This window comes from Benincasa hispida, chromosome 12 (assembly GCF_027475165.1).
Source record: "Benincasa hispida cultivar pf3 chromosome 12, pf3_genome.v1.1, whole genome shotgun sequence".
Lineage (NCBI taxonomy): Eukaryota > Viridiplantae > Streptophyta > Magnoliopsida > Cucurbitales > Cucurbitaceae > Benincasa > Benincasa hispida.
The window spans coordinates 63,203,304-63,275,392 of NC_143489.1; the positions used below are offsets into that span (position 1 = coordinate 63,203,304).

The following is a 72,089-nucleotide window of genomic DNA, read 5'->3' on the forward strand; positions in this document are numbered from 1 at the left end:
ATCGTAATGAGATGTGGGGCTCATCCTGAAATTTGTAATCAAATCATGTAACTTAATTGAGAAACAACAGGTGTTCAATCTGATTGTAATTGAAAATTGCGTTGGCCCAACTACATTTACCGTTACCGTTGTCGTTACAAATATTGTTACTTTAACAGTATGGAAATTATGATTTGTCACATTTATTGTTACTTTTATTGTTACCGTTACCGTTATCTTTAGGGTCAAACAGTAACGATAATTGTGATAGTAAAATTTGACATATTCATAATTCTAGGTGAATCCGACCAAAAGTAATCCAATTGTGTTTGTGATTCAGGCCTATTACGATTCATCTATTAATGAAATCTCATTTCAATTACACCAATTTTCATTACGATTTGGTAAATATGACTTAAGCACAATTCATCCTTGAATTTACAAAATGTACCTTTGTAGTCATTGAGTATTTAATAATAGATGTGTTTAATCCTTAAATTTTCAAAACATACGTTTTTACTCCCTGGTTTTGAAGCATATGTTTAAAAGGTCCCTTTAAGTAATTTTACTTTTAAGTACTTATATAACATTTTAAATTGGAAAGTTACTTTTACAAGATTATCTTGTATCTACAATTATTTTTTAATTTTATTCAAAATGTTGTATAATTATTTAAAATAATACAAGTTACTTCAAGGACATGTTAAACATATTCTTCAAAATTCGAAGACTAAGAAAGTACATTTGTTGGAACCGGTTACCCTTTGACGGTCAAGATTTGTGAGCAACAAACAGTCACAAACGACAGTTGTTAGGAAAAAACGAAACATGCAATACAAGAACTTGTTACAAGCTGAGTTGCGAATCTCGCTCTCTTTAAGATGTTTCACGGCTCTACCTATGTGTGCAAGCAATTCTACAGAAGTGCCAAGTCGTCCCAGGATAAAAACAACCCAGAATTTACAAAATTGTCTCGCTCGAAGCTGCACTAGATCCGACTAAAAAATGACACCCTTCAGGATTGAAATGCTCGAAAAATGGAAAGGAAGAAGAGGTCGAGAGAGAATCTATGAAGATTGAAAATGAGAGTGAAGATTGATGAAAGGGCTCGCGTCTTTTATAGGCCTCGTAGGTCAACTGTTGTGTGAAACTGATGGGAAGAGAGGTGCGCAAAGCCATAGACTGTGTGCATAAGACGAGATGGAAGACAAGACTTTTGACGCGAGTGAAAGACTGAGACTTTTTCTTTTATTTATTTTGAAATAATATAATAAAAAAAATAATCACACACACACACCCAAAAATATGAGTACCCTTTGGTGAAGGAACTCTTAAACAATAGTATCTATGAGCGGATGCGGATCTTTCCGATTTTAATGTGACGAAATTACCACACATACATTCCAACAAATAAATATGCATTGTAACACTAATTATAGGCATGCTTTAATAAATAAAGTACAAAAGATCGAGTAAATGTACCAGTTGAAGACTATCTTAAATCGAACTTCTTTACATTCCTTATCGCCCAACAAACAGTCGACTAACAGCACCACGGTCGTCTACACGATCGGCAGTGCACGAATCAACAGCAACCGGGGACGACACCACCACTTCGGTATTATCGGAGTGAGAATCCAAGGGTAGACTTTAATGGAATTGGTAGAGAGAAGAGGAAAAGACGATCGTGTTGAACAAACAAGCAAGTGGGAGATAGAAGAAGACTATCGTATAGTTGGGTGCTTATCGTTTAGAAAAAGGTACACGATCGTGCAAGTTTAGCTAAGTGATCGTCTAGCAAATGGTAAGCGATCGTTTAGATCTGCTCGACGCACTAAGCGATTGTTTAGAAAAAGTAGGTGATCGTTTAGTGTGCGAGTATGCGATCGTTTAGGACGATGGGCGCTATCGTATAGGCTCTCAATGCTAAATGATCGTAACGATTCACACCGTGAGCGATTTTTCTTCGTCCCTTACGAAATGAAAACAATTTTCATTTCATTCTTTAGTTATGATAACCGAATTCGATCTTTCCACTTTCATACGATTCCAAAGAAATTCTCGGCCAATTATCTCATAACCGCCTAATTAATTAAATAATGAATATAATCATATTATATTCTTAACCTATAGTTTGATATCATATATCTACTATAGTATTTTCTCCTTTACTTGATATAAATCATATTTATATCCAATTTCTTCCAAAATAATGTATCTTATACATTTAGTCAATTATATCATATATAATTAACCAGTTCAATTATATCATATATCATATATAATCGAACTCCCTCTTGTCAATTTGAACATTTCAAACTAACCCGAAAACTTATTCTCAACTTTATCCAAGCTACCAAGAGGACCTTATGGACCTATGGCTCGAAGCTCCAACGGTACATGAATAGCTGAATAAACTCTTTAGCCACGAGATCCACCATCTGTTAATTGTCAGGCATTCCACTAAAGACCAACAACTGAATTCTTCTTACCACAGATATATTTTTTTGTCCATCAGATATAACCAATCATGAGTACGATGACCCTTCACAGATACTCGTAACTACAGCTGGACCAATTTACCGTTTTGCCCCTATAGTTACATCTCACTCCTTAAGTACCACTGATCCCTCTAATGAATAATACAACATAGTCCAACTATGTGTGAACACCTCTCGGACCAAGAGAAGGTGTATGGCACCACATCGTTCAAGCCCTGAAATCAGTCCTTAAGGAAGCTATCTATCTACTTACCCCTACTTTGGAGAAGGAGTGAATTCCATCTTGTGTAGCTGATTTCCCAGCTCCCAAATCAAACGAATCCCCAAAGTCGGCGACCTGGCCATTTGCACCCATGCAAATCAAAAGACCACCCTCAATGGCAGGAGTTCCTAACTCACTTAGGATTGAAGTCATGTTACCTATAGTCATCCTCACTTAGGATTGAAGTCATGTTACCTATAGTCATCCTAGTGAAGTGAAGTCTTTGTCATGAACAGTGTTATATAACGAGACGTTAACGATTTTCCTTCTATATCCATATACTACAGACCATTTTGGTTAGGTTTATTGGTTTGTGGTAAAGCAAATAAAATATTCAATTGATTAAAATCGAGAAGTGAAGTAAAATATCATATATTATACATCATAAACATTCGTATAAACTGTTTTACAAACTATAGGAAACGAGACTTTAGGGTATCAACCCCAACACTTGGGACCCAAACCCATAGCCCAAGGTAGGAATATAAGAAGGAGACTCCTCTTTAAAAAATAAGCAATGTGGGATTCTCAACCAAAGGTTTTTTCTTTTTTATTTTTTCTTTAAAAACTTGAATTTTCACCAATAATCCCCCACTTGAAAATTTAAAAGTAGAAGAAAAGCATTTTTCATCGAGCAATATCAATCTATACAACATTGTGTATAAGCAAAGGTGTTTTACGACTTGAACCTTTACATAGTGTAGATGATTCATAATATACTATAATAAGTCTTGGTTTTGAACTCTATCTATAATATCTCTCACACAGTATCATTAGGTCATAGTTCGAAAGCTCGTGCTTTAAGGTCTAGTATGTGTATCCCGGTTTAGTGAACGTTCTAGAGAGTATGCGAAGAACTCCATAGGAAGCGACCCCCACTTCCACATCCACATAGGTGATTCTATCAGGACTACTCCTGTAGCTAGGTACCCCACTTGACATCAAGTATAGATCTCATGCTAAGTTCAACCTTTCTTACGCTTCAGGATATCATGCTCAGACTCTAGGTTTAGCATGATTCACTTTATCATTAGTGATCGGTTATTGCCCGTTGAACCTGTTTCTTGGGATCTTCAGTCAATAGGTTGGGTTTTCCTCATAGTGATCCATCTCTCTATCGGCATGAGTCTCATCCTTTCTGAGGTTTTGAAAACCTTCTCTCTGGCCAGTTTCTTTGTCAAAGGATCTGTCAAGTTTTCATCAGTTCATATATGATCCACTTTAACTGCACTAGTAGTGAGGAACTCTCTAATGGTGTTGTGCTTTCCACATATTTGTCATATCTTTTTGTTGTAGTAACGATTTTGAACTTTTGAGATTGCTGCAGTACTGTCGCAATGGATCAATATGGCCGGTACTGGCTTTTCCCATAGGGGAATATCTGATAGCAGGCTTCTAAGCCAGCCTACTTCTTCACTAGCAGTTTCTAGTGCTATCATTTCTGACTCCATCGTAGATTAGGCTAAAATAGTATGTTTCTTAGACTTCCAAAAGATAGCTCCGCCTGCTATATTAAAGATATAACCACTTGTAGCCTTTGAATCATCTGAGAGGAAGTTTCAATCAGCATCGTTGAATCCTTTCAGGACTGCGGGAAACTTCTGATAATGTAATCCTAGGTTTTGGGTTTTCTTCAAGTACCTCATAACCCTTTCTATAGCATTCCAATGCTCTATACTAGGTCTGCTTGTAAATTACAAAGTAATACAACATAAGCTATATCAGACCTAGTGGAGTCAGCAACGTATTGAATATTGCCTGTGATGCTCGAATACTCATATTGATTAACATTGTCACCAGTGTTCTTGAACAACTTAACACTAAGGCATAAGGAGTACATGCTGGTTTACATTCAAAGTAATTATATTTCTTTAGAATCTTTTTTACATAATGAGATTGATCCAAAGAAATTCCTTTTTCAAACCTAGTCACTTTTATGCCTAAGATTACACTCATTTCTTTTAAGTATTTCCTGTTGAAGTTTGCATTTAATGTAGATTTCACATCATTTATGGCGTGCAAGTTCGACCCAAAGATTAAAAAAATCATCTACATACAGACACAGGATAGTGCAAAGATTATTTTCAAACTTATAGTAGATGCATTTGTCACTTTCATTAACCTTGAAATCTTTAAAGAGAGGATTAGACTATCAAACTTTTTATGTTATTGCTTAAAAGCTTGTTTAGGACATATATAAATTTCTCTAGCTTACAAACCTTATTTTCTTGACCATGGACTATAAAACCCTCAGGTTCTTCCATGTAAATCTCTTCTTCAAGTTCACCGTTTAGGAAAACGGTCTTTACATCCATTTGATGTACTACGAGGTTATAAAGGATAGTGAAAGAAAACAAAATAAGGATTGAGGTAATTCTAGTGACAGAGGAGAAGGTGTCAAAGAAGTCGATGTTTTCTCTTTGTCTAAAACCCTTTGTCACTAATCTGGCTTTAAACTTATCAACTGTTTTATCAGGTCTAGGCTTCTTCCTTAGAATCCATTTGTACTCTATTGCCTTACAACCTAGGGATAGGTCTACTATGCCAAGTCCTATTTGACTCAGGAGAGTCAATCTCATCATTTATAGCTTTTTGCCATAAGTTGGCATCTACAGAGGACAGGACAACTTTTAGGACTTTAGGATTTTCTTCTACATTATATAACTGAAAGTCATCCCCAAAATTTTTTACGGTTCTAATTCTTTTGCTTCTTCTAGATTCTGGGTCGACTTCCTCAATAAAGGTAGAATTTCTAACTAGGGTTAGACTATTGGATCATAAGCCCCCACTATTTCTTGATTTAAAGAGAAATCTATCCTAAAAAAAGTCAGCATCATTTGACTCGATGATCGCTTAGTTTACTAGGTCATAAAACTTATAGGCTTTACTATTTATGGCATAACCTATAAAGACACACTCATAGGCTCTACTAGCAAGCTTTCTTCTTTTAGGGTCTAGAATTCTTCCAAAAGCTAGATATCCCCAAGTTCTAAAGTATGAAAAGTTTGGTTTCTTATTCTCGAGGACTTCGTAAGGTGAAGTTGTGGTTTTAGATTTTGGTATTCTATTTAGGATATAACACACGATAAGGATGATATCATGCCACCAATAAGATGCAGCTCCTGAACTAAGTAAAATAGCAACTACTATCTCAGCTAAAGTTCTATTTTTCTTTTCGCCTTTTTCGTTCATTTCAGAAGAGTAAGATGCAATCTTTTCGTGTATTGTTCTATGTGAGTTAAAGAACTCATTAAAGTTGTCTGAGTAGTACTCAATTTCTCTATCACTAAGAAGTCTTTTAATCTTTCTGTCAAACGGATTTTTTACTTCAGTTATAAACAATTTGAAAGCATCAAACACATCACTTTTGTTTTTCAGCAAATATAGAAAAGTAAAATCAAAGCAATCATCAATAAAAGTAATAAAATATCTTTTACTGTTCCTAATCAATATGTCATCAAATTCACATAAGTCATAATGAATTAAATCTAGAGGCTCAAATTCTCTAAGTATAGATTTATGCGGAGTCTTAGTTATTTTAGCCTAACTACACTATTCACATTTATCAAATTCATTCATAGATAACTTAGGTATCATTTCAAACCTAATCATGTTAATAATTAATTTCTTATTAACATGACAAAGTCTAGCATGTCAAACATGCAAAGAACACAACATATAAACAGAAGATTTCATTTTATTTATGTATAAGTTTAATTTGAAAATTCCCTCAGTTGGATAACTCTTCCATACAAATACATTATTCTTAGTAGAGGTATATAAATCTACCCCTATTGTTTGAGTAAACACGACCTTATTGAGGAGATAGCTCGAGACCAAGTTCTTTTTTTATCTCCGGAGTGTGTAGAACATCTTTCAAGGTGAGAGTATTATCAGATGTAAACTTCAGCTCCACCTCACCGGTTCCAGCAATTTTCGTTGAGTAGTGATCCCCCAACAGAATGTCCTTATCCTTAATTTCAATATAAGTTTTGAAGAGACTAAGGTCGTGACAGACATGGCGCATAGCGCTAGTGTCTATCACCCTTCAAAACCACCAATCACATTTACGTTTGACCAGCAGGCAACGTCTGTTCCTACAATTCCTAGCCATGTGTCCAGGTTTATACAGTTAAAGCAAAGGAACTGTACTGTTTCTCCCGAGAGGGGTTTCTGCTCTTAGTTCTCTTAGACTTTTGGTCAGGCTTTATCACAGAAAAGGCGAATTTTCTAGGAACAATATTCATCTCCTCTATTTGATCCTGCTTCCAGGCTTCATCCTCAATCCTCAGTCGAGTTATAAGACTCTCCAAGGAAAACTTCTTGGGTTTATGCCTCGATATGATCTTTCCCAAAGGAGGCAACTTATATTGATAATAGCAACTTGCAACTTCTCGTCTAGGAACATACATTCACTTATTATTTCATGGACTATCTTCTACAGCTAATGGGGCTAGGCCTCCACAGATTTTTCATCCGTCATTTAGAACTTAAGCTAACGACTGACGACATGCTTTTTCGACCTGACCTCCTTAGTATTGTACATCTTCTGTAGGGCATCACAAACTTCCTTTGTTGTCTTCATTGTGTTGTAGTAATCATATAGATCATCCATCAAACCATTTAATATGAATTTTTACATAAAAAAACTTTCTCTTCCTAATCAGCAGCTTCTTTTATTTATTCTTCAGTCAGGATCTTCTTTCGGGACGGTTGGTTCTCCATGGTACAAATGTCAGCAACTTTCTTGACTGTAAGAAAAAATAGCATATTTTGTTTCTACTGTTTAAAGTTTGCTCCTTTGAATCGGAATGGACGGTTGAGGTTGGAGGTCATAATATCGTTTTGATTTGAAAGAGCCATGACAAAATCGACAGAAGAATCGTCTTGAATTTGTTGGAATCGGCTACCGTCCGACGATCAAGATTTGTGAGTAGCGAACAGTCACGAATGAATGTCATCAAGAAAAAAAAATGGAACTTGCAAAACAGGAATTTGTTATAGACTGAGTCATAGATCTCGCTATCTTTAAGATGTTGTGCTCGAGTGTGCAAGCAATTCCACAAAAGTGCCACGTCGTATCCAAGATAAAACAACCCAGAATTTACAAAACTGTCTCGATCGGAGTTGCACTAGATCCGATCGAAAAACAACACTCTTCAGGATGGAAATGCTAAAAAACGAGAATGGAATGTGTGCGTGGACGGAAGACTGGATCGTCGACACGAGTGGAAGACTGAAACCTTTTCTTATACTTACTTTAAAATAATTAAAAAAAACAAAAATAAATAATACAATAAAAAATAATCACACACGCCACACGGTGACAATGTGCTTAGGTTGTCTACCATACTCACATTAGTGGGTTTTTTCACTCCCTCTAATATGAGTATTCCTTATGACCTAAACTCGTAACTTAAGATTGGGAGTATAAGAAGAAAACTATTTTTTCAAAAACAAGCAATGTGGGATTCTTAATTAAAGGTTTTTTTTTCTTTTTTCTTTAAAAAATTGAATTTTCACCAACAACATTTTAAAAACTTAAAAATCAAATGCATCTATTCCTAAAAACTCGATGTCTAAAAAAATATATTTTGAATGAGGTACCAAATGCAAATATTTTTCAAATTCAAAGAAGGAAAAGATTTTTTTTTACAATCAAAACATGTTTGTCTATATTTCCTTCTCTCTCTTTTTACGTCAATTTAATTTCTATATTTAAAAACGTGGTTTGAAAACATAAAGTGCTTAAATAATATACGAACTCAAGTGAAGAATATTTAAACGTATACAAATCAAAATAAAATTTAAACTTACTTGTAGTGATAATAATAGTCAATGAGATTTCATTTTTCGATTGTGATGGTAACTTAGGATCATGGATTAAGTTTGTGAATCCATTGAGAACTTTTAATCCAACTGGAAAACTTAAGTCTTCTTACATTTGATAATTAATTTATTTTTTTATTTTTTTATAAAATAAGTCTTATTCATTGATTTATGAGAAATTTTCATTCATAAAATAATGTCAAATCATTTATAGAAATAGAAAAAAATTGATAGACACGGATAGATCAACGTCTATCAATGTAAATAATTTTTCTTATTTTTCTATTTTTAAAAATTCATAAAAAAAATGTATATACTTTTTAGAAACTTAACTTTGTTGGTGAAATTTTGCTTAAAGAATTCAAAGTTTACCTAAAAAAAAAAAACTATTATGATAAATACAGTTTTTAAAAACCGAAAAATTATCCAAGGAATTCTTCGATTAATTTCCCTAATTCGAGGGATAATATATATATATATATCTGTGTGTATTTATATTATCAAGAAGGATTATATTATTATCATCATGTGGGGCTATATTCATTAATGTAATTAATTAATTAAGATTTAGACATTGGTGTGACACAATTTAATACTCAGACACTTGGAATTCTATCTCTTTGCAATTGGTTCTTGGATACAGGTGTTAATAAGAAATTGATTTCAGCGATCTTTGAATTTCGTGTGAAAAAATCGAAGTGTCTAATATATCATAAATTTTCAAATTTGTATTGAATTGGCTCCTAAAGTTTAAAATTTTGTAAATAATTAGTGTCGTGGAATAATTATTTGGTTTTGGTTTTTTAAAATTAAGTCAGTTTCATCTACATTTCTTACAATAATTTGTATCTTTCAAGTATAATAGTTGAATTCTTAGGCAAATTTCAAAAACAAAAACAGGCTTTTGAAAGTTACTTTTTTCCGTTCTCAAAATTTGATTTGGTTTTTTAGATGAAAAGTAAATAACAAAATAAGAAATTTGGAAGTGGAAAAAGTATCTAGTTTTAAAAAATATAAATAAAAAAAAAAACAAAATAGTTACCAAGCGGGACCTAAACTTTCAATTTAATATTTAATAGGATTTTGACATATATTTTTAAAAGTTAACCGAGGATTAGATTTAAAATTGAATTTTCTTGGTAATAAGGACCTTAATATTTCAATTTCATATAAAATGGGTTTGGAAATTTAGAAAATGTTGAATAAGTAGATTGACCTATTAAATATAAAATCAAAACTTCGTAATCTTTTAGATACAAAATTGAAAATTTAGAAACACGTTAAATATCTTTTAAATTTTAAGAACGAAATTGCATATATTGAAAATGTAATTTAATCGATAAAATATAAAATAAAAGGAAAATGATAAATGATAAATAATAAAAATGAGAAAGAATAGCAAGATGGGAAGAAATTTGCCACCATTGAGCTTGACAAGGAAGACGCGGAAACAAACAGACACACATTTCACGTGGTGGGGAAAAATAAATATTATGATAATAATTTTTTTGGAAAAAAATAAAATTTGTATCCAAGTTAGCTCGATTTCGTTTCATTTTTGTCATATTGAAAAAATGTTTATCAGCTTAAGAATCTTTTGTTTCATATTATCACGAGTTGGATTATCATACATGATTTATTTTATTGGTTGTATGATTTTTCTATTTATTTGAAAAAATTAAATATATATTTCGATCTTTAATGTATAAAGTGTGATTTAATGTAGTAGTTGACTTAAATTTTGTTAATAATTTAATCTATTATTGTAGCCATCAACATCGTGTAATGAATTAGTAAAAATTTAGAAGATACAAATATGTAATATTACTATAAGATTTTACAAAGTTCTTAGAAATTTGGATGAGTAAATAATTACATACTTTTGTCAATTATATAAAATTTTTCATTTTTAATTAATTTTTGTTAATTCACTAAATATAGTGTCAACTGTCATATAATTAAGACCTTGGTAACCATTTTGTGTTTATTTTTAAAAATTAAACCTATATCATCTACCTTTCTTATCATGATTTGCATATTTCTTGAACTCTTAGCCAAATTAAAAAAAAAACAAAAAAACAAAAATAATTTTTAATTTTTTTTTTTAATTCTCAAAATTTGACTTGTTTTTTTAAATCATTGATAATTAGTAGATAACAAATGAAGAAATTTGGAATTGAAAGTAGAGTTCATAGACTTAATTTCAAAAACAAAGAGAAAAAAAATGAAATGATTATCAAACGAAGTCTAAATTAATCATTGTATATGCTCAACGATCGTGGTCGGTGATGGACTAAATAGAAAGATGTTAGAAATGAATAGAGAGTAAACTGAAAGTTCTTTTTCTTTTAATGCAAAATGTATTACATTAAGCAAGACCATTCTCTCCTATTATTTATCGAGATTGTAGTGGTCAAGTAACATTTTAATACTTAATATTTATTATGATTTTTAACTTTAAACTAGAAATAAAAATGAGTACTTTTATATATTGGTTGACATCCAGATCTCGTCTGTTTTCGATATCTTTGTGGGCTCCTTCATAGGCTTGTTCTTTGATCTATTTCTTCTAGTCCGATCTTGAGTTTTTTCGAGTTACCTGTGTATAAGATACATTCACGCCAGTGTGGTTCTGAACATACACTCTGATGCCTAAGTTAGCATAGGGAGTGTACCTAATCATACAAAAAAATAAGGTCAAGACTTTCCTTTGGAGATTATTTACTCTTCCCTTTAGGGTTGTCGAATGAGTTATTTATACGTTTTTCCTTTAATACTTATTTTTACATGTAATGTCAGTGATGTTAGGTTTATTTCTAATCACAAGTTGCTAAATGGAGCAGAACTTGATTATTTCTCGAGTGATATATTTATTGGCTTGACTAGTCAATCCAAATTTTGAAACATTGACTTTTTTCTTTTGGGATGTCCATTCCCTATGCCTTCTCCTTGTACTCTATGGTATATATATATATATATAGACATAACACACTAAAAACCACAGCATTGAAAATACTAAAAGTAAAGTAGAGAATGGTTACATTTTCTATACTTTATTTTATTTACTTTCTCGTGTTTCTCTAATTTGCTCAATATGTACTTAAAAAAAAAAAAAAACAATTGACCAAAACTATGATGATGTTTTTTTTTTAGAGCTTTTGACTTATACAAAAGCTCCAATTAAGTTGTCTTATCCTAAATTAAAGGATTAGAAAATACATATTGTATATTCGTGGTTTGTAAAAATGTATGCACTATAAATGATTTGGATCTCTTTAAAAAGAATAAGATATTAATACATATGCGTACATTATCTATGTATTTATTTTCTAATAGTTACCTTCCGTAATTCCATCTAATATCTTATAAATGTCTAAAAGTCATAAATAAAAGAAGAAGGCCCACAACAATTGGAAGTATTCTTAATGGTCAAATTATAACAATCAAATGAATTACTTTGACCATGTGACACAAAATTCATAAGTTTGAATTTATTTGTTTTTATATGCATGATAATGTCAACTCAACATTTTTCGAACTAGTTGTTTCCAGGTATGAGTCAAATTTTGGAAATAAATAAATAACTAAAATTATTTTTAAATTGATCCTCTTTAAAATATAATAAGTTTAAAGGTTATAAAAATAAAGTATTATATTTTAAACCGATTAGTAATCATTTTATTTTTTTATTAAAAAAAATTATGTTTATTTTCTCATACTTTTACTTCTAATTTTAATAGTTCCTATACAAACATTTGAGTATTGACCATTTAATTTTTTTAAAAAAAAAACTACTTTTTTTTTTCTAGTTTTTATAATGTGGTTTTGATTTTGAAAACACTTCTAAAATCTAGACAACAAAACATATCAACCAATAAATTAAAGCAATATTTATGAGCTTCACTTTTATAAACCGAAAACAAAAAGTTAAAGTCCCATTTGATAACTAATGTTTTATTTTTTGTGTTTTTAAAAATTAAGATTATTTTTTTCTAATTTTTTTTTTTACTGATTTTCAACTTTTTTAAGTAAAAAAATTGAATTCTTAATCAAATTCTAAAAACAATAACAAGCTTTTAAAAATATTTTTTTAAAAAAGTTGTTTATAGACTTATTTTTCAAAAATTAAAAATAGTCAAGTCTATAAATACCGGTTCAACCTCTAAATTTTTTTTTTGTTATATTATCTATTTTATATCAATATTTTAAAAAATCAAGCTAAATATAGGAAAAAATAAAAAATAAAATAAAAGTTGTTATTTATTTTTAAATCTGACTAAGAAATCAAGTGTTTTAATTAAGGAAGATGAAAATGGTAGTAAAAAAAAATTATTATTATTTTTTTAAAAAAAAGTTATCGAATATTTAAAATACCAGCTGTCAATATTTAATTAATTAAATTTACATTAAGTAGGTGACGACTTAACTGAAAACGGATCGTTTTGGACCAAAAAACTTTCGGTAAAACATTGGGGGCGGTCGTGGAATTTGTCGGTCACGTGTTACGCCTTACGTGACGAAAATGAAATCCTTAGCTGGTAAAATGGATGGCTCCGATTCAATGATTGGTGCCCATTAGATCTGACGAGGACAATGTGATCACGACACGTGCCTCTCCTAAAGAAAATTATATCTCAAATGATCGGTGTATGCACTAAAAAAGATAAAATGAATTATATATATAAAAAAAGTATCAATGTGCATGATAAGACTTGAGTAAATTTTCAGAAATTTTTCTAAGGAAAATTCTTATCAATAAAAAAATCTAAAAAAATATTTAGACTCTAAAGTAAAAGTTTCAAAAGTACTTTTATTTTTAGAATTTTTGCTATCAAGTGTAAATATTTTTAAATATTTTTTATTTTTAAAAAGACTTTATTTTCTAAATTCGATAGTTATTAAATAATATTTATTATGAATTGGATATAAATATTTTAAATCCCAATTTCAAAATGTTATCCCCAACTTTTAAAATTCAAAATGGAAATAAAACTCAAAATTCAAAGAAACTTATAAATCAAATAGAAACTAAATTCAAAATTCAAAAGCAAACAACTGTGATGCATCTTGAAGCGATTCGAAGGGTAAATGAGGGGTCGGTTGGTTTATTCGTGACTCACAGGATCTCTAGTTGGGGCAAGTTTCAAGGTCGTTCACCAAAATTGCCTGATCAAAGATCTTGAAGGTTTTACGATTCTTTAGGACTTAAATGCCTCGAAGATGGATTTGAAGAATTATTACACCCTTTAGAGATCGAAGTGGATTATTTGGAGATTATCAAAATTGTGACAGAAAGAACTAAGATAAAAAGAGTAGTAGACAACTTATCTCTGACTCTTCTTTCTATTTTGTTTGTTGTAATCATTAGCTCACTATGAGCTTCTTCATTTTCAAATAAAAACCTGTATAAAAAGGGGAATAATCGGAGAGTATGAGGGATTGTATTCATTATGCAAAAGAAAATTCAAAGACAACGTAATAAAAGATTCCATCCCTTTTGCACAGTGGACGTAGGTCCTTGGCCGACCCACATAAACTTCTTGTGTTATTTTTTTTTCAACTATCTTCTTGTTCCTCTTTACATTTGTTTACACGATTTTGCTCACATGCAGGTAAATGATTGAAGATTTAAAGCTCGAGAATATCGTCTTCCCTTTTGAAACCCTCAAGAACAAAGTTGAACACAGAGAGAAATAATTTTCTCTCTCATGTAGCCTTCAGACTCCTCTCAGATAGTACATTCAGAGTGATTGACAATCTGAATTGAATGCTCTGATCCAACTGATACGTGGCAGAGAAGGATCATTATCAGGCTGAAGGAAAATCTTTCCTAATCCCACTAACTCATCAGATTTGGATCGAGCTGAAGGTTTTCAGTGGTTTGGGCTGAGTCTTGAAGTGAAGTAGCCTGTTTATGTTGAAAGTTTGGGCCTGCAAAACAAACAAGTTATAGTTATTTGGGCCACAAAAATCCTTAACAAGAATTATGTGGACTTATTTGAGACGTTAAATGTTATTGGGGATATTATTCTCCTCGTTCCTTGGGTACATGTCCCGAGTCTTCCTTTTGTAATAGGGCTTGCAAGGATTGCCCATGCCCTTGTGTCTTCGGAGGTCTGGCTTCCTTGCAACTTCTTTTGTAGTTCATTTTTCTCTAGTGAGGAGCTTGAGGAATTATTTTTGGAGTGATTAGTTCCCGAACATGGTGTCTTTTGGTTTATCAAATGACCTTTGTATCTAGCTTGTTATTGGTTTAATTTATTTTATTTTTGATAATAGCACAAACTTATGAAACTTGCCACATTTACTAATCCGCAATGATAATTGCCGTAATCGTAATAGATTTGCATTCATGTATCAATTATAGTGATCTTCAATCGCAGGGAATGAGGTTATTTTGATTGTATTTACTATACACTAATGTAATTGTAATAAAGAAAAATCCATCGATGTCATTTACTTCCATTGGAAAACGTAATAAAAATGGCAAATGATGAAAATAGAGGGTGTGGATCCCATGTAATTATCAAATGTAATTGGATCGATAACCCTCCTCTCCACAATAAAATTATATTTGTTGATTACAAATTTTACATTGGGACTCACATTTCAATATGATTACAAAACACTAGTAAACAACAACAAATGGAATCAAATCGGGACCTACTTTTTAAATTACTTTTGATGGATTATATTTACTATAAAATAAATATGGCCTCAATGAAAAGTAGACTAGAGTGTTACAAAAATAAGTTGATGATCATCCTACTACTGATTCGTTCGTTTTTTTTTCCGTCATTTTTCTTAGGATTGTGTTTATATGCTTTTTAAATAATATTCTTTGACCATTTTTTTATTACCAGTCGCATAAAATCTAACTTCAAAATTTTACAATTCTATAGATTAGATGAAGGGAAAAAAATTACACTTTTATCACTGGATTTATTAGCCTTGTTTTTATTTGGTCGCTAGCGTTCAAAGTACAATAGTTTTATTCTTAAATATTGAGTATTGTTTTTGTTTGTTCTTTAACTTTCAATATTTACTCTTCTACCATTGACTTTTTATTATTTGTTCACTTCGATCTTTAGTATCAATGTCCACTAATTAGTTTAAAAGAATTAAATCCATTCACACTAATTGTACACCACTATTCAAATTAACTACAAATTTCGTATTTTAAATTAGCTAACTGAAAGTTATTATCAAATATCAAAATTGAGCATTAGTGAAAAAAACTCGAGGATATAAAAGTGTTACATATTGAAATTCAAGGACCGAATGAAAACTAAACTTGTTATGGGTGATTTTTGACGAAAAGGATAAATATGATTGATTAGGAAAAAAAACTGGATCAGAACCAAGACAACATCACAATGGACCAAGGGAGGGGAGTTAGATCTTTGGGCCCAACTCCTCATTGACGGAGGTTGAGGTGTCTTGTTGGCTCAATGTGAGTTGGTTTACTCTCAAACTCCTTAGTTTTCACATTCTTTCATTCTCTAACTTATACATTAGGAGTGTGTGTGACAACTAGTGCATCGATGTGTATGTTTCTCTTTCAAGGTATATTATTTCTTCTTTAAACAAATTCACGACTGGTATCCCGTGAAAGTTTGATGCATTTTTCTTTTTTGGATTTAGCATCAACAAAATTCACAATCAAAAAATTAAAAAAGATATATATTTTCTGAAACTTAGAAATCAAATAAGAGTGTACTTCAAATACATTTTCAAGTGATTAATTTAAAAAACAAGTCATTTTGAAAAAAATTAAGTGTTTAATAATCACTCAACATGGATTTTGAAAAATGAATTTATAAAATAAGTTGGTTTAAGATAAATATGTGAAACCAACCTTTAGAAAATGAAGTTTGAGTACATGGTTAGTCTCTCCCCAATTTGAGGAACTCCGACCACAACCTCCACGACCAACGCTAGCCAACTTCTGCCACCACCTCCGCCCACCACTTTCGGCTACCACTACCGCCAATCTCCGACCACGTCCTCCCGCCGACCGTCCCTGACCACCTTTGGCCACACTTTTGACAATCATTGCTGACCCAATCTCTGGACAACATTTTCGGTGACTGACGCGGTCACCACTTCCCTTGACCACTGCGAGCCAAATCTGACTACCACTAAAAAAAATTCTTTTATAGTATTTTGACATTAATAAATACAATTTTATTATATAACTAATCAAATATAAAAACATTTTTGAAAAAAAAAATCAAACAAGATGTGCCTTTTATAAAGAGTTTTTATCGAAAGTGTTTAAATGAAAATGAATTTTCTTTCCAAGTCATTTCAAATCGATCCTGAAATTAGATCATAGTCAAATCGAGCATTACTTAATTAGCATCTAAGTGTGTTATAAACTACGAGGTTTATGGCTCGAGTCCCGTATTTCTATTGTAGTTAGAAAAAAACCATAAAATTTGGGGAGCAGAGGTTTTGTTGTCCGTCTGTTTGTTTGTTTTTTCTTTTTTTCCTCCAAAATAAAACACGAAACATATGATTTTGAGTGGATTGGACATGGAGGTGAATGGATTTTGCATGGGCTATTTTCGTCAACAACCTCGGAGGTTTAGCCCAATACGTTAAGCAGTTGGCCGAGTTTCGTTGCGTCATGGAATTGGACATCATATATATAATTTATTGTGAGGAAAAATTTTCATTTAAAATGAGAGGAGTGTATATATACCGGAGATATTATTTTAAATGATAAATTTACTTGAAAAAATTTATAAATAATAGTAAAATATCATAGACAGTTAAATTTTGTTATTTATGTAAATGTTTTGATTCATTTTCTATATTTGAAAACAACCCTACGTAGGACCTAAACTTTGGTAAAAACCAAAATATATAAATCAAATATAGAAATATATTTTCTAATATATACAAAGCAAATATGGAAATATATTTCCTAACATTTGTACCATGTATATTTGGAAGTGATTTTCACATGGCTATAAATATTTTTGTTATTGTCAAAAACACTTTTCTTCCAAAATTTGATGTTGGACAAATGTTGAAATTTACTTGAAATTTTTTTAAAATAATTTAGAATTAGTTTTTTAACGATGTGCTAGAGACGAGCCTTTAGTAGGATGATGGACGGAATCACTCCCACAAAATTTGTCCCATAGAAAATTTTTAAATCATTTAGAATTAGGTTTTTTTAATGATGTGTTAGAGACGAACATTTAGTGGGGTGATTGACGGTATCACTCCCTAATTTGTTCATTTGTTATAACAGTAAAATTTGCCTAAACTTATATGCATTTATCAATTTTTTCATAATATAAAAAAATTATATTTTTAGGCTCATTTGGGTAACAATTTGGTTTTTTTTTTTTTTTTTTTTTTAATTTTGAAAATTAAGTCTATAGACACTATTTTTACCTTCATATTTCTTCATTTGTCATCTACTTTTCACAACGGTTTAAAAAACTAAATTAAAATTTGAAAACTAAAAAAAAAGTAGCTTTTAAAAAAACTTTATTTTTGTTTTTGGAATTTGCCTAATAATTCAACCATTTACTCCATAAAGATGCAAATTATTGTAAGAAATTATGAGAAAATAGACTTAATTTTAGAATAAAAACCAAAACAAAATAGTTATCAAACAAAATCCTAATAATTTGGTTATTCTAAAATCCATTCAAAACCAAACATAATAATACAAATTTATGTGAAAGTTTCAACACCCTTACTTGAATCGCACAAGCCTTGTATGCTCATTATTTAATTTAAAGGTTAAAAAATATTTTTGGTCCCCAAACTTTTTAACAATTTAATCCCTATACTGTGGTTTGTAACGATTTAGTCTATGTACTTTTAATTTTGTAACAATTTAGTCACTGAACTTTAGTATATAACAATATAATCCTTATACTTTCAAAATTGTTACAATTTAGTCCTTGATGTAAAAAAATTCATCAAAATTAAATATCAATTTTTATTATTTTATGATGTATAATTTATATTTATAAAAATATTGAGTTTCTAATTAGTTTATCAATTTATTTATACAAGAAATTTAATTAAACATTAATAGTAATGTCTACCATAGAGACTAAATTGTTAGAAATTTTAAAGTATAAGAACTAAATTGTTACATATAAAAGTTTAGGGACTAAATTGATACAAAATTAAAGTACGGAGATTAAATTGTTACAAATCGAAATTTGAGAACTAAATTATTATTTCTATGAAAATTTAGGGACTAAATGTGATTTTTAACCTAATTTAAATTCTATACCATTGGTATCATTTGTTCGTTCCATAATTTTATATTATTTTGTTATGTAAATCACAAAAAGGAAAAATCAAAACTATGCCTTTAAAAAATAAATAAAAAACTCCAAACTTTGTTATTAGAATTTAGATGAAAATTGGAATCTGTGGTGGTTAGCTAGAACGATTTAATAGTATTTAAACTGTAATTTTTATTTCAAGATGATCTAATTTTCTTCCAACATTTTAACAGAATTCTATGCTAAAGAGAGTTCTAAAAATAATATGTATTTTTAAAACATATGAAATAGTTTAGAGATATTATTGTAATTTATTATATTTTATCCCTGCAGTTTTTAACACTTAAGACAAATAATCCGAATTTAAATCATCGATCAATTTTAAAATAAAAATGGCAAAAGTTATTAATTAATTAATTAAGTAATTAAGGAAAAGACAAAAACCAAGCTGGCCCCTGAAGCATTATCCATATGGACCCTACAGTTGTCAGTTGACACGTGTGATGTTCTAAAGTGATGACCACAAAGATAAAGAAGGCCGTTCGTTACAAATTTCATAAACAAACTTAGTGGCATATTATTTTATTTAGGTCTCCCTTAATCATTATTGATTTTTTATTTTAAAAATTAAATTTATAAACATTATTTTCATTTTTCAAATTTTTTATTTGTTATAAATTTTTTATCAATAATTTAAAAAATCAAGTCAAATTTTAAAAACTAAAAATAATAGCTTTTAAAAATTTATTTTTGTTTTTAGAATTTGGCTAAGAATTTAACTATTATGCTTAAAAAATATGCAAATCATTATAAAAAAAGGTGAGCAAATAGACTTAATTTTTAAAAAACAAAAAATAAAAAATGAAACAATTACTAAACGGGACCTTAATTTTTTTAGTACAACAGGGATCGTGGTTTCTCATTAACATAAAGATATTAATTGAGCTATATTTTTTTACTACTTTATTTTATTTATGAAATCAATAAATGATTACATTATTTTAATAAGGGTTTTGAGCTTCCGGTCTTGGGCAGCCCCAAATAGATTGAATCTTTAGCACCTTAAACAAAATCTCGAGCTCTAGGACTTTTCTTGACCATTTTGATATCCTATGCATAGATATATAAGAGTTGATTTGATCGAATATGTCTATTTCACCGAACCTCTTTTTGAGATAGTGTCCATATTATAATGCCTTTTTGTGCGGATCAAAATTGAAGCTTTCTCTTTACCAATGAATCGATAATTGATGGGGTTGGAGATTGAGGATTTCTAAGAGTTATAGTTTTCATTCCAAAAAGAGAAAGTACACAACAATTGATTCTTTTTTTTAGAGATTTGACACTCAAGTGTTTGAAGGATAAAGAAAGAGAAGCAGGATAAGGATGATATTCAATCCCCAATAATAAGACGATATATAAAGGATAAGTTTAGTTAGAAAAAGAAAAATTAATAATTCAACCTTAAAAAAACAATAAAATTAAAACAATCATAATTCAACTTACATACAAAATGTATCACTAAAAGTTGAAATCCAACCTCCTACTCAAGAAAAATAATTATGAAAATATTAATAATACATATTAATTTTGAGTTCATCCAAATTCTGTATCTAAACTTTAAAGATGTCAGATGCATAAATTTTTTAAAGATTTTTAATAAATTTCTAAACTATGACTGTTTAATATTTTATTTTTTTAAAAATATATTAAATTATAAATTTGATTTTAGGTAACTTGGAAAAAATTAGAATTTAATTTCAATTTTAAAAATTAAAATTTATTTATCACATAATACTTCATAAATAGTTTCTATCGATAAAACTCTCATATATAATCCATATGGTAGGAATTATTTTGGAAGGTTTTACCAAACCTTATACACTTAAATTTTAAATTTCTATGGACTAGACCAAATTTACAAGTTAACCTAAAAGACTAGTAATTTTTAATTAAAAATACAATTATCTATTGCATAAAAAATCAAAGGTTAAAATATCATTTTGGCCATTATCTTTAGGAATCGTTAAAAATTTTAGTCATTATTATTTAAAATGTCTAAAATGTTAGTTCACGTGCTTTAAATGAATCTTAAATTTAATCTATACGACTAATTTATGGTTTATTTTTTTTATTTTTTTAAAAATTATTATTAGTATTTTCAATCTAAAATTCAAAAATACATTCTCATAGTTATTTTTAAATAAAAATCATCATTATTCTTTAATTAATTTTGATAAAGTTTAATTTCAAGATATTCGACTTAAAATTTAAGGGAAGTATATGAATTAAAATGAGATATTATAAAATATAAAGACTATATTTGAACAAATTTTAAATCTATAAAGACCAAAATATTATTTTTAAATATATTTAAGCACTTATTAAATATTTTTAAAATTTTGAAACTAAATAGAACAAATTAGAAGATGGAGTAAAATGTAATTTTATTTCCGTATTGTTCTATTTTTGTTAAAATTCTCTCTTCAAACTTCCGGGGACGCCAAGCAAACTTTCTCTCCTCCCTTAGACCATCTTCTTCATTCCGTATAAATCGCTATTTTTCTGTATTGTGTCACCGGAAATGGCGAAGACAATCTTCGCCGGAGCTCCGATGACGTTGACTAGAAGGCAATAGTCTTATCTATCCCGTTTCTCAATCTCCAGTATGTTGTTCTCGTTGATTTCTACCATTCCTCATTGATTTCTGAATGTTTTCTCAGATTATTGGAGCTAGTTCAGAAGCCCTAAATTTAGGATTGTTTAGATTCTATTATATTGATATCCAGGTGTAATCAAAATGAGGAGGTATATGTTCACTGTTCCTTCCGGTCAATATTGTGGAATGTTCTCTCAAATTCGATTTCTAATTCTCTTTATTTTCAGATATATTGAAATACGTGGATGGTTGGGGTTGTTCTTCTTTGCTTGCTTGTTAGTCTGCTCTATTGGAAGAGGTGGGGTTCCAGTTTGTCCTTTTTTCTTTAACATTTCACATTTGCAATTTGAGATAATAGAGAAAATGGTTGTGAAATTTATCTAGTTTTGCCCATTTGAGGAATAGTTTCATAACGTTAGAATGCATTGTAATTTTCTTTTAATGGAGCACACTTTTAAAACGGTCTATTCACTGGATTTTTTTTTATTTTTTTATTTATTTATTTTTTATTTTTTAAACGTAGAGCCGAAGTTGATGGAGTACAGGACAAATAGTTCATTTGTTTACAACCACACTTTTGCCATTGTCATGGTTGAATATGCTTCTGCAGTAAGTTCGCTTCACCTACCCTAACACAGAGAGAGCAAGAGCTCTCTTTGTTTAGCTTGGCTTAGAAGGGCAGTTTCTATTGTCTATCTATTGATACAAACAAGAGTGTGTTAAAGTATTGATATAGTTAAGTTTACCATAACTCATCAACTTTAACTGTTGGGTTGATTGGCGGTTTAACATGGTACGAGTGCAGGAGGTCATGTGTTTTTTAAATTTCCGTAATGCCATTTCCTCCCTAAGTTATATTGATTTCTACTTGTTGAATCTTCAACAAATTTTTGAGCCAGTGTTAAAGTACAGATATAATTACATTTACTATAACTCACTTGCTTAAGTTTTTGGATTGAAAAAGTATGTATTTCCAGTAAAATTGCCCCATTACCTTCTTATGATAAGCTAAGCTTAAGGCCCTAAGGGGTGACACACTCATTGGTTCTAGTGGTTTCTGATTGAAAGTTAAGTTAGCTTTATTGAATTTATCAATTGTGTAAGAGTATGAATGTGACGTTGCTCAAGTTGCATGAAGCCATTATTTCCTAAACTGAATGACAACTGCTTGTTACGAATGTCGAGTAGTGCTATTTTCATGTGAGATCTAACCAAGTCTAAAAACTCCTTCATTGTTCAGGTTTACATTTCTGATATGACAGCATTATTTACGTGGACATGTTCAAGATGCCATGGCCTCACTGAGGTACTTGGAAAAAATGAAATGGTCTATCGTCAATAAATTTCTGCACCTGAAACGAGAATTACTATATCATGGTTTCATTTCTAAAATATGTTATCCAGCCTCTTCACCTGTTCAAGTTTTTGGCATCAATGCTTATTTTCCTCTGATACAGGGGTTTGAAGTTGTGCAGCTGGTTGTAGATGTTGAAAGTTGCTTACAGGTGAATAGTTATAGGATGTTTTCCCGAGCAAACGACCTTGCATTTTACTAATTATATGTTGTATCCATGGTTGATATCATGATTTGCTGCAGTCATATGTTGGAGTAGCAAAGAATCCACGAGCTATTATAATTGCATTCAGAGGAACCCGGGGAACAAGGTACAACTCTATAAGAGTTTTCTCTTCAAGCAGTACTCTCCTGGAGCTTTAGTTGTTGAAAAAAATTATCAAGAATTTTTCGGTGTTTTTTGTTGTGTGGCTACTGAGAGCAACACGATGAGGGAAAAAAAATGTTAGGCCCCCAATTGCACATACATATGTTAGAAAGAATAAGAGAGGACAGGGAAGTTAGTTGTATTGAAAGGAGTTGAGAGTGGGGTCCACAAGGGTTGGGGGGAGGAGTGAGGTTTATATTGTGAGAGGAGCGTAGGAGAAAGGTAGGGAAATCTGAGAGTAAACTTCTCGAGAGCGAGAGGTAGGAGAGGGGTCGATCATTTGAGATCGAGAACTGTGATTGTAGATGATATTGTATTGTTTCTTTGAGTAATAATAAACAATACCTTTCATATTGGCATCAGAGCTTCTTCACCCTGAGAAAATTTGGAAAAATGGCACAGAAGAGGATGGACGAGAAGATCGATGCGGTCGATGTGGAGGTCTCGGAAATGAGAGTTGAAATTAAAAAATTATCGGTGATGGAGGAATCAATGAAGTTGTTGGCGAAAAGTGTAGAGCGGTTGAATGTCCAAGCTGATTTGCAGCAACGATCTTTAGAGGAGACGCAGAAATTATTAGTGAATTTACTAGAGGAGATTTCACAATTCCGGATCAGGACAAAGATGAATTTGAAGGAAGGAAGTACCAGTGTTAATCAGAAAGCAAAGGAGGTCGAAGGTATAGAAGTAATGGAACCAAATGAAGCGATGAAGATTGGAAGTGGAGATGTCCAAATTGAACGAAACAAGTTCAAGAAGGTGGAGATGCCGGTGTTTAATGGAACAAATCCGGACGCGTGGTTATTCCGGGTAGAGAGGTATTTCCAGATTCATAAACTTATCGAGGCGGAGAAGATGATCGTTGCTGTAATGAGCTTCGAAGCTGTGGCGCTGGATTGGTATCATACAAAGGAAGAGCATGTGCCATTTTTCAATTGGAAGAATTTGAAGATGCGTCTCCTCCAACGATTCCGATCTCCTCGTCAAGGTACGGTCTGTGGCCAATTTTAAGCAATTAAACAGGAGAATTATGTTGAAGAATATATAATTTTTTTAGATAAATTAGTGGCACTAATGAAATTTTGGAAAACACTTTTATGAATGGGCTGAAACCATTGGTAAGGGTCGAGGTCGAGTGTTGGGAGCCTATTGGGCTTGTAGGCATGATGAAAGCGGCCCAATGTGTGGAGAGTAGGGAACTTACTCGTGTCGAAATGACTATAAGAAGTATTGATGTTCGGAAAAACCTAAATAAAAAAGAAATTCCTAAGATTGAAAACCTCACGTCTACAAAGGAAGCGACTAAGCCTCCGGAAATTGTTCCGATGAGAACGATTACCCTCCGGGGAGTAACAATGACGGGGGGAAAATGCGAAGGTCCGACAAAGCATTTATCGGATGCAGAATTTCGTTTGCGGAGGGAAAAAGGGTTATGTTTTCGCTGTAATGAACGATACACGGTGGGGCATCGATGTAAGGTCAAGGAGCAACGTGAGTTGAGGGTTCTGCTAGTGCAGGATAATGTGGAAGACCTGGAAATATTCGAGGATGCAAAAGAAGAGTTTGAGCTGGTGGAATTGCTAGCAGTGACGATTGAGAATACTGTGGAATTATCGATGAATTCAGTGGTTGGGTTATCTAACTCGGGAACTATGAAGGTGTGTGAGGAAGTATTGAATCGATGCGTAATTGTACTAATACATTGTGGTGTTACTCACTATTTCATCACTCAAGGTCTGGTGGAGGAATTGAAGCTACAAGTTGATGACATGGCTCATTATGGAGTAATTTTGGGATCAGGAATGACAGTTAAGGGGAAAGGAGTGTGTAAAGGAGTATGGTTGAAGATAGGGGAGTTAGCAATTGTTGATGAGTTTCTGCCTCTGGAATTAGGAGGGTGGATATGGTCTTAGGAATGCAGTGGTTACACACGTTGGGGGTGACTAAAGTTGATTGGAGAACGTTAACCATGAAATTTATGCTAGGGGGAAAGTTGATGGTTTTGAAGGGTGATCCAAGCCTGAAGAAAATGCAAGTCAGTCTGAAGAGGATGATGAAGACCTGGGATGGGAGAGACCAGGGATTTTTGGTAGAATGTCGTGCTTTGGAAAGGGTTGAAACTCTGGAAGCATTCTATGGCATTGAAGATGTTTTTAATCCGAAGGAAGCATTAACTGAAGTCATTTTGAAGTATGATGATGTCTTTGATTGGCCAGGAGATTTACCTCCAAGGAGAGGAGTGAAGCATCACATTCATTTGGAAACAGGAGCTTCTCCTATGAATGTGAGACCATATCGTTATGCACATCATCAGAAGAGTGAAATAGAAGAGCTGGTTGCAAAAATGATAGCTTCAGGAATTATTTAGCCTAGTTCCAGCCCCTATTCTAGTCTGGTCTTATTGGTAAAAAAGAAGGATGGAGGATGAAGGTTTTGTGTTGACTATCGAGCTTTAAACAGTGTGACTATTTCAGACAAGTTTTTGATACCAGTTGTTGAAGAGCTATTTAATGAGTTGAATGGGGCAAAGTGGTTTTCTAAGATCGACCTAAAATCAGGGTATCACCAGGGATGAACCCAAGTGATGTGGAGAAGACTGCATTTCGCACGCACGAAAGTCATTATGAATTTTTAGTATGCCCTTCGGTTTGACTAATGCTCTATCAACCTTCCAAGCACTGATGAACCAGATATTTAAACAGTATCTGAGAAAATTTGTGCTAGTATTCTGGACAAGTTTAGCGATGACGTCCATATTTGTTGGGGCAGAAGTTTGTGGTTGTTACAGATCAACGTTTTCTTAAGTATTTGTTGTTGTAGCGCGTGGTACAACCTCAACATCAAAAATGGTTATCCAAGTTGCTCGGGTATGGTTTTGAAGTACTCTATGGTCCGGGGGTGGAGAATAAGGCAGCTGACGCTTTGCCTAGGAGGCCGGAGGAGGTGGAATTAGCTAATTCGATAGTTCCTACGCTGTTGGATATCGAGGTGATCAAAGAGGAGGTGAAAAATGATCCTAAGTTGCAAGTTGTGGTACAACAACGGCTTGCCAATGAAGACAGTGTCTCTCATTTTTCAGTGCAGTAAAGTGTGTTGAGGTTCAAAGGAAGAATTGTGCTTTGTAAGACTTCCATATTGATTCCTACCATGTTGCACACATACCATGATACGGTGTTTGGGGGGCACTCGGGTTAGTTGCGCACTTATAAATGCTTAGTAGGGGAATTGTATTGGGAGGGAATGAAGAATGATGTGAAGAAGTTTGTTGAAGAGTGCTCTGTTCGTCGCGAAATAAGGCTCTGGCCGTATCTCTAGTAGGGTTGTTGTTGCCTTTGTCTATCCCCAATGCTATTTGGGAGGACGTTTCAATGGATTTCATCGAAGGGTTGCCCAAATCATAGGGTTATGATGCTATCTTGGTTGTGGTGAACTGCTTTTCTAAATATAGTCATTTCATTGGACTTAAGCACCCTTTTTCTGCTAAGGTGGTAGCGGATGTGTTTGTTAAAGAGGTAGTCCATCTACATGGCTATCCTAGATCCATTGTCTCTGATCGGGACAAAGTCTTTTTGAGTAATTTTTGGCAAGAATTGTTTTGATTGGTTGGGACGCAATTAAATCGAAGCACAACTTATCATCCCTCGTTGGATGGATAATTGGAGGTCGTGAATAAGAGTGTAGAGGTCTTGCGATGTTTCCGTGGGATCAACCTAAACAGTGGCATGCTTGGTTGCACTGGGCAGAATATTGGTATAATACCACATTTCACATTTCCATTGGAATTACGCCATTTCAAGTTGTGTATGGTCAACAACCTCCAACTTTGATCTACTATGGAGAGCAGGCTACCTCTAATTCTAGTTTGGATCAGAAACTGCAAGAAAGGGATGTAATGTTGCGTGTTTTGAAGGATCATTTGGTAGCTGCTCAAAGTCGGATGAAAAAGTTTGTTGATAGGAGGAGGGAGGTTGAATTTGCTCTTGGGGATCACGTCTATTTGAAGCTTCGTCCGTATCGTCAGACTTTGGTGGCTGGCTGACGGAATGAGAAATCGCCTCCCAAATATTTTGTGCCATACTAGATTGTGGATCGTGTAGGGACATTGGCTTATCAATTGTTGCGTACTGGGGCAAACATTCATCCCGTGTTTTATGTTTCCCAGTTGAAGAAGGCTATGGGGCCATGACAAGAAGTTCAATATGATCTTCCACCGTTTTTTGATAATATGGAATGGCTTACCAAACCAGAAGAGGTTTTTGGTTATCGCAAAACTCCTTCTATAGGGCATTGGGAAGTATTGATTGGTTGGGAGGGCTTGCGACAACATGCAGCTACTTGGGAAGTATTTGATGATTTTCAGTAGTAATTCCCTGATTTTCACCTTGAGAACAAGGTGATTTTGGAGGTGGGAAGTAATTTTAGGCCCCAATTGTACATATATATATGTTAGAAAGAATAAGAGAGGGCAGGGAAGTGTGTTTGTGGGGACCATGGGTGAGAGTTAGCTGTATTGAAAGGAGTTGAGAGTGGGGTGCACAGGGGTTGCGGGAGGAGTGAGGTTTATATTGTGGGAAGAGCGTAGGAGAAAGGTAGGGAAGTCTGAGAGTAAACTTCTCGAGAGTGAGAGGTAGGAGAGGGATCGATCATCTGAGATCGAGGACTGTGATTGTAGGTGATATTGTACTGTTTCTTTGAGTAATAATAAACGATACCTTTCAAAAAACTTGACTTTTTGACGTTTTCATTGTCTATATTTCCAAATTTTTGGGCAATATTTCATATACAGTAATATTTTGAAACTTACATGTTAAATGTAGCTAATTCACTTGCGTCAAGTGCAATAATTTAGATTCACTGGCTATAGCCCAAAAAGTCTGCACGGAAATGTTGTCCAATTATCATAGTTTCTTAATTCATTCGCGTTGTTCTTGTTAATGGGCCTTTTTACTGCTTTGAACTCTCAATTTTCCTTGTTCTAAACTGATTTCTTTGGTAATGATCAGTCATTAGGCGTTGGTTTTGTTTATTATTATTATTACTATTATTCTGAAAAATGCCACCATTGTCTGCAAAGATAAACATATTCCCTTTCACACCATCAAGATTTGATGTGATTTTTTTTTGTTAATCTTTTGTCTCCTTGATTTTAAACCAATAGATTAACGAACTTTGCAGCATACAGAATTGGATAGAAGACTTATTCTGGAAGCAGCTAGATTTAGATTATCCTGGAATGCCGGGTGCAAAGGTGTGTAGTGCTTGAAGCTCCGTTGGTCTGTAATTATTCCGCAGGATTTTAAGTACATTGTTTTTTTTTTTTTTTTTTTGGTCTACTATCATGCTAGGTACATAGTGGATTTTATCGTGCTTATCATTGTACAACAATACGCCCTGCAATTCTAAATGCAGTTAAAGAAGCAAAGGAAGTTTATGGGGACCTTGACATTATTGTGACGGGGCATTCAATGGGAGGAGCAATTGCTGCTTTTTGTGCTCTCGATCTTATAGTAAGTGAGTTGTGGCTTGCAAAAAATCTTTTCATTTTTCAACAACTACTTTTTCGCATCTTGCTTGAAGATATCTATACTGGTCAATATTTTTTTAACTGTGGAATGATTATTTGTTGATGATCATTTGCATATTTTAGATTCAACTTGTATTAGTATGAAAAAGACTAATGGAATTCTTGATTCTATGTTCATTGGCTTTGTCAACTTTTTATGCGAAGTACTTTTTTTTTTCTCTGGTTATCTTTGTGAAATGGAGGTTGTCTTGAATCAGCTACGTGTTGCAAATCCTGAAAATCACCTGTTATGATCTTCTTGGACTACCACCTTCGAGTTTTAGTGCCATCTGTGTTTAGTTTTGGAGGGATTTGATTAATTACCTTATAGTGGAGTATTTACCTTTTCCACAGGTCAATCATAATTCCTCAAATGTTCAAGTTGTGACATTTGGCCAACCTCGCATTGGCAATGCAGCTTTTGCATCATACTACAGCAAACATTTGCCACAGACCATTCGAGTCACACATGGACATGATATCGTGCCCCATTTGCCTCCTTACTTTTCCATGCTCCGTCGGAAAACATACCATCACTTCCCAAGAGAGGTACCAATTGCCATATAACTCAAATAGGTGAATTATGCATATTTTTGCTAAAAAAAAAAATTACTTAGATCTAGAGTCCAATAGCCTTTTCTTTTTCTAGATGAGCTGATGTATTTTCTCTTTTGCAGGTATGGCTTCAGGATACTTCATCTACATCGACGTGTCTTGCCCTCGACTCTGAGACAGTCTGTGATGATTCTGGTGAAGACCCAAACTGTAGCAGGTAAATCTTTCAGCCTTTGTCTCGATTAGTAAAACTTTAATACCATTGTACAAAACAACAAAATAAGAAATTCATATCCAACTAATAAACAAGTAATTTATGCTTTAGAAAACCGAATGACTGAAAAGAAGAGTCAAACTGACCAAACCAACCTAGTTCAAGAGGTTTTGTCAATGTTTCCAATTTTGTGAAGCATCCCTAGTCTCTTTAAAATAACTTGTTTCGTTGAGTCCTATACGTCTTCCCTTGATGTTGTTGAAATCTCTAGCAAAAAATTTCACGTTGATGAGTGATTAACTTCAGCAACATGCTGATCACAATATATCATAGTTATGTTGGTAGAAGCATGAGATAGCACAACATATAACAAGCAACCATCTTAAAAACTCGTGCGATTTTGGACCTTTAAATGCAGATCTGTAGTTGGAAACAGCATCCAGGACCATTTATCCTATTATGGGGTGGAATTCCCTACAGATGATCCTGGAACATGTTGGATTGTGATGGATCCATTGCTGGTCGAGTATGGATCGGTTGATTCGGAAGGTAATGTCATGTTGTTCAAGAATCCTGCTATTCCCATTTCTCGGGCACAGACTGCGGAGGCAAAATGAAATAAATTGGTTCTGATTAAGGAGACTACCCTGCAAGATAGCTGAGGGAGGAGGTCAGCTTTCAACTTCCTGTTCCTCTTTGAGTATTTTTTTTTTCTCTCAATATTTGTTAAAACCTCAATATTGAAATGTTTATTGCCTTCATTCTTGATGAATCACCACTGTATGTATGGTTTGTATATATATATATATATATTATGAGGTGAGTAATGTTCTCCATATACTGTTGCATCTCTGTTTCTTCAGCTCTTAGACCCATATTGTCCTTTTGAATGTGAATAAAATCATGCTTATCCATGGAAAACGAGTATAACCTTTTTATCATTATTAGGTTTTCAATGTCATAGCATGTTAATGCACAAACTGGGTAAGCAAAAGCTCACTTGACCCACATGTGCTTCAACTGTAAATTTGAATCAGGGAAGATGTGACTTGCTAAACAAATAACCTCCGTCTCCGATGCTGAAGTTAGTTCTAAGGTTTTAGGATGCAATAAGAGTTTAGAGAAGGAGAATTGTGCTTCGGATGCTTCAAGTCTCCCGATTCTCACCACGTATATATGTGCAAGTATGCACCTGCTTGGGCCAATAAAATCCACCTCAGCGCCTTGATTGAGGTGGCGGGAAATTTGAATAGGAAAGGACAAAGAGTCAATACGTAAAGTGAAGTGTCCGGTCCATTATTCAATGCACCTAGAAGGAGACGACTTAGTCGGATGACAGAAGGAGCTCAGAAAGGTAGCAAGGTGGCAGGCCTCTTCAACCCCAGGATGTGATGAGTTGACATCGAGGTACCAAACGATTCCGTCGATAAGAGCTTTTGGGAGTCATCAGCCTATTATCCCCAGCATACCTTTGATCGGTTGAGCGAGAGTCCTTCCACACGGAACTCTTGGATCACTATGTCCGACTTTCGTCTCTGTTCGACCAGTGGGTGTCACAGTCAGACAGGCCAATACTATTACGCTCACGAGCAGAATCTTAGCTGCACAATTATGGGTCGTGGCGTGTCTTGTCCAAGGCCTATTTGGGAATTGAGCTTAGCCTCAAATTTGTCCATCTTGAGGTTAAGTAGTCCTGACATTGGTCTGATTTCACCTAAGCTCAAATTCACCTATAATATGAAGTAAACCACTGCCAAGTTGGGATTTATGATTCATATGGAGGGTTTTCCATGGGCTGGACATTTAAGAATTCAAATTGGTTGAGCACAAACTCTAAGTTGAATTGTCTTCTACTTCTACTAAAATGAGCATAGTTCAACTGACATAACATTTGTACTATCGATTTCGTAAGTTAGAGGTTCAATTTTCCCTCTCTACATTTAAGAAGCACGGATATAGATACAATACGACACCGAACGACGACACATCATTTTTTAAAAATTTAGAATATGGATACGACAGGGATACATTGATTAAAACATATATTTTTTAAACTATATATCATTTTTAAACAAGAAGGAAATTCAAAGCTAATGAGTTTATTTGTTTCTATACTTAAAAAGTTAGTTTGATGCATTATTATCTTTGTCATATATGTGTTAACACTCACTAAAATTTCTTTGTTCATTTTATGAGTATTTCACCCCTAGCTAGATTTAGACCAAGACTCTAATACCAATTGATAAGGACAACTTACCTCCACAATGGTATGATATTGTCCACTTTGAGTATAAATCCTCATATCAATGGATATTATTATTCTTACTTATATGCCCATGATCATTCTTTTTTCTAATCAATGTGGGATTTTGTTGGCACTCATAACATTGATGCATGTGTATTAAATGTTGGTCCTATTTTGACTTTGTACAACTAGTATCAGACACATACACACTAGCGAAACTAAAGTGTTCGTGCTTCTTAGCTCCACATATTATCAAAAAAAAAAAAAGAAAAAGAAAAATGTCTACTACTTTTCATCTCTCCTTTGCCTCATGAGATTATTTTGGACGTTTAGTTCACACTTTCTTCGACCTTGCAAGACTTAGATTTACTGTCTTAGTTTTCCCTCTTGAGGTTTGCCTCGGATTAACCGGTAGCGTTAAGATTGACCAATCCAAGCCTTTTGGACTCGAACCAATTCTTGAATTTAGAAATTTGTTTAATTCACACTTTACTCAGTGTCGTAAGGCTACACTTTGCCTCAAATTACCCGACTTTGCCAAGACGAGAGTGACCAATCTAAGCCTTTGGGGTCAGAACAAGTACTTGGGTTGTACTCTTCATTTACAAACATGAATTAATTTGCGCTTCATTTAGCTCATAGGTAACGCCTTGTAAATGATAAATGTTATGTGAGCAAGCTTTTAAATCTATTTTTCAAAACCCTTAGATTAAAATGACGAATTTGATATCTTAGGGATTAATGGCACAAATTCCTTAAAATTTAGAGACTAAAATAGTACTTTTCCCTCTTAAATTTAATACTTTTACTTTAAAAAATTTTAAATTTAGTATTTCAAAATTATTTTTTATCAAAATTGGTTAAATAATAATTTTCATGCATGAAACAACATTATTTAAATATATTTTCAAAATTTATAAATAGGAATGCTAATAAAATAATCTTTTAAATGAAAAAAATAAACAATAAACTAACAACACATACTATTTTTAAGATGAAAGCACATGACTAAAATTTGACATTTTAAAGTTTATGAATTAAAATGGAATAAAACTTAAAGTACAAAGATTAAAATGGCATTTTAACCAAAAATAGATTGAAAACGTGAAAATTAATGTCTCTCTTTAGTTTTTGGTTAAAAAATAAGAGCTTTACCCAACAATAGTTAACATGACCTTCCTCCCTAGAGGTCAGAGGTTCAATCTCTCATCCTCGTAGTTGTTGTAGTTCCTAAGCGAATCCCTTAGTTTCGTTTTATGATTTACAAATAGTCATGCAAATATCATATTCTAATCTAAGGCCATATTTGGCATTGCTTTAGTTGTGTCAAAAAGTCATTTGGAAAAATCTTAACCTTTTTTGCTTTTGGTAAAACCGATTTAAATTAAATTTGTTAAAATCACATTTAAAAAATACTTTAATTTCACGATGACTTTAAAAGCAACACCTCTCTAACTTTTAGATTCTCCTAAAATCAAGTAAATTTTTTAATTAATATTTAGTTTTCAATTTTCTATTTTAAAAAGAAGATTTATTTTATATATTTATCTATTTCCCACCTAATCAAATCTATTTTATATTTTTCATGAGTTAATTGCATAATTTTTTTTAAAGCATAACAAACAAAATTTATCTATAATAAACAAATTGTTCTCATTTTTTTTAAATAAAGCTATTTTCTTTAGTATTTAAAAATTAATCTATAATAAACAAAATTTATCACACTAAACAATTGTTTAAATTTTCAATAACAATTTTTTTAAAGTTGATTATGAGTCTATTTTAGTTATTATATCTAAAATAAGATGTTTTTGTATTTATTTACGAAACATTCTAGCCTACGTTTTGAAGTTTAGACTGAAATTGACTTAACACTATTTTACTTCTTTTCACAGTTGATTTTTCCAAAAGCACAACTGCAAGTTACTATTTTAAAAGCTACAACAATCTCAAATGTAACCTAAATTACTCTCCGTCGAGCTAAAACTCAAATCAAAGAACAATCTAAATAATAAAAACATTAAACATTCAATTTACCACCAAGATTGCAACATGAAAATCTTCATTAAAATTAAATAATAAAGTACTAGAAAAAACTAGTTTTAAGAGGTCTAAATTTACTTTCTTTTTTTAGGAGGTACCACTTTCAATCATTATTACAATCAAAGGAAACAAATATAAAACAAACCATGACTTTTTACTCCAAATCCAGTGACTGAGAAATAGTAAAAAGAAAAGAAAAAAAAAAAACTAATTTTAGCATTCAATTTTCTAAATTTAACAAATAAGCAGAGTCCTATAAAGAGGCCTTCTCTTCTCCTCAAACAATCATCCCATCACCAAATAAGAAATTAAGAAAAAAAAACACTATAAAATTAAGTTGTAAGAAAATAGAATAAAAGCTTACAAAATAAAATGGGAAAGAAGATGATGGCAGTGTTTCTAATGTGCATTCTGGTGGTGGCTGCACTGGAAATCTCCACCGTTGCCGCCGGCGAGGAGGCCAATGCTAAGTGCGAGGGAAATTGCGGCGGAGTTGGTAATTCTCCAAATATCCCAAGGAAAAAATCACTTTTTAGCCGCATTTACGGTAAGTTCTAAGCTTTTCATGATGTCACTTCAGTTTTAATTTTAATTTAAAAAATAGTGTGATTTTTACTATTTGTTGTGTTCGATGAATTATAAAATGTAAATCTTTCTTGATTTTAATTTTTTTCCCAGATAAACTACGCATCAAGATGCCCCAATGATGATTGAGGATTAAAGATAGAAGAGCTATCAAGAATAGTGATGGGATTGGTGTAGAAGATGATGTACATTTTATTTTTTTAATATTTCTTTCCTTTGTGAGAGGAATTTCTGACCTTCCTTTATCCTCTTTCATTTTTATTTTGTAATGTCTTTGATTCAATTAAAAAAAAAATACGTTTGCTTTTTGAAATGTTTGTGTTTATTTTTTATTTATTTAGAATATTAATTTTAGATGACAAAATATTTTTAAATATAGCAAAATGTAGCTGACAGTGATAGATGTGATATATATTTTGCTATATTTGAAAATAAATTAACTAAATTTCAAAACCCATTTTATTTATGTGTACTGAAATATTAAACTCTTGGATATTACATTAATAATGGTAGACTAATCCTAAAATATGATATCTCACTTTTACATAAATGTCCCATGTAGAAATGTCACTGAAAATGTTGGCATTTTTTGAAAAAGGTTATAAAATCAAATATGTACTTTTTAAATAAGTTAAAAATTTTATAATATTTGTTGTTGTTATAATTATTAATTATTAATTATGTTTCATTAATCTTATGATATGATGTATCGATTTACTCCTTAAGTGGATTCAAATTAATACTCATTTCTAATACAAAACAAGTTATTGAAGTGTTATACATCAGTTTAAATCTTTCTTACTAAACTTTCAAGATTTATATATTTCAAGTAGGCCGCAAGTTTCATCCATCATGATTATTTGATTCTTAGATCAGATATACATATGGAAGAGATTTGTCAATATATTTTATGTCACGTTGACTTGATTTTTAAATTAGTAAAATACAATTTAAGATAACGTGTAAGATTTAACCAAGCTATAATGATCCTAATAAAATCCAAATTATGAGGGCATAAATTGAATTAAACTCACACATCCTATGGCCTTTCATGCCAAAACATGATATATATATTTTTTAAAAGTGTCAACATTGAACTAGTGGTATGATGAATTTGAATCTCTAACTAGTTGATCAAAGATGTAATTATACTCAAATTGACAATTAAGAGGCTCAAATACCAAGCATAATCATAACATATACTCTAAGATAACACATTTACGATATTAAATATCTCATTAAATCTAACAAAAACAACGCCAAATTACACAATTACAAGACAATATAATTGAAAAACTTTTGTTTTTTGTTTTTGTTTTTATTTGGTTTCTCACTTGAATCCCCTTTGAAGCCTCAAAGCAGAAAGCACAGAAAGAGCGAGAAACGACGTCGCTCCAAGCAAGGAAAGGAGAAGAGAGGCAGCTCCTTGGCCACAGAATCTTCCAAACACATTGCAAATTTTGTTCCAATTAAGATGTGAATTCCCTTGCCGGCCAATGGCGCCAACGGCAGCGGCAGCTCCGAAGCCGGAGAACAGCAGCGCCACCGTCAGAATATCCATCACGATTATCGCCGATCTTATGAAGCCTCTGCTTTTGCCCTTGTTTAATGCTGAAAGTACCAGCGAGAAGGCTGCATATGAACATGCTATTCCGTTTGCTACTACAAAATACCTAATTAAACCAGGTGAAAACAATTAATTTTATCTCAGGACGATTTAGTCTTTATAGTACACATAAATCCGATTTTCAACGGTTTATCAAATCTACACGTGTAAGAAATTTCATTAAATATTTTTTTTATATGTGAAGGTTTTTTTTTTTTTTTTTTTTTACAGCGTCAATTACTATAGAACTAAACTCACTTTAGTTGGTTCTTACATATAGCTTGATAAACTCTTCCAAGAGTCAAATTTGTTTATAAGTTAAAAATTTTAGTACTAACATAAGTTTCGGTTTTCATTAAAAAAAAAGACTAAAAAATTGTTGAAAATCACGAATTTTCATATAAGTAACAATTTAGTCAAATTCGACAATTTAATCTATATACTTCTAATTTTATAACAATATAGTCTTGAACTTTATTATGTAACAATCTAGTCCCTGAACTTTAAAATTTATAACGATTCAGTCTCTGTTGTAGACCTAAAGTTTAAAGAGATTTCATGTATAAATGAATATTAAACTAATTAAAGAATTGATATTTTTATAAAATATAAAGTTTATATCATAAAGTATTAAAAATTAACATCTAATTTTGATAAATTCTAGGAAATAAATTATTAGTGTAAAGAATATAAACACTAAATTGTTATATATTAAAGATTAAGAATTAAATTATTATAAAATTATAAAATTTAGGGACTAAATTCTTATAAAATTGAAAATATATGAACTAGCGTTAGAAATTAAAGCTAAGAAAACTTACACAAAAGCGGATAAATAATGCCACCGTGCAGTAACCGGAACGTGGAGCGGCGGCAACGCGTCGGCGAGTTGAAGCGGCACCGTTTTCGTCTGTTTATCGACGCCGATAACCACAGCAGCAGCCAAAGTTAGAATCATCGCCACAAACCTCACAATGAGATCGCAAAACCTAGCCGTTGTCGTCTCCGACCGCGATCCGTCCGGTACGCCGAATCCGGCCTTTCTCGGGCCGTCCATGGACAGTTCCTTCGAGAGAGAGGAGAAATAGGAGTTGAAAATTGGAGAATGCGAGGGGAAACCAAAACCATATTCATAGGGGAAGGATTTAAGGAAGGTGTTGAAATTAGGGGTTGGAATTGGGATGCGTTGGAAGCCATTGAAGATGCCACATAGTGCAGAAAAAAGGAAATGGAAACGTGAGAGAGGATCAGAGGAAGTACTTAATCTGCGTTGTCTGGTTCTGAGTTTGGATTGCTGCCAAATTTGCAGAGCGTTTGAAATTTGAAGGTTTTATACGCCATTGTTGACTGGTCAGTTAATAAACCCAAACCCTACTTTATGGCGAACGCTTTCTTTTTCTCGACATTCGAGAAATTGGTTTTGACCCTTTTTGGGGTTAAATTACTACTTTGCCCTTCAGCTTTTAAATTGAGCCAAAGAGGGTGTCTAAGCCAAACATGCAATTTAGAAGTGAGGAAATTTTGGGATGCAAATTTCTCGATAAATATGCAAAATATATAAAGAAGAGAAATTATAGTTCATTGATAAATGTGCAAACTTCAAACCTTAAGCCATGAGGTTGATAGTATGAATACTATGCCAGTTGAGATACGCTCTTGTTGACAATCTTCCAGTGTTACTCACAATTAAATCACAACTTTAATTAATCGATTTAAAGGTTTGTATCGACTTTAAAGTTTGTATCTCTTTAGTTTCAAAATCTTCAAAATTGAAAAGTTAGTTCCTTAGACTCTATATGGTAGTCTTTTTTTTATTTTTTTTTATTTTTTTTTTTAAGTTTTAGAAAATTTAGTTTATAAATACTACTCGTAACTATGATTTTCTTTATCATGTAGTTGCTTTTTGTCCGTGGTTTCAAAAACCAAACTCAAGTTTTAAATTTTGAAGAAAAAAATCAAAACTTTTTTTTTTGTTTGGAGAGTTTAGAACTCACATGTTTGTTTAGAAAGGATGAAAATCCTTCTATAGTTTTGGTGTGAAAATTAGCACAAGTTTCAAAAATAAAAAAATTAAGTCCTCGTTTGGTAACCATTTCGTTTTTTATTTTTGATTTTTGAAAATGAAGTCTATTTCCTCCTATTTTTTACAATGATTTGCATCTTTCTTGAGTACAATATTTGAATTCTTAGTCAAATTTCAAAAAAAAAAAAAAAAAAAAAAATTTAAAGCTATTTTATTTAGTTTTCAAATTTTAGCTTGATTTTTTAAAATATTGGTAAAAAGTAGATAATAAAAGAAGAAATTTGAAAGTGAAATAGTTTCTATAAGCTTAATTTTCAAAAACAAAAAATAAAAAACCAAAAGGTTACCAAATGAGACTTAAAAGTTTATCAAATGGAGTCTTAACTTTTGAAATTTATAAAATTCATGGACCTACTTAACACATAAGTGGAAGTTTAAGATTTTAATAGATATAAAATTCATATAAATTAATATTTATAATTTTTGAATTTATCATGGACTTATCGGACATAAAGTTAAAAGTTTAGAAACCTGTTAGACATAACTAAAAGTTCATGGATCAAATAAACACAGATATCAAAGTTTATAGATGAAACTTGTAATTTAACCATACCTTTTTTGATTTAATATACAAATGTGCAGTATAAGAATTTTTAAACCTCAAACCTCGAAAGAATAAATATTTCAATTATCATTGGACTTATGATAACGCCTAAAATATATTATCTTATTCAACTGATATCATTATGCTATTTAATGTGTTAAATTGATTATTTTATAGTTATTGAGTAATTTGGAGGTAAAATAAAACGAAAGAAAGCTAAAACATATCAATTCAAAGCTCTAATGAAGCAACCAGGTCGAAGGGGTGTAAAAAGACCAAAATGTCCTTGAAGGATGGGCAGTGCTGAAAGTTAGAATTGGCACATTGGAATGGCATCGCGACACCGTTGCGCGACTATAGAAATGGCCGTTCGTAGTTAGGACATAACTTTTGAACAGAGTGGCCGTTTTGGGTGAATGGCCATCCGTTTTCTTTTTTTTTTTTTTTTTTTTTGTCCTCTATCCATCTACCACATTATTTTTAAGTTTTTCTTTGAATACTTCTCTGTACTTGAGTTGAAAGATGGCAGGCTTTAGCTTCCTCATCTCAATAGGAAGGTAAGGATCACTAATGCCTAGTTTTAGAGTTTTCCAATTGTAAACTTGTGAGACTTGTTCCAAATTTTGAATATTTCGATATTGTTTTTGGATACTCAACTTGCATTATATTTATGATTATTGTTTCTTTGAGATTGTCAGACAAACTAGTCAAAGTTGCATGATCTATTACTATAGGTTAAGTCTTAATTCATAATCGTTGAGATTCTTAATCACATGATAGCAAAGTTAAGTTAAATTTGTGAAATTGTTTGACGTCCATTCAATTAGTATTTTTTAAATTTAACTTAGCTGAATATCGTATTATTTGACTTGTGAGGAATTACCTGCCTATTACGCATCTTGGCTTAATCCATAGAACTTAGTGTGGTTGATTAATTTGTTTAGGATGCATTACATCTAAATGTATTGATTGATTATGTGTTTTAAACTTTCATCTAGTATTACTAAGTGTGTTGGCTAAGCATAGGCAATAATAGAAGTATATTTGCATGTGTTCGATGATCAAATACACACTCGAGGATATATCTAAATGACTAAAATCTAGGATAGACTGCTTTTACTTTTCTTGCACTTTACCTTTCGTATTTTATTTTTCCATACTTGCTTTTCAATCACACCAACCTCTCCCCCACCCAATTTGTCACTTTAACTAAAGAATTGACTTTTCGAAACTAATATTTGTATTTTCTATAGATCGGCCCAGTCTTGTTACTGATATTATTCAGTAATATTGGTTGCATAGACAGATAATTATAAATATTATTTGGAACCCACGACAAGATCTTGCTCTCAACTATGTTCATGTAAATACCTTAACCCAAAGATGTGTTTAATCAGTTCTGCATTTTGAATTTTTTTCTAATATCTGGACTTATTAGAAGAATATTGACGTTTAAAAAAAATTAGCAAAAACAAGTGCTTATGAAACAATTTAAGAAAAAACATGCTTCTTTTTTTGGGAAATTGTAATGTGAGCAAAAAGGTATTTGCAAATATAGCAATAGTTTTCTAAAAGTGTCAATATATTAAAAAAATATAAATCGAATTCCCAGTTTTTTCATTTTTACAATTTTACCCCATTTATGTATCAGTAGGTGTATCTTATATACTTTATATTTTGGTATATCAGTCAACTGATTTACATTATATTTGGTATATCAATCAATCAATAAACTTTATTTAAAGAACAACCTTTATACAAGTGATATAGCATGACTTTAATTGTGTTATGGTCAACGTTGTTTGTTTGACTCTAATAAATATGATTATTTTTTTAATCTTTTCTCTTGTTGAAAAGTTTAGAATACCCCAAAGCGGAAGCAATTGACTGTTGTTGTGTCCTGATTTCATTTTACAGAACACAACATTTAGAGTGACGTAAACCAAGATAAACTAAAATTAGTTAAGCATGTATTTATATTGTGATTTATAGAGAGGAGAAAGGACCGAGAGACTAACCCTTGAAGAATCAATATCTTCACGTTTCCACTCCAACAACACGAATAGTCTACTAGTTCTCTCGATCTCTCAAACTCGAACAGAACTCTATAGCACGAGCAACACTTATCCAAAATGAACACCACCACAAATCTTCTTTGTTATTCTCAAGGATGAGAATTAATAGAGCAGTGTGCACTTCTATTTCTTAATTTTGGTGAAGGGAGAATAATTCTTTGAGATAGGTTTAGAGAAATTCACAGAGATCAAAATGGCTGAAAACTGATGAAAATGTTAGTTATATCTATGTGTTACCACGTATGAGAGGTTAAATGGGTTGAGGGAGTTACTCCCTCCTCTTTTCTTAATTTAAAAGAAAACTCAAAACTCAAAATTTTGAATTATATATATATAGTATTAAATTGTATGTTATATCAAAATATAAGTTATGGTGTATTATTCTCTCATATAACCTATAGTATTAATATTAATCATATTCATATTAATTTTAACCTATAGTTTTTTATATGAATCATATTCATATAAATAATATTTGAATCAATTAAAATATTTATTTTTCTCATTAAAACTTTATATTATAATGTATCATATACATTATATACATTATATCTTATAGAATTAATTCCCTTTAATTAATTTGAACAATTCAAATTAATCTAAAATTAATTTGATTTTCATTAATTCTTATTGAGCTAGAAAAGGGACCTTATGGACCTATAGATTATAGCTCCAATGATACTTGATTAATTAATTAAACTCTTTAATTAAATTAATCAACCCTTATTAACTGTCAGTCACTCTACTAAAGACTGACAACTACACTATTTGTACTATAGATATATTTCTATGTCCATTGGATATAACCAATCAACAATGTGTTGGTTCTTCACAAAATGCTCATAAGTATAATTGGGTCAAAATTATCGTTTTACCGCTCATCTAACTCCTTACGTACCACTGATTCCTTTAATGAACAAATAGTTATTGTCCAATTATAACCGAACCCCTCTTGAGCCAGGAGAGGGTGTGACGCCACATTGTTCAAGCCCCGAAATCAACCTTTAAGGGAGAAATCTATCTACTTACCTTAAAAATAGGGAAGAAGTAAATTTCTTCTTGTGTAGTTGTGCTTCCAGCTCCTCAATCAGACAAATCCTCAAAATAGTATATTGATCGACAAATTTGACCACTCTCACCCATACAAATCAAAGACTCGCCTTCATAGGTAGGATTTCACAACTTACTTAGGATTCAAGTCAAGTCATCTATGGTCATCTTGTTGAAATGTAAGTCTCTTCTAGCAACGGTGTTATAAAGAAGACTATTCCTTTTTTGGTCTGTTTTCTATGAACTCTTTATATAGGATACCCCCATTCACTTGTCTCCACATGAATGATTAGGATCAGATCGTTTGTAGCACTCTACAACAATTGTAACAATTACAAAGCGAGTCTGGTCACCAAGATAAGGTACCCAACCATATCTATCTACTACAGACCGCTCAGGTTATCACTTAAACATGATCCACCTATATGTCTCCACATACATGTTTAAATTACATTTGATAACCTTGGATTTTAGTTTATTGGTTTTTTTTGGTTAATGCAACTAAATGTAAAATGAAATACAACTTATTTTATTATATAAATAATAAGTTTGTACAAGTACAATTACAAAATAGAAGACCACGAGATTTAGGACATTAACCCCAAAAATCTCCCACTTGTCCTAAAGCTAGTGGAGTATACGAATACAAAGTAAAATTACAAGGTACAGTACACACACACACACACAAAAAAAAAAAAAAAAAAAGAAACTAGGGCATACATTATGCGCCTAGTAAAATCTCCCACTTACCTTAAACTAGATGAGACATGTCTCGTAGACCCAAAATATCCAGGTAATCCTCAAACACTTTTCCGTAAGAGCCTTTGTAAATGGATAAGCAATATTGTGCTTCGAAGTGATCTTCATGACGATCATGTCTCCTTGATGCACAATCTATCGTATAAAATGATACTTGCACTCTATGTGTTTTCCACGCTTGTGGCTCTAGGCTCCCTAAAACTCGCCAAAATACCACTATTATCACAATAAGGGTGATAGGCTTTGACATATCTGGAACAACTTTTAGATCAGTAAAAAATTTCCTAAGCCATACAACCTTCTTGGTAGCTTTACAAGTTGCTACATATTTTGTCTCAATGGTAGAGTCAGCTATGCAACCTTACTTAGTACTCCTCTAGACTACAACTCTTCCATTAAGAGTGAACATTGATCCTGAAGTGGAGTTCCAAGAATCCCTATGAGTTTGAAAATCAGAGTCAGTGTATCCTTTAAGGATTAAATCCTTAGATCCATACACAAACATGTAGTTCCTCGTTCTCCTAAGATACTTCTGGATGGTTTTAATTGCTGTCAAGTCCTCTAATTCTGGATTAAACTGATATCTACTGACTATCCCTACTACATAGCAAATGTCTGAGTACATAACATTGCATACATTAGGTTGCCAACATGCGATGTATAGGGGATCTGTCTCATTTTCTCAACTTCTTGTGTAACACCCCGATTTTTTTTATTATTAATGTAATTTTAGTAATTTTTATTATATGAGGGAATTTTTGAAATTTTGGACTTTAAGTGTAATTGCGGAAATTTAATTATTGATGTTGAAAATTATTCAATTTGAGAATTAATGGCAGAAATTAATTTCATTTTAGAAAGGAAAGGAAGTTAATAAAATAAAATAAAATAAGGAAAAGAATAAAATATAATTTTATTCTATTTCCTTTTAAGTTATTATTATTATTATTATTTTTTTATAAAACAAAATCCATTTTCTTCTTCTTCCTCACGCATGCCCCCCTCAACTTTCTGCATCGTCCAACCCTAGAGTTTGGCGCTGTCAACCGCTCGTCCCACTCACATCCAGTCGTTGTTGAAGCCGCACCGACCTTCACGTGTGAACGAGCCGAGCGATGCTACGACTTCCAACTGAAGCCACGCCTTCTTGCATTTCCGTTCGTGAGTGCTAGCCCAAGCCACCGTCCTCCGTTCACTGCTGCATCGCCCAGTCGAGGGCGTCGTCTCGTCTGTCAGCCGGGCGTTAGATCCGTCAATCGCGGGTTCTGCTTCCACTGACCAGATCTGCTTCATCTCACCAGATCCAGCTGCGCATCCGCCGCCCCAGCCGCACCACTACCGGTCGCCGTTGTCCCTGCCGCATCGGGTCCGTTTTGTCTTTGTCGGAATCTTGGATTAAGGGTAAGTGTAAGTTATTTTGATTGGATTTCTTGAGGATTTTGAACAGTCACTAGAGTTTGGACTTGATTTGTTGGTACTCGTCATATTTTGGATGTTATGGCAAAATTTTAGGTTATTGAAGTTGTCGTCTAGCCAATTAAAGGTGTAGTCGACGAATCTTGGTGAAGGGTAAGGCTCTAAACTCATATGGGTTGTTAAGCATGTTGTATGTTTATGAATTACTCGATTTATGTTTGACTGAACCATGGACTGCGGCCTAAAATAATTTGCCATGATGTTTGGGTGTTAGGTTTGGATCTTGAGGTTTCCTGGTGTCTTTGTTTTGAGTGATTTAAGTTTGAACCTGTGGGTTTTCGGTAAGTTGTTGAGAAGCTTTTGGTTTAGGATTGGTGATTTTGAAACTGTGCTTAGAGATTGAAATTTCGTATTTGCTTGTTTGTTACTTTGGTTTGATTCAAGGTTTCGTTGGGCAAGGAAGAGGTTGAGCTTGCTAGTTTCTAGAGTTGTGATTAGAGGGAAGTAATCTTATTACTGGAACTGCCCACGAGCCAGACACTAGATATATGCTAGCATGGTAGATGAATATTATGACAGAATGATAGCATGATAGACAGATAGTATAGTATGACCGATGTATGTTCTTGTATGAGGATCTAAAAGATTTATTTGTGCACGTAGATACTTGCATGCTAGCATGATATGATACTTGATTCCATAAGGTTGTATTTGATATGAGGATATTGAGGCATATATGTATGTTGTAGAGTCATGATGTTGAGGCGTATATGTATGTTATAGAACCATGTTGTGATACTTGTGATGTTGAGAATGTGATAATGTCTTTACTGATTAGTTAGATGCCCACTAGAGATTGTGTTTCCTTCAGGATTCACCAGAGATTGTGTTTCCTTTGGGATTCACCAGAGGTTGTGTTTCCTTTGGGATTCACCAGAGGTTGTGTTTCCTTTGGGATTCACCAGAGATTGTGTTTCCTTTGGGATTCACAAGGGGTTGTGTTTCCTTTGGGATTCACCAGGGGTTGTGTTTCCTTCGGGATTCACCAGGGGTTGTGTTTCCTTCGAGATTTACCAGGGGTTGTGTTTCCTCCGGGATTCACCATAGGTTGATTCAGGTTGAAAATGCAAAATTCGAACAACAAGATAAATATGATTTACTTGTTATCGAAGCGTGTTTAGTGGAAAACGATAAAACCTAGATAATTGATTCAGGTGTCGCTAATCATGTTTTTACTCTCTCATAGGAAACAAGTTCCTGGAGACAGTTGATAGAGGGTGAAATAATCTTTAAGGTAGGGACCGGGGAGGTTGTTTCAGCTAAAGCAGTGGGAGATATGAAGTTATTTATAGGAGATAAGTACGTTTATTTAAAAAATGTGTATTACATTCCTTCTATGAAAAGGAATCTAATATCTATCTCTTGTTTGCTAGAACATAGTTATAAAGTTTATTTCGAAAATGATGAAGTGTTCATCAATACTAGAAGTAAACAAATTTGTTCTGCAAAATTAGAAAATAACTTGTATATGTTAAAATTGACTAAGGTTAAAGCCGTATTGAACATAGAGATGTTTAAAACTGTCGAGACTCATAAGAAAAGGAAAATTTCTCCAAATTCCTATATTTAGCACTTGAGACTGAGTCACATAAATCTCAAGAGGATTGGGAGAATGGTTAAGAATGGTCATCTAAATAAGTTAGAAGATAGTTCATTACCACCTTGTGAATCTTGTCTCGAGGGTAAAATGACAAAAAGATCTTTTTCTGGAAAAGGTTTAAGAGCCAAAGAATCCTTAGAACTGATACACTCAGACCTTTGTGGCCCTCTAAATGTTAGAGCTAGAGGAGGGTATGAATATTTCATCAGCTTTATAGATGATTATTCTAGGTATGGGCATATTTACCTAATGCACCAAAAGTTTGAAACATTTGAAAAGTTCAAAGAGTATAAGGTTGAGATTGAAAACTAATTAGGTAAAAAGATTAAAACACTTCGATTAGATCGAGGTGGTGAGTATATGGACTTAGAGTTCCAGAAATATTTGATAGCACATGGAATCTAGTCTCAACTCACAGTCCCTGGCACACCTCAGCAAAACGGTGTGCAGAAAGGAGAAACAGAATTTTGTTGGACATGGTTTGTTCCATGATGAGTTATGCTCAGTTACCAAATTCTTTTTGGGGATATGCACTTGAAACTGCAGTATATATTTTGTATATAGTTCCTTCGAAAAGTGTTTCTAAAATGCCTTACGAGCTCTGGAGAGGACGTAAAGTAAATTTTCGTCACTTCAAAATTTGGGGTTTCCCAACACATGTATTGGTGCAAAATCCTAAAATGTTGGAATGTCGTTTAAAAGTATGCCTATTTGTAGGCTACCCAAAAGAAACGAAAGGTGGTTTCTTTTACGATCCTTAGGAAGACAAGGTATTTGTATCGACAAATGCAACCTTCCTAGAGGAAGACCATATGAAAAATCATCAACCTCGCAGTAAGCTAGTAATAGAGGAAATGTCTAGAAAAATGACAAATGTATCAACAAGAGTTGTTGATAGAGCAGGTCCATCAACAAGAGTTGTCGATAGAGCAGGTCCATCAACAAGAGTTGTTGATTAAACAGGCACTTCACATCCTTCTCAAGAGTTGAGAATGCCTCGTCGTAGTGGGAGGGTTGTGCAACAGCCTGACTGGTACATGGGTTTGACTGAAGCTCAAGTCATCATACCAGATGATGGCGTAAAAGATCCATTGTTTTTCAGCCAAGCAATGAATGATGTGGATAAAGACCAATGGATTAAAGCTATGAACTTTGAAATGGAATCTATGTATTTCAATTCTGTCTGGGATCTTGTAGCTTAACCTGAAGAGGTAAAATCCATCGGTTGAAAATGGATCTACAAGAGAAAACAAGACTAAGCTGGTAAGGTACAAATCTACAAAGCAAGACTTGTGGCAAAAGGGTTTACCTAAAGAAAGGGAGTAGACTATGATGAAACTTTCTCTCTAGTTGCCATGATAAAGTCAATTAGGATACTCTTATCTATAGCCATATTTTATGATTATGAAATATGGAAAATGGATGTCAAGAAAACTTTTCTGAATGGCTATCTTGAAGAGAGTATTTATATGTCTCAACTAGAAGAGTTTATTCAACAGGATCAAGAGTAAAAGGTTTGCAAACTTAATCGATGCATTTATGAGTTGAAACAAGCATCTAGATCCTAGAATATGAGATTTGACACTGCAATTAAATCTTATGGCTTTGAACAAAATGTTGACAAACCCTGTGTATACAAGAAAATGGTTAAGAAAATTTTCGCTTTTCTGGTGTTGTATGTTGATGATATTCTACTTATAGGGAATGAAGTAGAATTTCTAGCTGACGTTAAGAGATGGCTGGTTTTGCAATTTCAAATGAAAGATTTGGGAGAAGCACAATATGTTCTTGGGATCCAAATAGTTCGGAATCGCAAGAACAAAACATTAGCATTATCTCAAGCATCTTATATAGACAAGATGTTGTCTAGGTATCAAATGCAAAATTCCAAGAAAGGATTGTTACCTTTCAGACATGGAATTCACCTGTCTAAGGAACAAAGTCCTAAGACACCTTAAGAGGCTGAGGATATGAATCAAATTCCATGTGCATCAGCAGTAGGGAGTTTAATGTATGCAATATTGTGAACTCATCTCGATATATGCTATACTGTAGGAATAGTCAGCAGATTTCAGTCCAATTCTGGATATGATCATTGGATTGCTGTTAAGAACATTCTCAAGTATCTTCGAAGAATGAGAGATTATATGCTTGTGTATGGTGCTAAAGATCTGATCTTTACTGGATACACCGATTCAGACTTCCAAATCAATATTGATTCTAGGAAATCAACTTCGGGGTCAGTATTCACTCTAAATGGAGGAGTAGTTGTATGGAGAAACATCAAACAGAGTTGTATTGCTAACTCCACGATGGAAGCTGAGTATGTAGCTACAAGTGAATAAGCAAAAGAAGTAGTATGCCTTAGAAAGTTCTTGACTGACCTGGAAGTAGTTCTTAATATGCAGCTGCCTGTCACTCTTTATTGTGACAACAGTGAAGCAGTTGCAAATTCAAAGGAATCAGAAGCCATAAAAGAGGAAAGCATATCGAGTGGAAGTACCATCTCATCAGGGAGATTGTACATAGAAGAGACGTAATTGTCACACAGATAGCTTCACAAGACAACTTAGTTGATCCATTTGCAAAGGCCCTCTCGGCTAAAATATTTGAGGGTCACCTAGTAGGACTAGGTCTACGAGATTTTCATCACTAGGGCAAGTGGGAGAATTTATGGGTATTAAAATGCCTAGTTTATTATATTTGAACGTTTTGTTCTCTCCATGTAAGCTCAACATTGTATATATTTTTATATATTGATCCATTGGAGCTTTAGTCTAAGTGGGAGTATTGTTGGATTTTATGTCCTAAAATTCGCAGTTTGTAAAAAGATAAACATTTTCTATAGTCAATAAAGTTATTATTGATTTTATAAATTATATACATAAAAGTCTAAATCCAATAAACTAAGACCCAAGACTATTATATGAGTACTTAAACTTTATGTGGAGACATAAAAGTGGACCAGGTTCGAGTAAATAGTTAAAATGATCTATAATATATGAATAAGGTTGGTGCCTTATTCTAGTAACACTATAGGATGCGTCCTACTCTGTAGTTATTACAAAGAGTTGTAAAGTGCTACAAACGAAGTGATCCTAATTCATACATGTTATGACATGAGGAGTGTGGGCATCCTATGCAATGAGTTTGCATAAGATCGAACCAAGAAATAAGTCACTCTTACTTTATAACGCTGTTTACTGTATAAGACTGACTATTTTACTTAAATGACCTAAACAACTCGATCTTAACTCTGAGCTAACTATTTTACTTAAATCATCCTTAGATTTGCATAAGTGAAGGTTGGCTCAACAGCACCGGCTCAATAAGCCACCCATTTCAAAGGTAAGACCTAATAGATAGCTGGAGACATATGATGCAAGATGGAATTCATGCCTACCCGATTTAGGGATAGGAGAAAGTTTGTTCTCTCAAGTAATGAATTCAGGTCTTGAATAAGGAGCCCTACCCTCTCACTGGGCTGAGAGAGTTTTGGTTTAGTAATTGGATCACAAACCAGTTGTTCATTAGAGGATCAGTAGGAACTTGAGAAGCAAGATATAATCTCGGGGGTAAAACAGATATTTGACCCAACCGTTATTACGAACAACTTGTGAAGGGCCGAATTACTAATTATGGTTAAATCATGTGCACATAATATATCTATAGTGAGGGGAGTACAACTATGGACTTTAGTGGAGTGACCCATTAGTTAACGAATGGGGGTTAATTTTGTGTAATGAGTTTAGCCAATTAATTTCACATTGGGAGCCCATGATCTATCGATCCGCGAGGTCCCTCTATTAGCTCGTAAATGGATTAGCTTTAGAATAGCGTGATAAGTTAATTTGAAAAGTTCAAATTAGAATTAAGGGAATCAGTAATTATATGAGATATAAATACATGTTTAATTTTAAGAATTAAACGGAATAAGAGAATTAATATTTAAATATGATTTAAATATATGTGGTGGATTTGTGTAAAAATTAATTTAATATTTGATATTAAATTATTTAGAATTATTTAAATTATTTAAATAATTATTTGTTAATTTTATTAGAAAAATTAATTTACGGAACTAATTTTGTAAAATTAATAATATTTTGATTTTTGAAATCAAATTGAATTTTAAATCCAAAATTGAAAAAGATAAAAACACCAAATGGAAAAATGGTTTTTTCCATTAAAGCCTTCAACTTGTTCACATGAAATCCAGTCTCTTTGGTTTCAATAACTCCAAGCATTATCTTGAGGATCGTAGATGTAACCACCTCTTGTTCCTTTGAGGTAGCCTACAAATAGGCATAGGTTTGAATGAGGTTCAGATTTCTTAGGATTAGCCTCAAGCAGATATGCTAGGCAACCTCAAATTCTGAAATGACATAAACTTGACTATTCCATAATTCCAAAGGAGTTTCATAAAAACTATTGGATGGAGTACAGTTTAAAATATAAGCCGCAGTCTATACTCCCTAACCCTAAAACGAAATAAGGAAATGAGCGAGGTGTACTAGGTGCTGAGAATTGGGATACAATTCCATGTTCTATCAAATAGTCATGGAATTTTAAATCCATATACTCTTCACCTCGATTAGTTCGAAGTGTCTTGATTGTTTTACCTAATGTATTCTCAACTTCAATCTTGTACTTCTTGAACTTTTCAAAAGCTTCAGACTTGTGTTACATTAGGTAAGCATACTCATACTTAGAATAATCATTTATAAAAGAGACGAAATATTTAAATCCTCCTCTTGGCTCAACATTCATAGAACGACAAAGGTCCAAAAGTACAAATTCCAAGGGTTCTTTGGCTCTATGACTTTTTCCAGTAAAAGGTCTTTTAGTCATTTTTTCTTCAAGGCATGACTCACACACTGGTAAAATTTTTTCTTCTAACTCACTTAGTAGTCCATTTTTAACAAACCTCTCAATCCTATTGAGATTTATGTGACCTAATCTTAGGTGCCAAAGTTGGGCATTTTCTTTAGGAGATACTTTTTATCTTTTATTTTGAGTTACTGCAGTTTCGAACATTTAAGTATTAAAGAGGGCCCCAGATGCTAACGACCTTGGCACACAAAGATTACTTTCTAGGTTTGCTAGACAAATATATACACATTCTTATAAACAAACGCTTCATTCATAAGAAAATTGATAGAATAAGATTGTTCGAGCAAAGCTGTAACATAAATAAGGTTTCGTCTCATATCTGGAATCACGCATAGTCATCACACCAGTCCTGAGCTGCTGCTATGAACTAATTCCCTTAAAAGAAAAACAAACATGATTAGTGGTGCCTGATTCAATTATCTAGGTTTAATCATCTTCTCTACTAAGCAAGTTTCCAATACTAGAAAATCATATTTAACTTGTTTGGTTTTCCTCTTCTCCATCAGATACTTAAGACAATTCCTCTTCCAATGTCCCTTCTAGTTGCAATGGCAACAGATTCCCTTGGCAACCTTGGCTTTTCTGCCCCTCTGGACTGCAACAGGGTTAGCTTTCCCCTAACCTCCCTTCTTCTTCTTCCACTTTTTGGTGCCAGAAGAAAAAGGTACAAAACTCATTCCAGAGGTCAAACCTTTGTGGAACTTCTTTTTGGAAGTGAAAATATTTGCCTTTCCCTTCTGCTCTTTGACTTTCATCAATGACTGATAAGTTTGTAGCTCATTAAGAAGGGTAATCGGTTGTAGTCTAGCTTGTTTATGTCAACATTATTATGGAACTAGAGGACACTCTCAGCTAGAGTCCCAGGATGAAGCTAACTTGACTGGCTTCATCGATAACAGACTCATTCATCTCAACTATATTAAAGTGGACCATCATGTTCAGAACATGTTCTCGAACAGATGTCCCCTCTTTTACATGGGCATTAAAGATGAATTTAAGAGTGTCGTGTCGGAGTTGGATGGATGGTTGTCCAAACATTTCCTTCAAGGAATCCATGATCTCACGAGCTGTGACCATGGTTTTGTGCTTCTTGGCTAAGACCTCAGATAAGCTTGTCAAAATATACGCTTGGGCCTTTTCGTTTGCCTTGACCCATCTTTCATATGCCTCCTAAACATTTCAGGCTGTATTAGTGATACACACAAACAATACCCCGGCAACGATGCCAAAAACTTGATGTGAAACATGCAAGTGTACGCGGTCAAGTTATAATATTTTAAAGTGACGTGAAAGATTGAGTATCATCCTTAGGGATCAATAAATAGTTGCTACTTATCTATTTAGAATCGTATCAATTTTACCTAAGGAATTGGAAAAATAAAATTGGGTGATTTTTTATTTAAAGTGAGAAAACAAAATAACAAGAAAAACTGACTGCAAATTTCAAAATAAAAGAGCGTTTTAGGATGTTGATTTCATTACAAATTTTATTAGATGATATTTAGTTTAAATATGAATTATGCAAAACAATTTACCTAAATCTAGAAACTAAAGTCCAAATTATTATCTTACGAGAACAATTCTTTCTCATGCAACCTTAAATGATAACTAACATCGTGATATCAAATTAAGATTCATGGCATTGAACATTTAATCTAACATTCATTGATGGCCAATCAATATAAATTAAGAACAATAACATTAAAAGATAAAACGTTCTCCTGACCCGAGAGGAGTCTAATCATAGTTGGACTATGATCTATTATTCATTAGAGGGATCAGTGGTACTTAAGAAGTTATATGTAACTACATAGGCAAAACGACAATTTTGACCCAGTTGCACTTACGAACAATTTGTGAAGGGTCATCCCACTGTTGACTGGTTATATCCAATGGATATAGAAATATATCTGTAATATGAAGAGTGGAGCTGTCGGTCTTTAGTGGAGTGCTCGATAGTTATTGAGTGTTGAATAATTTAATTAAAGAGTATAATTAATTATTCAAGTATCATTGGAGCTTCAATCTACAGGTCCATGAGGTCCCCTCTGTAGGTCAACAGAGATTAAGTGAGAATCAATTTTAGATTAATTTGAATTGTTCAAATTAATTGAGGGAATTAATTATATGTGATATAATTAATTCTACTTAATTATATATGATATAATTACTATAATGTATTTGATACATTATTAGAGAGGAAATAAATATTTGAATTTGATTCAAATATTAATTATGTGAATTGGATTCATATAATTAAGTTTAATATAAATAGGATTTATATTAAATATCATGCATTGTTGAGAGAATGAAAATTATAGGTTATATTGTATTTGATACAATATTAAACTATAGGTTATGTATTATATTAGATATAACTTATAGTTTAATATATATTAAATGATAGGGTAATTATCGTATTTTTATATGTTAAATTATTTTAATTTATTTTGAAAATGGTTTTAGGAGGGAGTTGTAACTCCCTTCCCCTTATTTCTCTCTATTTTAGTGCTTGTGTGGAGGTATTGCTCAATAGACTTACAAAATTCCAAAAAGAGATAGAAGTTTTTCTCTGTAAAAACAGTTTTTCCTCTCAATCACTTCCTCTTTTCTAAAAACCTAAGATCCCACAACTCCTTAGTGATTCTCATTCCATTAGAGAATACAGAAGGCTCTTTTCGTGATGGTGACCATTTGGATTGAGTTTGTTCGTGACAGATCCAGAGAAAGGAAATATGTGAAGAAGGGTTCTTCAAAGGTAAGTTTTCTCTCACCCTAATTCTCTTATTTCCTTTTTATTTGCATGTTGTAAATTTATGATTATGCATAACATTTGTACTCTGTAATTTTGATTTTGTGGAAATAAATTTTGGATAAATCTCCACGCTTTCGCTCAAGGACCTCCAAAGGTTCCTTCAATTGGTATAAGAGCCAGGTTTTGATCCCTAATTTTTATTGTTCCAAATTTTAATTTTACAGAATCGGTGGGTAGAATTCTATATATGTTCATGTGATGAATGTTTGTGAATGTGAATGGTATGATTATTGGATGTTTTTGGGATTAGACTGTTTAGATTTATTGCTTTCAATTTACAAATTCGTTTGTAAGGGCCCATGGTTTGGGCATTATTGTTTGCGATCGAGTCTGTTATTTAAATGTTTGAGTCGCTCGTGCTGTTCCCAGTGCGTTTCGAAGGAAAAACAAAGCAACCTTACGATGAGGAAAACATCACTTGGTGTTTGCTAAGAGATCGCATAGCGTTACTGAGAGATAATGTAGCATTTGCTGAGAGATTGCCCAAGGTTTGCTGAGAGATCACATAGCATTTGCTAAAAGATCGCATAGCGTTTGCCAAGAGATTATGTAGCAATTACTAACAGATCACGTAGCTTTTACTAAGAGATCGTGTAGCATTTGCCGAGAGATCTCTTAGCGTCTGCTAAGAGATCTCCCAATGTTTGCTAAGAGATCTTTCAGCATTTTCTAAGAGATGGTTGCTAAGAGATCACTGCTGAGAGATCATTGGTAGGTGATTTGGTTCGAGGGGTTCAAGGCCCGATTCACTTGTTTCGAACCGGTTGACTATTATTTTGTAATAATTAATTTTTTAACTAAATTAATATAAGTGTTATATTAATTTAATTAATTGTTAAGGTATCCAATCTCGGTCCAATAATTATTTTTTTAATTATGCATTTGATATATGATTTATATTTATTATTATATGTCATAATATATGTCATATAGTAAAAATCCTACCATAGGTTATGCATTTAATTTCATGCATTATTTATATTATAAGTGTCATAATATATACAATTGTATGGTTTAATTAATATAGCATGCTCATGCATCATATAATATAAGTATTATATAATATGTTTGTATGCATTAATAACATTGCCATGCATCATTTATATTATAAATGTTATAGTATATAGTTTTGAGTATGTATGGATGAATGTTATTAATTATTTCATTACATTATTATATAATTATTATATATAGTTAGTAATGAAATGAAAATGCACGAAGCATGACATATCCTTAGGTAATTTATAATTGTTATAATTTACTTAGTATGTCATTTGATGCAATTGATTGGTTTTAATTTTGTTTCATTTTTTTATATCATTATAATTAAATGAATTTAAAAATTAAAATCAATAATTCAGAATTGCATGCAAACCTTGGGTTAAAATCATCTTTTAAAATTGTTTTAAAATATGATTCACATAGACCTAAGATCACTTTTCTAATAAGATTAGAAACTAAGTTTAATTTTTTAATCGGTTTAATAAGATTAAATTGATTATTAATAAAAGATTAACTTTGTAATAGATATATCTATAAGAGACCTTTTGTCTAAGGCTAATTCTGTCTAGGCTGGGGTATTTAAGTTGATGGAAACGTTAACATCTCTACCTGGAAACTTACCTGGAAAAGTGAATTAGATAGATCTGTTATAAGCATGCAAGTTTGATTAAAGATTGTCAAAGAGTTTAATAGATCTTACTCAAAATTGTTTAACTATTTAAAGGCAACGGTTGTTTTTGGGCAAATTAAACAATCACATAGTTAAAATCAGTAGTTGGATTTTCTTAAGTTAATTAACGTAGGTAAAACACATAGTGGGAGGAAAATGGGGTATATGATACTTTTTTTTTGTTTTTCACGTTTCTTCCTAAAAGTTCACATCGTGAGATCTATATTCGGCCTCAAGGAACCTTGAGTGTCCCCCTACGAATGGCATTTGTATAAATCAATATCAAGGTGAATGGAGAAAGTGTTTATAGTATGTGGGAGCGAAACGTGTGACAACACATTCCTCAATCTCTCTCATTAGTTTTAAGTAAAGTTTCATGCATGGCCTCATGGTACCTTGAGCTTCTCCCTATATGATGACATTTTTGCAGGCCATTTTATTCAGACTCTAGCAATGGATAGGGTTACTTTAGTTTCATGTCCCAATCAATTTTTCCCTATGGTTAGCTCATTGAGACGAAACTCTAGGACCTAAAATGAGGAGTTAATTGTTAAGCGAGTTTAACAAATTCTGGACTGAACAATGTTGACTAATAGTGACAGTAACAAGAAATTGTTCTGTCTATTAGTTGAGATTGTCTCATTTCAGTGAAGGGGTATCTGATCACCATATGGTGACTTTTGTCATATTTCACTGAAACATCATTGCAAAATAGATGTCACTTAGGGTACATAAGACTATTTTGCTAAAAATTGATTGGTTGTCTTAATGATTTAATGCAATTAGACTAATCATAAATAATTTGTATGGTTTCAGCAATCTTTTCAATATGACTTTCGCTACCCTAAATTTACTCGCCATTGAAAAACTAACGGGCGAAAATTACACTTCATGGAAAAATACGATCAACACAATCCTTATCATCGATGACCTTCATTTTATCCTTATGGAGAACTGCCTTCGCATTCTAGCTCTTAACGTTGTCGATATGTTCGAGAAGCATACGACACGGGAAAACGAGAAGGCCCGAGCGTACATCTTGGAAAACCTTTCTGAAGTCTTGGCCAAGAAGCACGAGCCCATACTCATGGACCGTGAGATTATGGAGTCCCTGAGGGGAATGTTCGGACAACCATTCACACAGCTCAGGCACGATGATCTCAAATGCATCTTCAATGCCCATATGCAAGAAGGGTCATTTGTTCGAGAATATGTTCTCAAGATGATGGTCGACTTCAACGTAGTAGAGATGAGTGGGTCCGTCATCGATGAAGCTAGTTAGGTTAGCTTCATTTTGGAATCTTTACCTAAAAGTTTCCTACAGTTTTGTAGCAATGTTGTTATGAACATGATTGACTAGAACCTGACCACCGTGCTCAACGAGCTACAGACCTTTAAGTTCTTGATGAAAACCGAGGAATAGAAAGGTGAAGAAAATGTTACTTCATCTTCTAAGAAGTTCTTCAAAGGTTCAACTTTTGAGACGAAGTCTATGCCTTCTTCTTCTGGCGCCAAAAAGACTTTTGTGGTCCAATGAATGTAAAAGCAAGAGGAGGGTTTGAATATTTCATCACCTTTACTGATGATTATTCAAGATATGGGTATGTTTATTTAATGAAACATTAGTCTGAATCCTTTGAAAAGTTCAAAGAGTTGAGGCAGAAGTTAGAAATGCATTAAATAAAACAATTAAGACAGTTCGATCTGATCGAGGTGAACAGTTTTTGGATCAAACATTCTAGAACTATTTGATAGAGCATGGAATTGTATTCTAACTCTCAACACCTGGTACACCTCAACAAAATGGTGTATCAGAAAGGAGAAATTGAAAGCTGATGGACATGGTTCGATTTATGATGAATTATGCTTCCTGACTGATTCATTATGGGGTTTTGCAGTATAGACTATAACGTATATTTTAAATTGTGTTCCATCCAAAAGTGTTATGAGAACACCAAAGGACTTACGAAATGGTCGTAAATCTAGTTTACATTATTTCAGAATCTGGGGTTGCCTAACATATGTGCTTGAGGAAAATCCTAAGAAACTAGAATCTTGTTAAAAAATGTGCCTATTTGTAGGCTACCCAAAAGAAACTAGAGGTGGTTATTTCTTAAATCCTAAAGAAAGTAAAGTGTTTGTATCGACAAACACTACTTTTCTAGAAGAAGACAACATAAGGGAGAACAAGCCTCGCAGTAAGTTATGTTGAATGAACTTTCCAAGTAATCTACTGAACCTTCAACAAAAATTCTTCAAGAACCCAACACTTTTACAAGAGTTATTGAAGTTGGATCATCTAGTATGTCAAATCCACCTCAAATGTTTAGGGAGCCTCGACGCAATGGGAGGGTTGTGAACCCACCTGTCTGTTACATGGGTTTAACAGAAATCTTAGCTATGGTAGTTGACGAAGATGTTGAGGATACATTGTCTTACAAGAAGGTAATGGAGGATGTTGACAAAGATGAGTGGATCAAAGCTATGGATCTCGAGTCGATGTATTTCAATTCGGTTTGGAATCTTGTAGATCTACTGATGACGGGCAGAAATGCACGTCATTATAGGCCTTTTATTTAGAATTATGAGGGTTGTTAAGTAGAAGATGCGATGAATATATTAAGAAATCATGAGAAAACGAGCTTATGTCGATCGACATTAAGAATCTCAGCTAACCCACTTTATGCGTTATTATGCATTCAATTGTCTATCTTTGTAGCTAATGCAGGAAGCAGTCGCATATGCGGAAGCTAGGCTATCGCAAAAGATGACCGCATGCGGGGAATCTCTCCATCGTAGAGGCGAACGCATACGTTCGATGCATGGATGTTGCAGCCATTAACCGCATGCGTCCATCGCATAGAAGTTGCGGCTATCAAGTGAATGCGATCATCGCAGAGAGATTACGGCTGCAGAATAATAACCATAATAGAGGGATGACCGCAAGGGTGGTGGAATGCGTTGATACTCCAGAAACCAAGCATGAATGCATACCTCGGGAGTATCAAAAGGTGATGTTGACATTTCACCTACCACGCCGTTAGCAGCAGAGATTCAGAGCAAGTCCATCACGTCTATCACGCTGTTAGCTACAAAATTTCAGAGAAGGACCATTAATGCTGTCGGCGATCAAGCTCTGTAAATAGAAGCCGTTGAGCAGAACTTCAAATCATCCAAGTTTTTACCTTCGGGTGGATCCTTGTGATCTAGACCAAAGCGTGAGAAGATAGTCTTGAGTGTTTTTCATCCCTTCAATCATTCCGAGTGACGACCGGAGCCTTCGTTGGAGTTAGAGCTTGAGAGAGTCTACTCCACCGCCCATCCATGGCACCACTGGGGTAGCCTTAACACACATATGATGGAAACAAGACATTGCTTCCATCTGGCCCTCCGTTTCTCTTCTATCTTTGTATTGTATTATATTGTGGCTTAAGAGATTGATACATTTTGTGATCAATGAATTTCTATATTTTCCTTCGATTTCATCTCCATCTTCATTTACTTAGCATCCTTTACTTTCATTGCATCAGTAAGTAAGACTGCTAGAGTATCGCTCGCATACTTAATCATGCGGCATAGAAATACGAAACATGTAGCAAACCACCGGGAGGTGTGTGTTGCGCGAGTGTTGTGAGAAAACCTTATTTGTTTGGTATGAAGCTGTAGCAAAACTTGTCTATAAGCGGACGCAATGCTTGTCTATGAGTAGAATCAGTAGCAACCAACTGCCTGGGAGGGTAAGTAGTTGATCGCATTAAACAATGTAAGCAAGTGTTCACTAGAGATAGGAATAATCTTACGTCAACCATGTTTATGTGATTACCTTGTCTTATGAGCACATCATTCATCATTTAGGCATACTTGAGAGAGTAGTCTAAAGACCAAATCTAGACTTGAGAGAGCAGATTGGATCACATAAGCAAGAATGGGAAACTTAGGAATAAGCTCCGTTTGCTACTACACAGCGTATGCACCCTTTAAATGGTATGCAGTCATCTTGTTTATGTGTGAGAGCACGTGAGTGAGAATAGAGACTTAGAAATAAGGGCTCACTATACTATCGCATATAAATTGCATGCATCTTCGTCAAGTGTGTATAGCAAGATTGCATAGCTTGCGTTGGCTGGGGTTGCCCTTGCGGTCAAGCTTAGTGTTGTAGTGAAGACATCCTTGCCATTTTATCTATTTTTCCATGCATTTTACCACGCGTTAACAGTTTTCGTGTCTCTACCTCTCGGACATCCACCGCTTAATCTGATAGTTAGGAGTAAGAGTAGTGCATAGCTCATAACTCTCAACATTCTTTTATTCTTCGCCGCAAACACATTATCGCATAACATTTAGCTACAAGTCCCTGAGTTCGACCTCGGATCATCCAAGAAACTTGCGATCTCGTTATAATTGGCGAGAGTGCAAGAAAACTTGTGATAGAAATGCATGGTCATTGCATAAGAGATTATCGCATACTTTCCATTCCAACGCATGAGAACAAATGCAAAACCTAAGATATGCATCACACATATTGCGTTCCATAATTTTCATCACCATCTACTTGATGAGGTTAAACCTATAGGCTGCAAATGGATCTACAAGAGGGAATAAAGTGCTGATGGAAAGGTACAAATCTTCAAGGCCAGATTAGTGGCAAAGGGTTATACCCAAGTTGAGGGAGTCGACTATGAGAAGGCTTTCTCACTTATTGCCATGCTGAAGTCTATTAGAATCATCCTGTCCATTGCCTCATATTATGACTATGAGCTTTGGCAAATGGACGTCAAGACTACCTTTTTGGATGAAAATCTTGAGGAGGCCATTTATATGGAGTAGCTCGAGGGATTCATAACCAAAGGTCAAGAGCAAAAGGTTTGAAGGCTTAATCGGTCCATTTATGGACTGAAGCAAGCTTGCCGATCTTGAAACGTAATGTTTGATACTGCAATCAAATCTTATAGCTTTAATCAGAATGTTGACGAGCCTTGTGTATACAAGAGGATCATCAACAGTTCAGTAGCTTTTCTAGTGTTGTATGTCGACGATATCCTACTCACTATGAGTGATGTAGGTCTACTGACTAAAGTTAAGAATTGGCTAGCGATTCCGGATGAAAGATTTGGGAGAGGCTCAGTTTGATCTGGGAATTCAGATCTTTAGAGATTGCAATAACAAAATGTTATCTCTGTCTCAAGCATCGCACATTGACAAAATGCTCGTCAAGTATTTGATGCAGAACTCCAAGAGAGGTTTACTAACTTTCAGGTATGGAGTTATATTATAGGGTCCTATAGTTTGTAAATGTTTTGTACAAACTCATTGTTTATTTAATAAAATATATGATATTTTATTTCATATTTTAGTTGCATTAACCACAAACCAATAAACTAACATCCATGGTTAACTTGTAGCTTAAACATGTATGTAGAGATATATGAGTGGATCATGTTTAAGTGATAACCTAAATGGTCTGTAGTAGATAGATAAGGCTGGGTACTTTATCCTGGTAACACTATGAGTATGACCTATTTTGTAGGTGTTACAATTATTATAAAATGCTACAAATGATCTGATCCTGATCATTCATGTATAGACATGTGAGCAGGGATATTCTATACAAAGGACTTTGTATAAGACCAGACCACGAAATGTTTAGTCTCATTATATAATGTCGTTTATAATAAAGACTTACATTTTACCAGGATGACCATAGGTAACATGACCTGAATCCTGACTAAGTTGTGAACTCTAGCCTATGAGGGCGGTCCTTTGATTTGTATGGGTGAGAGTTGCCAGATCACTGACTCAATAAGCCTACCATTTCGAGTATTCGTTTGATTGGGTAGCTGGAAACACTGCCACAACAAGAAGAAATTCACTTCTTCCTCGAGGTCAAGGTAAGTAGATAAATTGGTCCCTTAAGGGCTGGTTCTGAGGCTTGAACAACATGGCACCATACTCTCTCCTGACCCGAGAAGGGTTTAGTCATAGTTAGACTATGATCTATTGTTCATTATAAGGATCAGTGGTACTTAAGAAGTTAGATATAACTACCGGTTATTGGTGCTTCTCCAGATTATTGTCCTTCCATTAAGATTGAACACTGATCCTGATGTGGATTTCCTAGAATCCTTATCATTCTGAAATTCAGAGTTCGTGTATCCCATAAGGATCAAACCCATAGAATCATACACTAGCATGTAGTCCCTCATTCTCGTAGATACTTGAGGATGTTTTTAACGACGGTCTAGTGATCTAATCCTAGATTAGATTGATATCTACTAACTATCTCCACTGTATAGCAGATGTCAGGTCTAGAACATAACACCACATACATCAGACTACCGACAACCGATGCATAGGGGATCCATCTCATTTTCTCAACCTCTTAAGGTATCTTAGGACACTGTTCCTTAGACAATGTAACTTCGTGCCTGAAAGGCAATAAGTCCCTCTTGGAGTTCTGCATTGAATACTTGACAAGCATCTTGTCAATATACGGCGTTTGAGATAGAGCTATTTTGTTCTTTCGATCTCTAAAGATCTGAATACCCAGAACAAACTGAGTCTCTCCCTGTTGGAGTTGATGCCCTAAATCTCGTAGGGTCCTGTAGTTTGTAAACACTTGTGTGAACAAAAATTTTGTGATTTATAATATATGATATTTTATTCACTTCTGTCTATAAAATATATGATATTTTAGTTGAATTAACCATAAACCAATAAACTAAGATCTATGGTTATCGTTGTAACTTAAACATGTATGTGGAAACATACAAGTGGATCGTGTTTTAAGTGGTAACCTAAATGGTTTGTAGTTTATGGATAAGGCTGGATACCTTATCCTTGTGACACTACGAGTATGACCCTCTTTGTAGGTGTTACAAATATTGTAAAGTGCTACATATGATCTGATCCTGATCATTCATGTATTAGACATGCGAACGGGGATATTCTATACAAAGGAGTTTGTATAATACCAGACCAAGAAATGTTTAGGCTCGTTATATAACCTTGTTCATAATTGAGACTTTCATTTCACTAGGATGATCATAGGTAACATGACCTTAATCTTGAGTGAGTTGTGAACTCTTACCTATGAGGGCGGTTCTTTGATTTGAATGGGTGAGAGTGGCCAGATCGCCGACTTAACAAGCCTACCATTTTGGGGATTTTTCTGATTTGGGAGCTGGGAACTCAGTTACACAAGATGGAATTCACTTCTTCCCCGAAGCAGGGGTAAGTAGATAAATTGGGCCCTTAAGGGCTGATTTCGGGTCTTGAAGAATGTGGCGCCACACCCTCTCTTGGCCCGAGAGGGGTTCAGTCATAGTGGGACTATGATCTATTGTTCATTAGAGGGATCAGTGGTACTTAAGAAGTTAGATATAACTACAGGGGCAAAACGATAATTTGGCCCAGTTGTACTTACGAGCAATTTGTGAAGATCATCATATTGTTGATAGGTTATATCCAATAGACACAGAAATATATCTATAGTGCGAAGAGTGCAACTGTCGTTCTTTAGTGGAGTGCCCGACAGTTAACGGATGGTGGATAATGTGATTAAAGAGTTTAATTAGTTATTCACGCACCGTTGGAGCTTCAATCTATAGGTTCATAAGGTCCCCTTGGTAACTCAATGGATCTAAGTTGAGAATCAACTTTTGAGTTAATTTGAAATGTTCAAATTAATAACAGGGAATTTGATTATATATGATATAATTAAATTAATTCATTTATATATGATAAAGTTGATATAATTTATTTGATACATTATTATTTGATTTGAGGAACTAATATTTGAATATGATTCAAATATAATTTCTATGAATAAGATTCATAGTTATTAAGTTTAATATAAATATGATTATATAAAATGCCATAAAATAAAGAAAAAGAACTATGGTTTATATATTGTATATGATGCAATATTAAAACTATATGTTATAAATATAATATGATAAGTTAGTTATCATAGTTATTTATATTTATTAATTATTTGATAATCAAATACTTTTTCTCAATAACCACCCTTAGTAGGTAGTTTTTTAGTTTTATGACAAAAGTGGGATAAATGACATTGTTTTAATTATTCCACGAGACAAATGAAACAACTGACGTTTTTTAGCAATCGAGTAAGAAAGTCTTACTATACGATTACTTGAGAGACTAAACGATCGAGTAGTTTGTCTATGCAATAGATTTTCATCTACACGATAGTGTTGTTTACTCGATCGTCTTCCTCCTTTACACTAAACCTTCCCTCAAACCAAAATAAGCCAGATCCCATCACTCCTGGATTCTCACATTGAGAATACCAAGGTAACCTAGTGATAGTGTTTGGTTGCTGCTTGTTGCTGTTCGAGGGTGTTCGAGTTGTTTGTTGCGTTCATGAACAAATATGATTGAGGGATTTACTTGAAAAAGGTTTCTTCAAAGGTATAATCTCTTATCCTTAGTTTTTGTCTTCAAAGCACGGTATAATTTAGTTTATAATGCATAATCTGTTCTGTATGACATAAATGTATGCGTTCATTCACAATGGAGTTTGGACGATCTGCTTCTACTCAAAGCTGCTCAGTAAATAGAGTTCCTTCACTCCTAAATCTTTCATTTGGAATTGAGTCACTAGCTAGTTCTTAACCTCAGTCAGTAAACCTACATCATTCTCAATGAGTAGGATATCATCTACATATAATACTAAAAAAACTACTGAACTATTGATGATCTTCTTGTATACACAAGGCTCATCAACGTTTTGATCAAAGTCATAAGATTTGGTCGTAGTATCAAATCTTATGTTCCAAGATCGATAAGCTTGATTCGGTCCATAATGGACCGATTAAGCTTGCAAACCTTTTGCTCTTGACCTTGGGTTATGAATCCCTCGGGTTGCTCCATGTAAATGGTCTCCTCAAAATTTCCATTTAGAAAGGCATTCTTGACGTTCATCTGCCAAATCTCATAGTCATAATATGAGGCAATAGACATGAGTATTCTGATAGATTTAAGCATGTCAACAAGTGAGAAAGTCTCCTCATAGTCAACTCCCTCAATCTGGGTATAACCTTTTGCCACTAATCTAACTTTAAAGGTTTGCACTTTCCCATCAGCACCCCGTTTCTTCTTATAGATCCATTTACAACCTATAACTCTTATTCCTATAACGATTAGAACCATTGTTTGGTCCATAAATCCTTAACTTACTTAACAATTTCTTGTAAGTGTAACAATTTGTTTTAGACTCTAGTGTTCTGCTCCAATGAGCCAACCTAGGAAAAAACCGATTAGGGCAAAAATTAAAGAAGTCCTATCCATTTTTAGAGTTAGTGTAAAATCTCATGCAAAATGAAATCCATAGGGGAACACAAGAAAAGGTGCCTCAAGGCCAAGTATGAACCTTTACACCGAACCAATGAAGGAGATCGTGGGATGTGTTAACACACGTCCCTCTCCCACATAATATAAACACTCTCTCCATTCACCTTGTTATTGACATATACAAACACCATCTGTAGGGAGACACAAGAAAAGGTGCCTCGAGGCCGAACATAGATCTCACGGTTTGAATTATTTAGGGAAAAACATGAAAGAAAATTGAAGTATCATATACATCATTTTTCTCCTAATGAGTGTTTTAAATCTAGGGTTCATTTACTTAGAAAAAATCGGCTAATAAATTTTTACTAAGTGATTATTAAAGTTTTTCCAATATAATTCTTATATTAGATAGTTTAACAATAATGATTTTTGTTTATTAAACATTTTAATAAACCTTAATCATTCATTGCATGCTTATAACATATTTATCTAGTTCACCTTCTAAGTCGATTCCAAGGTAGGGATATTCATTTTTGTCAGCTTAAATACCCTGAACTAGACAGAACCTTTCATAGACAAAGATCCTTTATAGGTAACTATATTATAAATTTGATCTTTTATTTAATCCAATTTAATCCTATTAAAATGGAGTTAAAAGATGAAACCTATTTCTAATCACATAAGAAATATTATTAACAAAGGTCTTGGAGGAACCCTATTAGAGGTCCTTGAGCGGAAGTGGGGATCAGATCCAAATCCCAAAATTCACAATATATAAAATTTTACAGTAGAGGAACAAAATCATGTATTTAATTGAGAAAAAAATATAGCATGCTCACAAACGAAATACAAACTCCTACGAAGCTGGCCATACTCGTATAATGAGACGAAATACAAACTCCTATTAGAGGTCGCTATTATGAATAGTGTTATATAATGAGATGAAACATTTTGTGGTTCAGTCTTATACAAACTCCTTTGCATAGAATATCTCTGCTCATATGTCTCCACATGAATGATCAGGATCATATCATTTATAGAACTTTACAACAATTGTAATATCTACAAAGTAGACCATACTCGTAGTGTCACCAGGATAAGGTATTCAGCCTTATCCATTTACTACAGACCATTTAGGTTATCACTTAAACATGATCCACCCGTATGTCTCTACATACATGTTTAAGCTACAAGATAGACTTGGATGTTAGTTTATTGGTTTGTTGTTAATGCACTCAAATTGAAATAAAACATCATATATTTTATTAAATAAATAAGATGTTTGTATAATACAATTATAAACTATAGGACCCTACGAGATTTAAGACATCAACCCCAACAATATCCCACTTGATCTAAAGCTAGTGGAATGTATAATATATAAGTCAAACTAATATACAAAGTACACAAACAATAAACTAGGGCATAACACGTCCAATACAAATCTCCCATTTGCCCTAGTCTAAACACGGCCTGTCCCATAGATCCATACTATGTAGGTGCCCTCAAACACCTTAGCCGCAAGGGCCTTTGTAAATTGATCAACAACGTCGTGCTCCGAAGCTATCTTTGAAGCAACGCTGTTAAACTCGTATAACATTTCTTTTAAGTGTAACCCCTCATTTAAGATTCTAAAGTTCCACCCAATGAGCCAATTGTAGGGAAAAATCGATTGGGACATGAAACTAAAGTAATCCTATTCATTTCTGGAGTTTGAATAAAGCGTCATGCAACAATGCCATCCGTAGGGGGATACTTAAGGTGCCACGAGGCCATGCATTAAACTTTACTTCAAACTAACGAGAGAGACAGAGGGTTTTGTTGTCACATGTCTCGCTCCCACTTACTATAAATACTTTCTCCATTCACCTTGATATTGCTATACAAACACCATCCGTTCGGGACACTCAAGATGCCTTGAGGCCGAGTATAGATCCTACGGTGTGAACTTTTATGGAGAAACGTGAAGAAGAAAAATGAAGTATCATATACCTATTTTCCTCCCACAGAGTGTTTTACCTAGGGTTAATTAACTTAGAAAAATTCGGCTACTGATTTTAACTAAGTAAATGTTTAATTTGCCCAAAAATAACACATGCTTTGGATAGTTAAACAATTTTGATTAACGTTTATTAAACATTTTAATAAACTTTAATTTAATAAACGTTAATCAAACATTGCATGCTTGTAATAAATCTATCTAATTCACTTTTCCAGGTAAGTTCCCAGGTAGGGGTGTTACGTTTTCATCAATTTAAATACCCAGCGTAGACAGAACTAGCCTTAGACAAAAGGTCCCTTATAGATACATTTGTTACAATGTTAATCTTTTAATTAAAAATCAATTTAATCCTATTAAACCGATTAAAATATTAAACTTATATTTTCTAATCTCATTAGAAAAGTGATCTTAGGTCTATATGATTCATATTTTAAAACTATTTTAAAAAATGAATATTAACCTAAGGTTTGCATGCAATTCTGAATTATTGATTTTAATTTCTAATTTCAATTAATTATAACAATTTAAATAAATGAAATGAACTAAAATCAAACATTGCATGTAATTGAACTACTTAGTAAATTATAACATTTATAAGTTACCTAAGGTAGTGTCATACTTCATGCAAATTCATTTCATTACTAACTTATATAACAATTATATAATAAGGTAATGAAACTATTAACAACACACTTCAAACATACATTCATACTATATATTATAACTCTTATAATATAAATGATGCATGTATATGTTATTAGTGCATGCATGCATATATTATAACATTTATAATATATGATGCATGAGCATGCTATAAAATTAAATCATGCAAATATATATATTATAACACGTATAATATAAATGCTGCATGAAATTAAATGCATAACCTATGGTGGAATTTAATACTATATGGCATACATTATGACATACAATAATAAAATATAAATCATAAATCACATGCATAATTTAAAAGAAATTAATGGGCCGGGATTGACACCTATTAAAAAAAAATCTAAGTATTACAAGATAATAGCCATTCGGTATAAAATAGGTTAACCGAGACTGGAACCGCTCGAACCGGACAGTGAACTACTCGAACTAGCCATGAATTGGTCCGAAAGAACCCAACAAACTCAAACCAGAGAACCTACGAATAGAATCGGACTAGTAGACCACGAACCATGTGTAAACTGAGGCTGGACCGCGCGTCCTCTTCGTCTCGGAGAGTTGCCCACTGTGTTTTGATCCATCGAAACGCTTTTGATTTTCGGCTCGTTTTCTCCAGAAATTGATCGGGAACATAACAAACGACTCAACAACATAAAATTAAAGACTCCATAACAAACATAACAAACATAACGACTCAACAACATAGGGAACATAACGAACGACTCAACAACACAAAACATGGGCCCTTACTGTTAGTTTCAACAAGCATGTAGTGGAAGAAAACAGAATCATTAAGCACCCTAATCTATTAATTTTAGCTTCAAACTAAACATGTACATAAAATGAAAAGAGGGTTCCATAAATACCTGTTAAGATCTTCTTGAATCTTCAAATTCAACTGCAATCTTCTCCTTTTTTGGTCGTGAACCACCATAACGTCTTCCCTACTATCCTCTAGGATTTTAGATTGAGTTGTGGGACTCAAAATGATATGAATTTAGGGAAGAATTTGAGAGGAGAACAACAAATTTTTGGGTTTGTTAAAGAATACTTCTTCAACCTCTCCAATCTAAAAATTCTCAGCATTGCATGCATTTCTCAACTGAATCTTCTATGTTTTTATTCAACTACAACATACTTCAAGTCTTCATCCAATGAAGACACCACCTGCTTGGTAGATTTAGTAGAATTGGGTGAGTGAGGTGCTTCAACTAAAAGTGGGAAAATCCCACTTTTATGGGTTTTCCAATTTCATTCATTTGTTTTCAATTTCTTAACTATTTTCAAAATCAAAATCCATTTTCAATTTTAATTTCTTTGAATTAAACTAAAAATTTATTAATTTTACAAAAATTAAATTTTCAAATAAAATAAATAATTTAATTATTTATATTAATTTAATATCAAATATTAAATTAATTAAACACCAATTCCAATATAAGGAATCCCTATTCATTTAATTAATATTTAAATCATATTTAAATATTATTCGATTCTCTAATTTTGTTTAATTCTATAATTAAACGTGTAACTATATCGTATATAATTACTGATTCCCTTAATTCGAATTTGAACGTTTCAAATTGACTCATCTTACATTTCTAAGGTTTATTCTATTTGTGAGCTAGTAGAGGGACCTAATGGACATACAGATCATGGGCTCCAACTATCCGAGATTAATTGGCTAAACTTTTTAAACCAAATTAATCCCCATTCGTTAACTACCGGGTCACTCCACTAAAGCTCAGTAGTTGCACTCCCCTTACTGTAGATATATTATTTCCACTCGATATAACCATGATTAGTAAGTTAACCCTTCACAGGTTGTTCGTAATAACGGTCGGGTCAATCACTGCTTCACCCCCGAGATTACATCTTGTTCCTTAAGTCCCACTGATCCTCTAATGAACAATTGGTTTGTGATCCAATCATCAAATCGAGTTCCTCTCGGGCCAATGAGAGGGTGGAGCCCCTTGTTCAAGATCCGGAGTCAGCACTTAAGAGAACAACCTTTCTACAAACCCTAAAAATGGGTAGGAGTAAATTCCATCTTGCACTTTATATCCCCAGCTATCTATCCGGTCTTACTCCTGAAATGGGAGGCTTATTGAGCCAACCCTCATCCATACAAATCTGAGAATAATCCCGAATAAATAGGAGTTCACAGTTAGCGCATGCTTAAGGTTAAGTTACCTAGGTCATCGCTTTGAAATAATCAGTCTTAAATAGTAAACAATGTTATAAAGTAAGATTGACTTATTTCTTGGTCCGATCTTATGCTATAACACCCGAAATTTATTAGTAATGTAATTTCAATAATTTCCTTTAATTGAGGGCTTTTTTGAAATTTTAGACTTTTAAGTGTAACTGATGGAATTTAATTATTTAAAGTGGAAAATTTATGTATGAAATTAATATCAGGAATTAATTTCATTTTGTAAGGAGTTTAATTAAATTCTTTTTTAATTAGAAGTTGAGGGGGAGAAGGATTTAGTAACATAAAATAAAATATAATAGAATAAAATAAACTAAAAATTTTTATTTTGTTTTATTTTATTTTATTAATATTTAATTTATTTATTCTTTTCCTCTCCCTCTCTCGGTGAACGCATAGCCGATCTCACCCAGTCGGCCAGCCTCATCCATCCAAGCGCCGCCCAACCTTTGCCGCCGTCGTTTGTTGTCGGTTTTGTTGTTGGGTAAGTTGTTTGCCATATTGGTTGATATTTTTTGGTTGTCCACTTGATTTTGGTTTCGATTTTTTAATTTACCCATTATGGTTGGTTGCTAGATTTGGAGGTTTCAAGGTTTTGAGATACTGTCCAGTGGGGTTGAAGGTTGTTTTGGTGTGTCATAGGTCGTTTTCCAGCAGATTTGAAGTTGTTTCGAAGGATTTTACTGAGTATGAAGGTTTTGAAACCCTTTTTGGTCGGTTGTTATTACTGGAAATTGGTTATATGATTTTTAATTGTGACTTATGCATAGGTTGGAGTCCATTGGTGAAGTAATAAAATGGATTTGGATTTAGCCTAATTTTTGGGTAAGTCGTATTGGAAAGTTTGGAATGATTGGATGGTTGGATTTGGGCTTAAAAGTTAAAAGTAATTTCTGATTCGTGTTCTATGTTCTAATTTAAGGTTTGTGGGGAGCTAGACTGGAGTTTGTTCGCTTGGACTAATTTTGAGCTTATTAGAGGTAAGTAATGTTACTACTGGAAACTGCCCACGGGCCAGACACTAGTTGTATACTAGCATGACAGATTAATATTATGACAGAACGATAGCGTGACAGACTGATAATATAGTATAATCGGTGTATGTTTTCGTATGAGGACCTGAAAGATTAAATGCACATATAGATACTTGAATGCTAGAATGAGATGATATTTGATTCCATAAGATTGTATTTGATCTGAGGATGTTGAGACGTATATGTATGTTATAGAGTCATGATGTTGAGATGTATATGTATGTTGTAGAACTATGATGTTGAGATGTATATGTATGTTATAGAACCATGTTATGAACTTGTGCTGTTGAGATGGTGATAGTGTTCTCATTGATTAGAATCCACTAGATTTTGTGTTTCCATCGGGATTCACTAGAGGTGGTGGTTTCCTTCAGGATCCACCGTGTTTCCTTCGAGATTCGCTAGAGGTGGTGCTTTCCTTCGGGATTCACCAGAGGTTATGTTTCCTTCGGGATTCACTAGAGGTGGTGGTTTTCTTTGAGATCCCCCAAAGGTTGTGTTTCCATCGAGATTCACTAGAGGTGGTGGTTTCCTTTGGGATCCACCAGAGGTTGTGTTTCCTTCGGGATTCACTAGAGGTGGTGGTTTTCTTTGGGATCCACCAGAGGTTGTGTTTCCTTTGGGATTCATTAGAGTTAGTGCTTTCCTTCGGGATTCACCAGAGATTGTAGATCCTATGGGACTTACTAGAGGTAATGGGTATACTTAATTATAGTAGGATCAAAATCAGTTATTCATGTATGAGTCCCATGATGACCAGAGGAGTTTTTATGTTCCACCGGAGGTAGGCATCTAGAGGACATAAATGCTTAGCTTGACCTCAGTAGTGGGGTTACTTACTGAGTATTTTATACTCATCATTTCTCATGTTGTTGTTTCAGGTAAGGGTAAAGATGCACCGGCGACTGACAAGAGAAATCCTTGATCGAGCCATCGGGGACTAGTTTACATGCTTGCACTCATATTTTAATATTTCTATTATGTTTTACATTTTCAGTTTTGAAATTCGAGATTACCGTTTAAGTTTTGTTTTTAGACTTATTTGTTTCTTTTCATGATTTATAGGTATCCTATCTTTTGACAATAAGTATTTGAATTTAATGTGAATATTTGTAGTTATCTCATTTATTTAGCATTTATTTCATTATAAAAAGAATGTCGTTTTAACTTACATGCATGCATGTGTTAGTAACGACCTAGCTTGAGTCCTAGGGGGTCAGGTCGTTACATATGCAAACTCATTGCATAGGATACCTCAATTCCTCATGTCAATACATGAACGAATCAGAATAACTTCGTTTGTAGCACTTTACAACAAATTGTAACAGCTACAGAGTGGGCCACATCCGATAGTATTATCAGAATAAGGTACTCATTTTTAGTCATATACTATAGACCGTTTGGACTATTTACTGAACTTGATCCACTATTATGCATCCACATAAAGTTCAAGTATTCATATAATAGCCATAGATCTCTAGTTTATTGGATTTAGTCTTTACAAGTACAATTTACATATTCAACAACAGTTTTATTGAATAAACATCAATAACATCTTTATTGATATTAGAATAGGTTTAACATTATAAACTGCGAGTTTTAGGACATATAACCCAACACTTACAAAACAAATTTGAAAATTAAACAACGAATCTATATTGCCCAATCCCCAAACCATCATTAATTGCAAATAAACATTCATAGTATCCATTTCATGAATAATACAAAATGCTTAAACCCACCATAAACTATAAAATTATTCTGAAATTTTGGAAAAATTTGGGCCAAAAACCCTGCTCTGATACCAATTGAAGGAATCATGTTAGAGGTTCTCGAGTGGAAGTGGGGATCGGATCCAAA

The 72,089-nt window shown here is 33.3% G+C and overlaps 2 protein-coding genes and 2 long non-coding RNA genes across 9 annotated transcripts; 3 read left to right on the forward strand and 1 right to left on the reverse strand.

The window, feature by feature from the left end:
• Positions 1 to 21,250: 21,250 nt before the first annotated feature.
• Positions 21,251 to 31,431, forward strand: LOC120068222 (lipase-like). 5 transcript variants are annotated; one of them, XR_005479130.2, is made up of 13 exons: positions 21,287 to 21,467; positions 21,560 to 21,644; positions 21,723 to 21,793; positions 22,019 to 22,104; positions 22,736 to 22,801; positions 22,953 to 23,000; positions 23,093 to 23,160; positions 28,392 to 28,464; positions 28,562 to 28,723; positions 29,134 to 29,328; positions 29,457 to 29,551; positions 29,967 to 30,218; positions 30,586 to 31,431. XR_005479130.2 is itself a non-coding variant. In XM_039019930.2 (12 exons), the coding sequence occupies exons 2-12, from the start codon at positions 21,637 to 21,639 to the stop codon at positions 30,163 to 30,165; spliced, it is 1,071 nt and encodes a 356-aa protein (XP_038875858.1). In that variant the 5' UTR covers positions 21,251 to 21,467; positions 21,560 to 21,636; the 3' UTR covers positions 30,166 to 30,396. The 5 variants fall into 5 exon arrangements, 4 of the variants coding, with proteins under 4 accessions (XP_038875858.1, XP_038875861.1, XP_090164708.1 ...); XM_039019930.2 differs by lacking the exon at positions 30,586 to 31,431 and having other exon boundaries at positions 21,251 to 21,467; positions 29,967 to 30,396; XM_090308582.1 differs by lacking the exons at positions 22,019 to 22,104; positions 30,586 to 31,431 and having other exon boundaries at positions 21,294 to 21,467; positions 29,967 to 30,396.
• Positions 31,432 to 35,585: 4,154 nt separating this feature from the next.
• On the reverse strand, positions 35,586 to 37,402 carry LOC120068245 (CASP-like protein 1E1). Its single transcript, XM_039019957.2, has 2 exons — positions 36,849 to 37,402; positions 35,586 to 36,094 (listed from the first exon to the last, which is right to left on the reverse strand). The coding sequence occupies exons 1-2, from the start codon at positions 37,082 to 37,084 to the stop codon at positions 35,752 to 35,754; spliced, it is 579 nt and encodes a 192-aa protein (XP_038875885.1). The 5' UTR covers positions 37,085 to 37,402; the 3' UTR covers positions 35,586 to 35,751.
• Positions 37,403 to 43,496: 6,094 nt separating this feature from the next.
• Positions 43,497 to 54,170, forward strand: LOC120068333 (uncharacterized). 2 transcript variants are annotated; one of them, XR_016524978.1, is made up of 4 exons: positions 43,497 to 43,939; positions 44,051 to 44,107; positions 53,176 to 53,265; positions 53,692 to 54,170. It is a non-coding gene; the product is annotated as an uncharacterized LOC120068333 (long non-coding RNA). The 2 variants fall into 2 exon arrangements; XR_005479168.2 differs by lacking the exon at positions 53,692 to 54,170 and having other exon boundaries at positions 53,176 to 53,456.
• Positions 54,171 to 69,931: 15,761 nt separating this feature from the next.
• Positions 69,932 to 71,354, forward strand: LOC150032124 (uncharacterized). The gene is made up of 3 exons (XR_016524979.1): positions 69,932 to 70,020; positions 70,118 to 70,175; positions 71,111 to 71,354. It is a non-coding gene; the product is annotated as an uncharacterized LOC150032124 (long non-coding RNA).
• The last annotated feature ends 735 nt before the right edge of the window (positions 71,355 to 72,089 follow it).

Coding starts and splice junctions, on each gene's coding strand:
- LOC120068222 (XM_039019930.2), top strand. Junction 23,001..23,092: donor ATGTTGAAAGTTGCTTACAG/GTGAATAGTTAT, acceptor GATTTGCTGCAG/TCATATGTTGGAGTAGCAAA. Junction 28,724..29,133: donor TTTGTGCTCTCGATCTTATA/GTAAGTGAGTTG, acceptor CCTTTTCCACAG/GTCAATCATAATTCCTCAAA.
- LOC120068245 (XM_039019957.2), bottom strand. CDS start 37,084: ATGGACGGCCCGAGAAAGGCCGGATTCGGCGTACCGGACGGATCGCGG. Junction 36,095..36,848: donor CATTATTTATCCGCTTTTGT/GTAAGTTTTCTT, acceptor TGGTTTAATTAG/GTATTTTGTAGTAGCAAACG.